The following is a 60,948-nucleotide window of genomic DNA, read 5'->3' on the forward strand; positions in this document are numbered from 1 at the left end:
TAATACATAAACACAAACGTAAGCTGCGAGTTCGATTCCTGTTCTTGTGTCCTATATGTTTAAAAATGTAAAATATATGTGCTTAAATCTGGAGAGGAAAACACAGTCACTAAGGTCAGAAAATGAAGGAAACTGTTCAGTTAAAACTTTGTCTGACACTTTGAAAGTGTTTTCGCATTTTATTCTTATTGAAGCTTAAACCTTTTCCCCCGTAGCAAAAAAAAAAAAAAAAGTTATTGCTACAAGTGGTTATTTTTTCCCACTTATTATTCATATTGATACGATGGCTTTTATATTTCAATTCTCTCTGTGCATTCTGCATATTGGAGAATGCACAGAAGAAGAATAAATTTGTTTTATATTGTAATTCCTGTTGTTAAGTGTCGTTTTTATTTCGTTTCACTAACAACTAACTTTCTTCTCCTCTTTTTATATGCAGGCTGGCTCTCATCGCCTCCTAGTGCGCAGTCTGGGCACTGAGTCTGATTTTTCTTGGAGGAAAATTTTCAAACCACAGGAAATCCTATTCGATAGCTTCAAAAGGAACACCTTTTCCTCTGCAGCAGCCTTCGCCTTCTCTCTATTTAAGCTTTCAGTACAGAAGGAAGAAGAAATAATGCACAACCAGAGGACTATGTGACAGCTTATGAGTGGATCTAATTTCAAAGATACATAAGAAAAGAAGAAAAGAAAAAGGAAAAGAAGCAACTACTGCTGGGAAATAACAAAAATGTCCACAGAGTCTTTCCATGCTGCCTATGCTGCTGTAGCCCCGTCTGAGAACCCCATGGCCCCCTCAACAGGAAAGCTGCTGAGGATGTTTCGTGAGTACCAGAGCAACGCAGTCATCATAGAGCACTACAACTACACAGGGAAACTGAACGGGACCAAGTACAGGGATGGACTGAAACCAGAGGCCATAGCTTTTCTGCTGGTCTGCCTGCTTATAGTTGCTGAAAATGCTGTGGTGCTGCTGGCCATCTGGAAGAACAAGAAATTCCATCTGCCCATGTACTATTTACTGGGCAACTTAACTCTCTCTGACCTGCTGGCAGGTTTCACTTACATGGTAAACCTCATAACATCAGGTGCCAACACATTAAACATGACCCCAGTGCTGTGGTTCCTGAGGGAGGGGGGTGTGTTCATCATGCTGGCCGCCTCTGTCATCAGTCTGCTGGCAATTGCCATAGAGCGCCATGTCACCATGGTCAGGATGAAGCCGTACCAGGGGGACAAACAGGGGCGGATGTTTGCTCTGATTGGAGCCAGCTGGGTGCTGTCTGTGTTCCTGGGGGTTCTGCCTGTCCTGGGCTGGAACTGTATGGGTCAGCTGGACCAGTGCTCCACGGTCCTACCGCTCTACTCTAAGAGTTACATCCTCTTCTGCATCACCGTCTTCAGTGCCATCCTCATGTCCATTGTGGTGCTGTATGTCCGCATCTTCCGTATCGTCAAGGCCAACACTCAGCGCCTTGCTTCAGTCCCACATCGCAAAGGCCTTTACCGCAAGTCCCAGAAGTACATGGCTCTGCTGAAGACGGTCACCATAGTCCTGGGAGTCTTCATCGCATGTTGGCTGCCCCTCTTCATCTTCCTCCTGCTGGACTTCTGCTGTCCAGCCAAAAGCTGTGAGGTCCTGTTTAAGGCAGACTATTTCCTGGGCATCGCAATGTTCAACTCCCTCCTTAACCCTATCATCTACACCCTGACCAGTAAGGACATGAGGAAGGCCATCCTCAAGTTGCTCTGCCGACCCTGCCTCTTAACAAATGACGGACAAGTGAAGAAGATCGGGATACCCTTCCTGGAGTGCAGCACCAGCAAGACTGACGCAGCCTCTCACAGACTGGAGGGACTGGAGACGACAGTGTCCTCCGGTAACTTTACACCATCTACTATCAAAGCCATTTACCCCAGGATGTGTAAGACATGACCCAGAGGCTCTTTTTGACTTTACCCTGAGATTAAGCATTCAGACTAAGAACCGGACCACTGACACAGCCGGGCGGCTTCTCTCTGAACTGAGCTGCATATGTGCTGTAGCGAAGCGGGCCTGAGAAGAGCTGAGGTTTTATTTTGAGCTCTGTCACAGTTTCGGTATTATTAATCTTCACGAGCAGCATAAGTTCGATGTATTTGACATATGTCTGAATTGGGAGAAAGGCATTAACTTTTTAAAAAAAAAAATTATCTGTGCATATTTCTATAATAGTGTGATCATGAAAAACATTAATGTCCGTGCCTTAATAGCAGCTAGAAGTTTGTCTGTTAGACAAAAGAGCGCCAGTATTTGTCAGAGGATGTTGCCTCTGGTAAAATGTCATTTCATTCTATGAAATCAAAGACTGTGTGCAGACGTTTTGCATAAATACAGCCAATTATGCTGTACATCTGAAAGACCAGGCCAAAAGCCCAAGCCTGAGATTTATCCTTATCTCCTCTCCCTGTGTAACATATAATGATATGTTGTTACAAACACGGAGCATCCACACCCAAACTCTGCTGCCAAAACCATGTAATTTCTGCCATGTGAGTTTTGGTCAGCAGCAATGCTGGGTAGAGGTCCCCCTCGACCAACATCAGAGGCTCAGTGGCCAGGAGACGCACTGAAGACGTCATATGGAGAGTTGTGCCGGGTGGTTTGCAGCTTTGGAGGTCCCTTCAACATATGTAGCAACACATGATGAATGACTATAAGCAATAAAAGCTGACAGTGGAGGTTTGTTGACGCCTTCTTGGTTTCACAAACTAGAATATTTGCATCTCCATGGGAGAGCTTGTGAACAAAACTGAGTCTTCAGAGCTATCTTGTTGGGATAAACTTCACCTTACAATGAAATGATGCTAATCTATTTTTCTCGTCAAGGAGTACAGATATGATCTCATCCCATGAGAAAGAAATTGTCAAAAGCCAGGCAGCAGTGTGTGTGTGGGCTTTAAAGATCTGGGGAATTTCATTGTAGTAATAGTGACATTAACACTTTACTAAATGTAATACTGTAAATGTAAATGTAAAGAGAAAAATATATATTTACTGATTTTTTTTTAAGTATACCTTGTAAATATCTATAGCCTTTTCTGAGCTGCATTTTGTATTGTAAAAATCTTGTTTAAGTTATGATGTCAGTTTTATATGTGCACTGAATAAACGTGTGAATGATGTTTACATATACGTTTGTATATTCTTTAGTCATGAAAGTGAGTCACCTGATGCAGTTTTCTCTCTCAGAAGTTTCACACGATTAATGTCTGAAAGCCTCACGTCTCTCACTGATCGGCGAGCCTCCCGTTTCTCATGGCTGAACAATGTAAGCACAGAACTCACCGTAGTGATTAGACACACAAAGCACAGTTTGATAAATTGCAATCAATCAATCCATCTAAATATGTAAAATTTGTCACATACTTTTCCCATACTGAGACAAAAAAAATCAATGAATTTTTACCACACTGATTTTAACTTGCTAATCTTTTTTTTCCAATTACATATTAAATTAACTAACATCTTTTTTTTCTTTATGCCAACACGTTCAGGTTTATTAATGTATATGTACTATGTAAATAAATAGTGTAACAAGAACATAGAAACCACTGCAAATCAAATGCAGCCCAACCGCCCAACAATAAACCGCATCCTTGCGTAGCTTAAGATGTTTTTTGAGACTGCGTCACAGAGGCCTTGATGCAACACAACTTCAGTTGAAGGTATTACATCAAATTAAATCTAACACCAACACATTCTAAACCCTACGTAAAGTAATGAAACAACTTACTAATTCTAATTTAACTGATTAAGTATTAAATGTACAGAAGCTGATTCCGAATTAACCATAAACAGTGAATCTAGTAAAATCCAAGTGACAGTGAAGGAAAACTCCAATAATTCTGATCAGTACTGACACCGAACAGTCCAAAGTGAAACCTCAGTTGCCTTCTCAGACCTGAGGAGCAGCAACAGAAGTGATAAAGACAAAGTGATAAGAGCTCTGAACTAACAAACCACTTGTTAAACCACTTTATATGACACGCTACAAGGAAAAGATGAAGTTGCAGAAACAAACCTGTCTACTTAAGACATTGTTTATCGTAAGGAAACCACATAAGGGTGTGTGGTTCTTACAAGCTATGGTATTTGCGAGTATGAGCTTCCACAGCAGCATATGTCATCTTGCCGACCACGCGCTGTGCAGAGGTGGTACACAATCGTAGCTCCTTTTCAAAGAAGGAGAGAGTTTCAGTTCTCAGCAGAGCAGACATACGGGTGAATAATAAGCCAACAGATATGCCTTGCAATGCAGAAAATGTACGTGGGCGTTGTCAGTGTCTCCTGGATATAAATTTCTATTTCAGCATCTTGGCCTCATTATGATATAATTTATTATGCTAATTCACCATTATCCTGTCTGATTGTCATCATATTACAGAGGTAAATGTAGTTATTTATATTGTACAGCTACACTTACAGATGGCAACAATACTAACGAACTGGTATCGAACTGATTTCTAAATATATCAGCAAAAGACAATAATGTCAGACAATAAAATTTGTTAACAGTGTTAACCTGCAATCAGCAATATTACTTCTCACAACAGTAGAATGTCCCTAACCTCCTCAGCCAATGAGAACCAAGCTTGTCTGGCCTACACCAGTGATTCAGTGACCCTGGGGCAATCAGTCATGAACAATGATAGGAGAAGTAACTGATTAAAAAAAAAAAAAAAAAAAAGTATCCAAGTTGGATCTTCGTGAAATAAAAGTCCCCACGAAAGCATCAGCAAACCTTTCTTTGATCATTTTCCCCACACGAATCACATTCATTCAACTTAGTTTCACTCCGTATTTTTCCCCTGGTTGTCGACACCCCTTCTGCAGTAGCTCCAAACCGTTTGTGAACCACTGTCCTGGGGATACATGCAAAACTCAACTACATTAACTTACCTGAACTAAAAAAATAGCATTTATGATTTGATTAACTAATATATATCAATATATTTATATTAGGATTACAAAATAAACGAGCAAAACAGGATTACAAATTGGTACGATGTCGATCTTAAGTAAATTTACAACAACCGGTATGTTGCCTGTCAATCTGAGTCAGCTGTCACCGCATATGACGACTGCAAGCTGCAAACTAGTTAGCATCCAAGCAGAGAAGTTTAGCTTTAGGTTAGCTAAACATAACAAGCAAATGATTGAAACAGAAAGTTAAAAGTAAAGATGAATGACTGGAATTGTTTAAATAATTATTAAACAGATGAAATAATTATCTAACTGTAAGGTTGAACAGTTAAAGTAGTTAATAAAACTAATGGATAAACTGCTGAAACAGTTGGCTAAAAGCAAACAAACACTTGAAATGGTTGGATAAAAGATAAAGAATATTCTGTGGGAATAGTTGGCTAAATGTAGGAATAAACAGTTGAAATAATTTACCTCAGCTTCTAGCAGTATGAGTGTGAAGGCCTGAGCAACCTAAACTGACAGTTCACTTATATAAAAACTGTGTAGGGATTTCCACATTTATATTAAAAATCACAGTGAGAACACTTTGTATGTGACTGGGGGTGTTGATGGAGAGACACTGGGTTACGTGCTTGTGCTGATAAAAACGGCTGCTAACCACTGGTTTAAACAGTAGTTTGACTAATCCACCTACTAGAGTCTTCGAAGGCTTTCAACAGCATCTCACTGCCTCCCTCCACAAGCAGAGTTTGTTCAGTTGTCATGGAGATGGCTGTCTTGTCAAAGAGACGCAAGTATGAAGCTGTAACAAAAAGATCATTGAAAAAAAATGGATGAAGGAGTCTGTTTCTCTGCTATGTTTCATCTAAGTTTGTGTAGTTCCAAGGAAACCACGTAGTCATTTACAGAACTCACTTCAGCACTAAAAAGCTCTGCAGTGACACCTAGTGACCGACTCCCCACTTAGCCTCTACTGACACCACAAAATGCCCTTATGAATCCATGGTGCAGACATTCATTAAAGAATAACTACTAAACCACTGGTCTCAGAGATTTAATTTCAAAATCAATACAGATGTTTATATAGAACATATGAAAACAACAAACACATTAACAGACTAATATATAACGTACACAACATTACTGACTACACACCACCATCCTTCCTCTACCACTCAGTGCTCACAAAGCCCCACAGCTGGTCGCTTACTTCACTCCGAGATCGCAGAGAGGTGTCAATGTTGATGGGAGTTGCCAGGTCTGCACCATAGTGCACTACAAGAAGAGGAAGCAAACTTACATAGTGAGGCCATATTATCAGACACTTTCACTGACACAACGCACAATACTGTGTACACAAAAATAACCACTAAAAGGGAAACTGTACCTCCTTTCACGACGTTGGGTGGTGTATTGTACTCCCACTTGATCTTGGTTATTAGGTAGTACACCTGAGCCACATACCTGCAGATGGAAGATATAAAAAAAAATCTGAAAATAACATCACATCACTCTAAAGTCTTCAGTGCATCTGCTGGAACCTGAAAGCTTCCTGGGTCAACCTCAGTCTGTGAAAGAGCAAAGTGAGAGTTATTCAAATCTTGTGTTCTACACAGGTTTGTTTTTTTTTTTTGCTCTAATTTCATCAAAGCACGCAGTGATGCCTTCTTGATTTGACGGCCACAGCTGTGAGGTTGCAACTAATTAATTACACTACTCACAATAAGTTAGGGATATTGTTATTTATATGAGTGCTTTTCCTATTTGGTCTGAATTTTAATGAAATAAGTAAAAGTTCCCTTTGATATTACTAATAATGAATGAGAAGAAACAACATTTGCATTAGTTTAATATTTATTACCCCAAAAATTTAGACAATAACAAGGATAGCCCCAAATAACAAAAACTGACAATGTCAGTAGCGGGTGTTTCCACCATTTACTGCAATGACAGCGACGTCTCATGCTCCTCACTAGCCTCATGATGGTGTTCTGAAGCAATGCGTTCCACTCTTCCACAAGTGCTACACGCAGTTCTGCCAGGTCACATGGGGGTGGGGTACGATCATCCAGTCTGTGCTTCAGCTGGTCCCAGACGTGCTCTATGGGGTTCAGGTCAGGGGACATTGCTGGCCATACCATATGAGGCACTCCGACTTCCTGAAGTCGAGCTGGTAGACCACTGCTGCATTGTCCAGGTCACACGGTCTTGTGCCCACAGTAAACGTCCACAGCTGTATCTTGGTCTCAGTGGAGTCACCTGCAACGGTCGTCTGGCATTCAAGCCGAAGCGGTGGAGTCGGTTGCGAATGGTTTGTCTGGAAACCCTAGTACCCCTCACATCTCGTAAATGGGCCTGCAGCTGTGTGGCAGTTGCATAACGATGTCTGAGTGTATAGGTCCTTAGGTACTGGTCATCGTTGCGGTCTGTCACTCGTGGGGCTCCACTCCTGGGTCTGTCATGAACTCTGCCAGTAGTTCTGTGTCTTGATGCAAGTCTGCTGATGACACTTTGAGACACACCAAGTTCACGAGCAACATCTGACTGCCTGCCACCGACCCGAAGGCACGCTATGGCCAGGTGGCGCTGCTCGTTCATTAAGTGACGTCGCGTGTTCATGGCTGTTTGAATGATGAACTTGGAATAACTTACTGACAATACCAGCTTTTTATACCCACAGAATGTTGAAATTGATGTCACATTGAAAATGGTTGTCTTTTAGTATTTTTTGGTAATGGCCCCAATATGTAAGGCACACTGTACACAGTGAGACCATTATGTGGAAAACACAAAATGAGGTGTGTCTATCACCCCAATACAATTGCCTCCCTATCCCAAAAATCTCTGAAGTGAAACAAACACCGTATGTATGACATCCACTGAGTCTCTCACAATATCCCTAACTTATTGTGAGTAGTGTCATTTTTTCTTTAAAGTTGATTCATCTATAGATTATTTTCTTGACTAATTCATCAATCATTTTGTCTATAAAATCTTAGTGTGAGAAGACTGTGAGTGAGAAATACTCATTATAATTTTGCCAGAGCTCAAGACGAAGTCTTCAAATGTCTTGATTTGTCTGACCAACACTCCAAAACGCAAGATATTCGGTTTATAATTATATGAAACAGAAAAAGGAGGCGAATCCTTACTAACCCTCCGTTTAAAAAAGCTTAATCCAGAAAATGTTTAGCACTTTTTCTTAAAAGGAATTCAGCTTCTTTTTTGAGACTTTTCCAACCAAACCTCCTGCAGCAATGCAGATCTGTCAAAACAGAAGTGAAATTAAAAAAAAAACAAAAAAACATTTGGAGACGCCTCAACGATTGAAAAAGGGGCAGTTCAAAACTTCATAGAAGTCAGACTTTCTAAAGTGTGGCAGTTTCATTACTGAATATGTGATACTCACACTGCTGAAGGGATAACCTCTGTGGTGTCTTCATCCACCTCGCTCTGAAGAGTCTCAAGCTCGTGTTCAGTGTTTCTCAGACTCTCTAACTCTCCCTTCAGGAACCTGGAGGAGGGTTAAGGATGCTAACAAAGAAAAGGGTGAAAGCAGCTGGACGGGATTCATAAATGACACTGAAAAGATCTGACTATGTCCACTGCAAACACAAACAAGCAATAAAAGGATACTGTAATTCTGAGTCAGTGATCTGGCTCTTGGCTATGCACTGCCTCAGCTGCTCCTCCAGACTCTCCAGGTCCCTCTCCTTTTGCTTCTTCTCCTCCTCCATGTCCAGCAGCCTCTGGCCCACACTTTCTTCAATCTGAGCCTCTTCTGTGGGCAATGGACAGTGACAGTGAGATGACAAAGGAGTAAAGACATAGGGAGAATTCTGCAGATGAAGATAAGAAGCACTGGATCCAGGTCTGAAACACTGTGAGCTAGAAAGTACAGGAGATGTAAACAAGCTACATTTGGCTGACACCCAATCTTATATATATATATATATATATATATATATATATATATATATATATATATATATATATATATAGTGTAAATGAGACACAGTCTTCCACACAAATACAGGAAAACAGAATAGTGGAGAACACTGAGAGCTAACGAGAAACAAGACACCATTAAATGTCTGATTACTTGCCTTTTAAAATCTGTGTCACAATCTTCTTTGTTTCAATGTGCTGATCAAAAAGGGCCTGATATTCATCTTTCATGAGTTTGAGTTTCTCGGTCTTGCTGCTGTTGATGAAGGCCAGTATCTCCTCTCCCGTCTCCTCCAAGTCTTGAAACTTATGACCCTGAGCCATTGTGGTGGCACTGGCAGCTAACAGAAGAGATTAAACAAACAAGAAAATATTATTATTAGATATTAGTTTGTAGTTTTACCTCGCAAGGGGCAATGAGTGACAACTCATCAAGGTTTGTTGAGCTTCACATTTGTACCAACAGTAAAAAACAATATCTAAATGCTTCTTTCAACAGTTACCTCAACGCTGAATCTCACTAACGCTAACTTATTCAAATAACTCTGCATTACTTTCAGAAACGGGCCCTCTCTCTGAATTTTTAACTTGATAAAAGCAACAGTCGAGTAACACATTAGCTAAAGTGCGTGAAACCTCGTTTTGTTTACCGTGTTTACAACGTTAACTACGTACAGTTTAAACGTTAGTTACGTGGCTAGCTAAAGTTTGATAATAAAAAATGTTACACGTTACATGTTACAATAACATTACCGACTTTCTATCTAACTAGTGAGAACGCAGTTTATAGGAAAAATAAGACACTTATTGGTAAAATTCAAGCATTCAAACACACCCGACAGATCCTTTCCGTGATTCAAACTCAGAGCCTGAGCGCGCCTCTTATTTTCTTCTTCTTTGGTTATTGGCGGATTTCCTCCAGCCTCTTATAGCACACCGCCACCTACTGCACAGGAGAGAGAGAGCCGTTACACTGTGACTATACCACATTCAAAAGAAGAATACCAAGAAATGCAGTGTGTGTTCTTGTCTTCCTAAGTTTCTGGCGTTAATAAAACAAAAAAACAACCATTTTTCTCTCGTTATTCGTCTCCTGTTCATACTGTTTTTAAATATTCATATTCATTCTCTTTGTTTTCCCTTGACATTGTGCTTGTTTGGCACATTTTAATTAACTAAAAGTATAAGATAGGAAAAATGGTCCAAGAAACAGGAGCCTGTATAAAAAAATATAAAGGTGTTTACATGTGTTTTCATTTCATTGTTTGAACATGCATGGACCAACATATTACTATTTATTGTAATTATTTTTTTAATCTTAAAAGGATAATTTCAAAACACAGGCACTTTAGGAATATTAAGCTTTAAAGGCATTAGGCCTTAAATGAAACAAACTCCTTCATTTCTGCATACTACAGAAAAATGTATGAATAAACTGTGGGTTATCACTAAACAATTTATCTAACCTGAATGCTACATTTATCCATTCACAAACCAACTAGCTGCTAGTTGGTTTGTGAATGGTTACTAGCAGCACTAACAGTTGGCCCATTCACTACACTTTCAAATAGTGCCTACATCTTATGTTCATAGTCAAGACAAACAGATATGATTACATTGTTGGAGTGTTGTCTATATACAGCCATGTTAATGTATTTTTGCTTACAAACAAAAGGAAAACTTAAGAATCATGGAGCAGCTCAAACTTTTAAGTGTTTCTGCATAACTATTACCACACCCCCACACAATATAAGCATGTACTTATTTTATAGTATCTTTCCACCTGGTTCACACCTTGTAGCACACAGCTTATCTATGGCTCAAATATTTGTTCAAACAACTGTGGAAGGACACAGGAAGGCCAGCAGATTATAGATGTGGGTTAAATTAGGATTAAAAGATTCTCTTAAACTTTAAGCATCTTTTTACATCACCAACAAACTTTGTCAGATATGTCTAAAAATGCACAGAAATCAAGAGTTTTACTGCATGTTTATTACAGTTTGTGAAATCTAAATGTTCACAATAAGAAACACAGCAAGATAGAATGGGTTCAACTCACTACCTGCCCCATAATTTCTGGGCTTATGGTGAGAAGCTAACTGCACTCAATTGTAAATAGGGTACAAGTAAAAAAATCCATAGTTTTAGGTTGAAATCAAATATAAGGTCATAAAACAACAGATAATGAACCATTCCTAATAATGAATTTATTCATTAGACGATAAAAACCAGCAGACTGTACTAAGACAGTGGCTCAGTGGAAATCATCACTCCTTGTTTTTCTGCTTTTCTTTCTTCTCCTGTGCTTTTCTTTTCTGTCTGCCGATCTGTCTGAAGTACAGTCTCTTGGGGTTCAGACCGTAGGCCTTCAGTCTCTGTCTACTGAACTCACGGCCGCCTATTTTCACCCTGGCGGTTCCTGATATGAGGCGCCCACCTGAACGCTTGTGCTTCTTCTTGGACCATGTTGGCCTCTCAGTCCTGTCTTTTACCTCGTCTGTTTTATCTGCTGCTTCGTCAGCAGTAACCTGGGGTTCCTCTTCCTGTTTCATCTTCTTTTTCTTGGGTATCAGAATCTCTTCCTCCTCTTCTTCCACATTGTCCCCTGCCTCTCTTAGAGCCTGGGTGAGCGTCTCATCTGTAGGGTCCATAACAGAGGTTGCATCACCATCCTCTGCTTCTCTGCCTCGCTTCTCAGTGTTCTTCAGACGATCTCTTCTCTTCTTCCCCACCTTAGTTTTAGCCTCTGCCAACTCTTTATCTTCCCTGTAGATTAAATTCAGATAAACACCGTCACACATACAGTAAAGGTGGATTTATTATCATGGTACGTCTGATTAGTTTGTGCGTTGTGTCGTACTCACTCAGTATATACAGAGCTCAGGATTTCTTTCTTCTTCCTGTCATTCTGAGCCTTGATTTTATAGTTTTTCAAATCACTCATCTCTTCCTTTTCAGACCTGAGAGAATGAAAGAAAAAGTTTCAGGTGCAGTAACCAACCTGAGACAACAGAACAGGCACAGCACTTTAAAGACAGGGTCAGTACCTGAACATGCAGGTCTTCTTCAGAGAACACCATCGGTTCAGCTCCTTGTCATCAGCATTTAAAATCTGAGGAAAGAGCCAAAGTCATTTATTAGTTCAAATCAACAAGTCAATGTATTATGCAACACTGATATTTGGTCCTTTTTTTGTATCATCAGATACATAAGCTTTTTAGAGATCGTGCCTGCTGTTCTGTGTAATCACTGTGTGGTCTGCTCAGAGAGAAGATTAAACTGAGATCATTCTCTGGTCAGAGCTTTCCCCAGAGGGAAGCAATACCAGATCAGTCCTATCAGACTCATCACTGCAGCATTACTGACATCTAATGTTTTTATTTGGTTTTACCCAAATTACAATATTACAACTGACTGTTCACAAAAGCCCTCCCCCATCTAATGACTGTCCAATCATAGCTCAGTAACTACACACAGATGAGGTGTGCATGGGTCTGTAGTAAGAGATTTAATGTACATACAAGAGCAAGGGTGAAAGCAACAGACTAAAGTGTCTTTGTCTGCCCTAACACATGCATCCCCAGCTCACTGGTGTACTACATACAGTAGTAACAAAGTTGTATTTCCAAGACCAAAGTCATTTCATACTGCATCATTCTGTGGGGTTAAAGATTATCTGAAAACACCGCTGTTCAAGACCAGCACATCCACTGTGCAGTGTGGCATTTGCCTGCTGTGAAGGAGCAGATTCTGGATGTTATCACACTACATTGGATTTGGGAGGAAAATATACGATTTGAAAATAGAAACAAGTACTAGCTAAGCAGCCAAATACTAGTTCCATTTGTGCACATAAATATTTATTATTTCCATATCTTCTAAATGGACAATTAACTGTAATGATGCTAAGCTTTGCCCGGGATATGTAGCTTTAGCCTTTTCTTTTTTTAGACGTCAAGTGAATATATTACACCCTTTTACAAGATACTCATTTTAAAACGAGCCATTTTGAACCATTAAAAGTTCAGAGACAGCCTTTTCAGCCAACTAATGCAGCAGTAAATAAGAGATGTGTGGGGGCTTAGTGAGCAGTCAGTTATTTGGAGCTGAAAATGCTGCTGTTCTCACCTCATCAGTGCTCAGGCCAAAGTCGTTGGGCAGGACCTGCCTGTAGCGAAACCTGCACGGGAGGTCGTCTATTATGTCCTCATAGTCCAGTTTATAGTACTCGTCCAAGTACTGTTCGAAGCTCTTCTCCTCTGAAATACAAACAGCCTTCAGTTTGGTAACAACCACAACTGATATTACTGAATGTTAGAAGGGTAGTTACGTTTCAACGGCAGGTTTACTAACACTTACGAGGATCAAACACAGGCTTGTTCTGAGTGATGACCTCTGCAAAGTAAGACTTCTTTCTCTTTTTGCCCATTTGGGGCATTTCCTTTTTCTTCATCTTCCTCTCCTGTTTCTTCTGCTTCTTGGAGGCAGTGTGTTGGTTGGGGTCGTACTCTGCATCCATCTATTTCAACAGGATGAACTCTGGTGAGCGACTTTCTCCTAACCATCAATAAAAGAAGCCCCATGCAGGTAACCAGCTGAGGTGAGGATGAAAAAACCCTGTCAACTCACAACGAAGCCTTCGTCTTCGCAGTGTGGCTCAGAGGCATCATATTCTTCTCCGCCGTAGTCTTCTTCGTCTTCAATGTAGTCGTCCTCTCGTCCCTCTCCTGTCCATGTGTCCCAGTTCCAGTGCTCTGTTACACACACACAAGAAGCCACGAGTTATATCTACAGACAGTATAATATTTACATGCAGTTAATTGAATTAAGTTTCTTTATAAAATTCCCAATCACACTATCCAAGCTACTACTGCATTTTCTCCAAATTACATTAATTTTCTCCTGATTCCTTGCAAATGTGAAGAAAAAGCTTTAAACCTTTAGCTACATGTGTAATATAAGTTATCATTCACTGCTAACTGCAGGGAAAAGTTGCAGTGACAGGTCTGAGGTGAAGAAGAAATGAAAACACAAGTTTACCCTCAAGTTCATCATCATCATCAAACTGAGGCTTTTCTTCTTCTTCCTCTCCGTAGTATTCATCGCCAAAGAATTTCTGCAAACAGAACAGAAATTGTGACCTTCTATGTGCTTCAAAAAGGAAAAATTGAGTGCGCTCTCTTAGTAGAGAAGGGCAGTAGAAGCAGTAACATTTTCAGCTAACACTCATATCGGCTGAAGTCAGGTTTGAACGCTCTCAATTGGGAGACAGCTGCACACTAACGCTCCTGTGGTTATGTCTAACTAGCCAAACACAATACACCTGTGTGAGCTGGGCAGGCGTCACAGCAGGCAGTTGTGTCCAATCAGCTGCCTTCAATTATTAGCACAGTGCCCTGGTGACAGGTGCTGCCAGGAGCATCTGTGTCAACCCACAGGAAAGTTGGCTGTTCTGAGGGTCAAACCAGAGACATTATTAACATAAAGAGGTGGCGCTAACCAAGCGTCTCTCTCTGATAAACAGATCTGCAGGAGAACCCATACTTTCCCCAAGAAGTCTAATTAGCCAACTAATACACCTGTGACTGGGGAAAAGACCTCATTTTGGCATTAGGCTCGTTTGCATGGAGCTGTGCTTCACTTGGAAAATGGACAAGAGTCAAGAGGGACAGTTTCCAGCAGGCTGCTGTCAAACCCAATCCCAGATTAATGACTCAAGTAATCATTGGTTTAATTATATTCATCTGTATGGCAGGGTAGCCTACTAAATGATATATAGGCTATAAAGACTTTCTGTGAATATCATGACTGTTTATACAAATCCAATAAAGGATGTGGCAGAACTGCTAATGTTAGCTTAAACTCTGATAGCATCCAGGACCAGCTGTACACCCACCTGCATGAGCTGGTCATGTTGTTGTGGATCAAAGTCTCCGTCCAGGTCTACATGACTGAAGGCGAGCTGCTCGTTGCCAGTCAGCTCCTGGAGCTTCTTCAGCTTCTCCATGATCTCGCTGCGCTTCAAGTTCTTTAGCTGCTTCAGTTGCTCCCGCTTCTGTTCTTTCTCCTGCAATCATTGTGGGACAGGGGTTTATACTGGCTAACAGCTGAAAGCAGATTATAATTTAATACTAAGAATCAGAGAGAGAGCAAAGGTTTATATTTAGGGATCAAGATCTGGGTTAGAGTATAAGTATTTTTTACGTGATACCTTTTCTTTCCGTTCCTTCACTTCCTCCCTTTTGCGTTTTCTGCGGTCATCTTTGGAGCGCACAGAGGTGGCGATGGTGCGAGGGTAGGTCTTGATCTGCTGAGCGTCCGGCTCTTCGAAGCGGAAGTTGTAGCTTCTCTCAAAGTCCTCCTGTCGCTGCAAGAAGGTTTCCCCTTCCTCCTCAGAATCCTCCACATCCTCCTGGACCACCTCGTCGTAGGTTGGGATCCTGAACGAATGAGGAGAATTTATAGAACATATACACCTTCATTTCACATCCCAGGAAAACAAACCTAACATCCAGACAGGCAGCGACGTACCGTTCATCGTCGTCGTCCTCATCATCCAGGTAGCCCTTGTTAAGGACATAATCCCTCAGGAAGCGTTCCCTCTCATCCAACTCTGGGTCGTTCCAGTAGTCTCTCAGATATTTCTGTTTCATCACAAACCATCATTAAAATTAATGTAATTAACGTTCCAATACACTTTCTTTCACTCTCTCCTGTCTGATTACACACACTCACCATGTCCTTCACCTCTTCCGGACCCTCGAGCTCAGTCTGGCCTTTCAGCCATTCCACGTAGTCTGCCTCTTCTTTGTCCTACAAACAGAAAACAGATAACAGTTTATGCTGATCTGTATTGCTTTTGAATGTATCTACGCCAAGAGGAGGAGCAGATGCCAGGTACCAGCCTCCGACCTTCTCCTCCTGTGTTTTGATCCTCCTGGTCAGCAGCTGGGACCCTCCGCCCTCCTCACTGCCCTCATCCTCATCATTGCTGTCCTGGATGAACTTCTGGAAGCTGACAAGAGATTTTGGTTTCTGTAAATAGGCTGCGAGTAAAAGTGCCACACACGCCTTCAGATGATTTGAGCTTTACCTTTCTTTCAGCTCCTTCTGCTCTTGAATGTAGCTAGGAGAGGCCGCTCGCTTTAAAGCAAAAATAATAATGATGATTAAAATGTCTGATGTAGGTAAGGATCTCCAAATTCATGAGGGAGCAAAGTTATCGCATGACTTCGTCTACCTCTCTTTTCCTAGCAGCCTCCTCATCCTCGCTGTCGTCATCATCTTCATATTTGCTGTGAAATAAAAAATGAGAGTTTTGTTTTAGAATCACTCTAAAAGTCAACCAAGGAGTTCAAACCCTTCGCTGTTTTACGACACTCACCTGAATCACTCAGCCAAATTCTAATGACAGACTGTAGTTTGTCTGACAGTTACAGTCTGAGGTTAAATTTGCAAACTTTTTTTTGTGTGTATATAAGAATTATTTCATAATGACATCTACCAATGAGCAATAAACAAAAGGCTGCTTATGTCAACACTGACAAGCTTCTCGTGCAGTTTATAGAATAAATTTACATCATTTCAAACAGTACAAATTTTGACTCAGCTGTGTGACAATATGAATATAATAAGAGCATCTCTGATGCATGAATCATTAAATAAATGAACGCATGATTTCCTTGAAAGCAGTTTGTTTTTCCACTGCTACACACTGACTGGTGGGAGAATGAATGAATTAGGGCTGCAACTAACTTAATGGTTTTGTCTATGACATGTCAGAAAACTGTGAAAAATGCCCAGTATCATATCCAAGCGTGTTGCCTTCAATTCCAAGTTTCATCTGAACCCAAATATACCTCATATTTAGTGTCACTTATGAGAAAGAAACGCAACAAATCCTAACATTTATGAAAGCAAAAGCATAAAATGACTGAAATTACCAGCTGATCATCAAAACAGCTGCTAATAATTTTCTGTGGATCAACTAATCCATTAATTACCAAATCATTTAAGCTCTAGAATGAAAGAGTGAGATTTTAAAGAGAGGAGATTATAAAGAAATCAAAGTGTGGTTGTGAATGACTCAAATCATCACTGCTGAAGAAGAACTATATTTTCCCTGTGGCTATAAAGTTACATGGCACTCTGTTTTGATAGAGTATGTGTTTCCTTTTGGCATCCTAGTCAGTCAAATACACTGAATATACAAACAGTATCTTTTACTAAGCTCACTGTGTTTCTGCCCGAACATTTCTTGGGATTTTCTAACAAGGACACCTCTGGAGATCCTCTGAATATCAGCACAGATCGGAATGATTATTTCCAAAGTTAGCACCTTAGCCTTGAAGACAGGACCCAAAAAATGCTCCTTTTAGAATTTTAGGTCAGTTAGGTCAGATAAATCTGGCCCAGAGGTCTGATTGTGTTGTGCAGTCAAACACTATAAAACACAGAGCTCACTCACCCTTCTCTCTCCAGTATGACTTTACGTTCATAGTCCTTGAGATACATGGGCTTTACTGTTTTCTTCGAGGTTGAAGGCTTCTCGTCACTAGTGGATGCACCTGAAAGCAAGACATTTAGATTATTTGATAACAAGACAAAAAAGATGTCCAACAGACTGTGAAGGCAACACCAGTGACTGTACTTCTCCATCACCTTCTGAATAAAACGTTGCATCTTTCTCATAGATCTTCGGGTCTTTCTTCTTCAGCAGTGACAATGTTCTGTAAAAATCCCTTTCAACTTCTGGGTCGAGCTCCTGGTGGGAGGGGATAATAAAGGTCAGACAACCTCATTGAGACAGTATTATCTAATGACAGAGGACAGACAGAGGAGAAGCAGCGATGCTAACCACTTCACTGTCTTCAGAGCTGGACTCAGACGTCTCAGAGTCACTGTCATCAGCTCGGTCTCCGTATCGGTCCTTCACTGCACAACAACACAGGACACAGAAAAAAATTACAACAACTTGATGCTAGCTACACTTCCCCACGCTGACTTGTTAGCATGACAGTCAGCTAACAGCGACAGACTTACGCCTCTGTAATTCCTCTTTCTGTCGGTATTTCTCATATTTCTGCGCGAACTGGGGGTTGATTTTCAGTTCCGCTTTGCCTGACATGTTTTAACAGATGGAGAAAACTTAGTGCGCTAAAAGGAAAACTCCACGCTAGCGAAGAGAAATCATTCCAGCTGCTACACACGCATGTGAAACGCTGAACCACGTGGTTTCCGGTGAGCAGATCAGCTGTGGAGGTGACGCGCTTTGTCCTGCAGGGGGCGCGAGAACCAGAGGTTTCTCTGATGAAAAGTTGAGCGGATTTTCAGTTTCACTAATGTTGCTCACCCCTTCGTACTTGAAGATATTATTATTATTTATATATATTTAAATTGTGACAGGCATTAAAAAAAAATTACAAACTTACAAAAAGGCATTTTTCTGCTCTCAGTAACAGTAAATACAGAAATCCTTCAAACATAATGGATAAAAAAACCTTTGACAGCACATGAATTGCCTTCTTTTTCTCTTTTTTTTTATCTGCATTGCTTTTTTATTCATTTGCATAAATACTTTTAAGTTTTTAAAAATGTGCATTTATGTTCATTGAATTGTTTTATTTCTGATATTTTATTCTATAAATACTTTTATACTATAGTGTTGAACATGTCTTACATTGTATACTTGTTTTGTACCTGGCATGGTGGGAGAACTAAAAGAAAAAAAAACACACAGCTAATTTCAGACAAAATTTTTCACTGTCAATAATATTGCTTGTGACCTTCCCCATATGTATGAGTTTTTACAGTACATAGGGGTTTCCTTTGCAAACAGGATGTGTACATACAGTTACTTCTAAAAATCAGTCAGTCTGCCTAATACTGACAGATGGACCTGTGTGTTAATCAGTGAACCTCCTACAGTAAGTGTGTAAATAACACATCCCACTAAAGGTAAATAACATTACTGAACAGTGGAGTGAGTCTGTTTGCTGAATCACTAATCTGGCAGATCAGGGGTGAGGATGTTTACTGGACATGAGAAGAAGGGGAAGAGGCTGTGTGACGCATGAAACAAAATTGTATGTGACATGATGTCCTATCAGAGCAGTTTGGGTTGTACATGCAATATCTGTTGCAAGATTTTCCAGAATAAATCTGACTTTGACAGATGTGACTCATGACAGCATCAACAGAGGCCAAAAGTACCGAGAATGTTCCCCAGAGGAAAATAATATAACTTAAACATAATCATCACAGCAGATAAACATGAAGCGTTGACTTGATTTGTTGACATCAGTGAGGTAAAACAGAATACTGATCACCCACTGGTGGCTTTGGTGTGTGGCACACAATGAACCAACAGTAAGGTGCAAAGCCTGACTGTCCCATATCCCTTGTAATGTCCCTGTATTTCCTTTTGAGGGAAATCTAAAAGGCTGCTTTGTCAGTGTAAGAGTACTTTCCATAATAACTGGAAACACGGAGTAAATCTGGAGACAGCCACAAAGTCAGTAACTACAGACTATTAAGCACACTTGCAGTTGCAGATTAAGGTGTCTTGACCAACAGTTTGGCTTCACTGCAAATTATTCTGAAACAGCTATCATCCATTTTACAGAGCAAATAATAACAAAGGTCAGTGGTGCAAAGGTCAGTGGTGGTCCAGTGACTGGGCACCCAGCAGGTTGGCTTTGTTTATGCAGGATCGGGTGAGCACCAGCATCGTATCGTCACCCACTGCGAGATCACGTGTTTTTGACATCTGATAAAATGTACTGGAACCTGATCAGAAAGTTCCTCAGAAGGTCTACACGTTATGTATGAACAATGAATTTATCCGATTAAACAGAACAGGATTTTTTCATTTGTTCTGTTTATTTTACACCAAAGTCTAAAAGCAATCATGTAGAAATGTCAAATTCACTAAAATGAAAAACTGTTCATGAATTAAATTGAGCAATCAGAACAACCTGACCCTAGTACAGTAGAGGTTCAGGCCTTTGGTCAAACAGAAAAACGTGTAGCAAGTAGAAAACACTCCATGACCTCAACTGTATTTTTTCCATTCATCTGTAGAAGTAACTGGAAAGATCCAGCCAGTCACACATGATCTTTGTGGTTAAATTAATGATTAATCATGTCAAGAGATTCAGATGAAACTTTTCTTTGAAAAACAGACATTTTCTACTGCATGTGCAAATGAAAACAAATCACAGGACTGGGAGTCTCAACGAGCGTTAAAAATCAAGAAAGATTCACATCGTTTAAATTTGAATAAATGTGTATTATTATCTACAGTGTTTACATTTTCCCTGGAGAGTGGTCTGAAACTCAGCATGAACTGCTTCTTTTCTTATCTGCATGTTTTGCACATGTGTCACTGCATCTTTTCCCTGACTTGTGTTATCAGCTCAACACCTCTGTTCTTCCTCAGCCTTGAGCTTTGCACGTGTGATGCCTACTGGTGGGTTTGACTTCAGGGTCACAGTCCTGTTTGTTTTCCTTCTCTCCTCTGGCAGCAGTTGTTGTGGAGTCCTCTTATAGCTACCACAGAACATGGATTTGGATTATTAAAAAAATAAAATAAATAAAACAAAGTTTTTCAAAAGACTTAGAAACAGAAATGCTCCTGAATGTCTATGAAGCTGAGTCATGGGTATCTCTCTTTCTCTGCTTCTGCTCAGTTACTATATCAGGTTAATATACTATATATACTACACTGTTGGCTTGTAAAAAGCATTGCAACTGGCAATTTACTATGTTTCTCAAGTTGACAATGCTCCTTCAAAATTACACGATTATGATGAAATTATATGATCAAAAATCTGAACAAAAAAGTGAATATTACTAAATTATGTGTGGTATTCAGGAACGTTTTCAGACTGTATTCAGACTTTCCAGCTCCAGTTATTATATCTTTTAATGTTATGTGCAAATAAATGAAAATAAAGGGGAGCCTTTCACCCGCAGACAGTAATATTATTTTTCCTACATGTGATCTCACTATGTTGAAGAGTTTCTCAGAAACTGCAGTTTTGCCTTTCCCTGTGACGTCTGGACTTTCTTGGAAAAAGGTCTTGCATTCCATAGAAGAACAACAAAACCCCAGCCAGCCCCCCAGAAAAAAAAGGGGAGAAAAAAGAGGAGAAAAAAGCCTCACTTCACGTTTTCAGCCATGTCTGCATACCAAAGTTGTTTAAAAAAAAAAAAATTTCATCTGCCACGTACCTCGGCCAGCATTTCAACACCATAACAACACAGACAACGTAAGATGTAGCCCTTAAAGTAGACTTTTTGCACAAGGTAGGGACAAAGGAAAGGAAAAAAGCAAAGGAAAAGGAAACATCCAAATGATTTTGGAAGGACATTTCTGAAAAATTATGATGTAGCAACTGTAAGATGTAGCAACTAAAGTAATGAAAGCAACTGGACAGTTGTTGCTAATAATGAATAGTCTGTCAAATAACAGATCTGGCCTTTTTGTTTTTTGTTTGCTTTGTTTTCTATTCATTTTGTATCTAGTAACTATTGGCTGCTTCACTTAAATGAGAGGACAAGAACGTGAGGAGCAATCCCAACACAAGAGCATTAGTTAGTTCAATGCTTAATAAACTGTCAAGTTTATTAAGCATTTATTAAGAATCTGGTATCACTGCCAACAAGTTATGCATCAAAGTAAATTCAGGCACTAATCTTCAGAAACTGAACCCAGAGAGAAGTGGTTATATAATAAATAGAAGCATTTATTTATGTACAGCAAACGTTTAACGTTTACAACAAAGGTTAAAACACTGACATTACCAAAAAAAGTAAAGAACAAATATTTACATTTATGAACATTATATTTACACACTTAATCTGCACATTAGTCTGTGAATTTGAATTCATGTACAGCTTTACTAGCACTTACGAATTATTTTCTCCAAGAAAAAGCCTCACGACGGTCATCAACCCACATGGTGTAACCTCGCCTGCATGTAACGTTGCCACATCCCTCAAACACTTCATTGTAAACAGGCTGACGCACTGATTTTGTACAGATCAACTGTGTTCAATAGCACCAACATGAACATGTGAACACATGATGTAATTAAAAAGGCACACATTTACCAGCAATACAAATAAATTAGCTTTGAGAACTGTGTTTTAAAAACCATGATAGGGCACATGACTTTGTTTTGTCAGGAATGCTAGAATAAGGCAAGCTGAAGTTCAGGTCCTGAGGGAGGATGTAAATATATACACGTGCCATGGTACAGAGTGTTAGGCAAGGCCTCACTGGTCACACGTGGCTGCACCAAAGCTTTTTCTGAATTTCAGGAATGCACCGGACCCCCCTAAGAGGAGCATATGGAAGGAAAATTTAAAGATGGCTCTCCAATGTGTAGACAGCCGATCACAAATCAGGAGAATGGAGCAGTGAAACTGTGAAACTACACACAGCTGCCGAAAGACACTGTGGCCAACTGGCCAGCTCGAAAGACATAAGGTGAGACGTGAAATCTGAAGGCTATCAGAAGGTACAGTATTCAAGGCACGGTGTGCAGTGTGTTTTCTCTGAGGTTACCTACAGTAGTGACTTTAGGTCCCTTTGTATTCTAGCACTACTACTGAGGCAGTGTATGTAACTCTGAAATCATTACGAGGCTTACTGAGGTCACACTGGCTCAATCTGCACATGCAGAATTCTTATTAGTATTACATTCACCTACTGAACGATCAACTTTAAATCAGCTCTAGTTTTAGTGTTTGTATTGGGATAAAACTGGTTCAGATCTTCTTGTTTCCAGGTAACAAAAATAGGAAAAGTTTGACATTATGGGAAAAATGTGTACTTACAATTACACATATTATTTACTTATTTGCTTTCTCGCTGAGAGTTGAATGGGAAGATTGGTTCCGCTCTCACGTCTGTGCATTAACAACAGAATTAGCCATTTGCTTAGCTTAGCGTAAAGACTGGAAACAGGGACACAGTTAGCCTAGCTCTGTCCCAAAGGTTAAAAGAATCTGCCTACCAGCAGCTCAAAAGCTCACTGATTAACACTTGTTTTTCATTTGCTTAATACGCACAAAAATATTTACATTTCTGATTGTGGACAGATTAAACAAATAAGATATAACATGTTAGTGAGCTTCACAGTTTTAGAGGTGCTGGTTGGAGAGTTTGTGACCACAGACAGAGCCATGATGTCTATTACCCTAAAATATAAATAGTTCAAGTTATGATAATGTCCCATTAACAGTTTGTCATTTACCACAGGAAGACAAAAACAATAAACAGTGATATTTACAACACACATTTGTGAACTCTATGTAACATGGGTTAGAGGGAATTTCCAATTATAGGTTGCGTCAAATGAGTTCAGTGATACTGATTCACGCAGCAAGACATGATGTGGCTTTAACAATGACACCGGTCTCCCATTATATCATCAGGATTACAGTTAGAAAAAAAAAAGAAAAACTTTATAGACTGAGGAATCCATCGTCTGATGAATTTGTTTGATTTGGTGGATGGATAAAAAAGATGAACAACCTGAAATAATGTTTCACCCTGGTTTTTCCACTGCAGAGCACTTCGTCTGTGTTCATCTGTGAGGATAGAGTGATTCAAACTTGTCTGCTACTGGCTTTGACTTCCATATCTTTGTGCTGAGTGAGGTAAGAATATAAAAGGACGTTCAAGGTAGCTTATCACCAAGGCTCTTCTTTCCACTACGCTGACGTTTTTCAGTTTTCTGTGAAGGCTGGATTGTCTGCCTCTTCGTCCAAACACACAACTTGTCTCTGATAGGACAGCAAATTAAAAAAGATGTCAGACATAATATGTACTGTAGCCTGTATGTGTTGACAACAACAAAATGTATTCTTTTCAAAAGAAAGAGAAAATAAAGAGCTTATTTTTTTATCTCTAAAACAGATTACTGAAGGAGGGGTTGGGTTGGATTCGATTAGCACAGACCATCACTATTAAGCCTGTAAAATATGAACAGGTTAGTTGAAGCGACACCTCTTAGACTCACTTTTGGGTAGGAGTAACCATCAGGGCTGTGGCTCCTCCAAATATGCACCTGGTCCTCAGTGGTTTTCTGGTAGACAGGGTTGTTAAAGTGAATTGTGTTGGTGTTCTTCAGCCTGTAGTTCCTCCATAGCAGCATACCACCAACAGCCACGAGACAAGCGATGGCTACGTGAGGGAAAGATCCAGAGAGAGATGAGAAGTGACGGGTGGCCGTTATTATTTTGAATAATATAATAATAAAATGTATTTTCTGTGTAGACACTGCCTCTGCAGCAGCTGCCAAAGCCACTCACCCAGAGGTAAGACAATGTACAAAGCTATTGGGGTTGTGGAGGCGGTCTTGGGTATGACTGCAGCAAATTCCTGTTGGATATCTGAAGAAAAAGAAAACACAGTTCATGATACATGAAACTAGTTTCACATCAGGCCCGTGCAGCATGAAAATCAATTTGCAGAGATAGAAGTTACTGTCCTCCGCTCTTCTTACACAGTTACACTTTGGAAATGTTTTTTAATTGCTTCTTTAGTGTTGACTCTTTGAAAGCTCAAGCTCTTTGAAACATGGTAAACATGTAAAGTGTTCACACCATTTGCCTCAATAATCTGAAATACACAAAAAAAAACAACATGATGGTACTTGCCTGGAGAGGTGACTGGAACCTCTGTGGTGGTCTGGGAAATTTTAGGCTTCACTGGCTGAGGTGTGGTGGTCCTGACAGGAGGCTTGGTGGTGTGTGGAAATGGCTTAGCCATAGAGCTGGTGATTACGATGGGAACTGTGGTGGTGGTATGGACCTGGGGTTTGGATGTAGTCCTGGGTATCGTCCTGGGTGTGGTCCTGGGTATCGTCCTGGGTGTGGTCCTGGGTGTGGTCCTAGGTAGCACTGGTGGCAGACGAGGGGGGTTGGTAGGTGGAACCTGAGGCTGCACAGGAGGTGCAGTTGCTGTCCCAGCTGGTGGAGTACAAGAACAGAGGGTGAGGAGGGACAGTGAGCGAAAGGACTCCCTGAGCTAATAAATATTATACAACATTTTCTCTTTATTAATTTACACACCTGGTACACATGTCCTCATATCTCTGGCTAGTATCATGTTATCTGGACAGACACAGGTATATTTGGGGGGATGTCTGCCCACTTGAGGAGCTGCCAGGCACAAGAATTCACAGCCGCCGTTGGACACCTGGCACCAATCCCTCCCTGTAACAAAAAAAGGAGATAAAGTTTTTGTTGAGTTCAACTGTTTTACATATTTGGAAGTCATTATCAATACAATTTTGTTAAAGCAATACTTTTGACATTTTGGGAAATGTGTTTTCTTGCAAAGAGTTAGGCATGAAGATTGATACCTGTCTCATGTCTTGTACACCAAGTTTAAGCTAATAAGTTAAGCTATCCAACAAGCAGTGGCTAATATCCTCTTTTTAAAAAAGCCAAAGATCAATCTGATATGCACATTAATAGCCCTAGTTAACATGGTTCTGATTCCTCAGTGACACAGCCAAATAAATCTAAAAATCTTTATCAATTTTTAAGGACAGTCTAATACTGGTGTAAGACCTCTCTTACCAGCAGGCTGTTTGAGGTTATGGTAGAGAATAATGTCTTCTGGTGATGACAGGTGCTCTGCCACTGGTGCGATGTCATCACCCGTCAGCCTGTTTGCACTGAGGATGGCGTTGTTACTGACGTCTGTCCAGAACACTCTCTCCTAGAAGCACAAAAAAAAAACCCAACAAAGTTTGGACACTGGAGGGACTGGCGACAGAGTAGTAGTGGTGAGGAATACTACTGTTGGCACGTGCAGTGAGGAGTTTCTGACACATTTGACAGGGGCGTGGCTTTATGTATAACAGAGTTTATCAGATGGTGAATATCTACCTCAAACACAGTGAGTCCCAGTGGGTGAGCCAGCTTGTTTTCATCAATGATGAGGGTGCGTCGACCACCACCCTGCACGTCGATACTGGAGAGTGTGTGCAGTTTAGAGTCCACCCAGTAGAGCCGCTGGTTTAACAGGTCTGTGGAGGAAGCAGATGTAGGGGGTCAACAGGTCAGACCAGAGTGACCACTGGCATTCACTTGAATAGATACAAAACAATAACCTGAAACCAGAGAAACATGAATGCTGGAGTTTACCAAGTGTAATGCCATTGGGCCACACAATGTTGTCAGTGACCAGAGCGGTGCGGTCTCCTCCGTTAAGACCCCCCTTCTCAATCTTAGCAGGATTTCCCCAGTCTGTCCAGTAAACGAAACTGGAAGGTGTAAAAAATATTGTAAATCAAAATAATCAGAAACACTGATTCCTTTGGGTTGTTCACTAATAAAAAAAACAGTGTCGAGGAAAGATTTAGACATTACTGCACTTAGTGCTATCGGACTTACTTGCTGTGGGGGTCAACCACAATAGCACGGGGTTTTGATAAGTCTTCGCTGAAGAGAGTTTTACGACGGCTACCATCAGCAGTTACCACGGAGATGGTGCTGCGAATGCTGTCAGTCCAATACAGGTTACCATGGATCCAATCAAAGGCGATGCCTTCAGGAGCATCAATGTCGCTGCCAATCACTATGCTGTGCTGAGTGGAGTCTTCAGCCGAGTCCATCTGAGCTCTAGATGTGAAAGAGGAAACAAGTGTCAAACTGGGGTAAAGGAAACACGTTTTTCATTTCAACTTTTTAAAAAAAATTCTGATTGTCATTCTTACTCACCTGTAGATTTTTTTCTGGGACATGTCCGACCAGTAGATCTCTTTGGAGGCCATGTTCATGTCCAGAGCCACAACGTTTTTTAGACGGGGGATTACTCTGGTGTACTCACTTTTATCCAAAGTCATCTTTCTGACCTCATGACGGTTGGTAAAGAAAAGGTATGCTATTGTACCTACAAAATAAGAGTAGATGGTTTAGTAGCACAATAGCTGTTACAGTATCATTTTGGCTTATTTGACAAGGCTGTTCAACATCTAACTCTTACATAATTATAAAACAAACAGTCTAAAAAGAACACAGAGAGATCATATTTACCAATGGCCTTGCAGGCTTTGGTTGCCGGGTCAACTTGGTAACCCTCCTCACACTCGCATTTGTAACTGCCTATCTGGTTGATGCAGATCTGGCTGCAGGTGTCTGGGTTGGCACACTCATCGATATCTGATTCAATGGGGAGAAAAAAAATCAAAGACAACTTAGAAACACATGACAGAGTAACGAAACAGAAGCAATGTTGAGTCACTGTGTCCATAAGATTTACGAGATCTGTCTTTATCTGACAGGACATTCAGTGACATGGAAGGGTTTGCGTCAGAGTAAACAGATCAATTGGCATCATTTGTTAATGTGACTGAAGTTCACGTTGGCATGAAAAAGCACATGGATATTTGACTATTTCTGATTGTAACTGCGTTAGAGGCTCTTACCTTCACAGCGTTTCTTGTCAACAAGGCTATATCCAGCAGGACACAGGCACTCATAGCCAATTTTCAGGTCTTTGCAGATATGAGAGCAGCCACCGTTGTTGTACAGGCACTCATTGGAACCTGCAATGGGAAGGGGAAATGTTTTTTTTTTTTTTTGAGGATATAGATAGCATTGTTGTGATACACCCTCATTAAATAATTAGCTAGACAGTTAAGAATGAAGTGCCTCAGTACTCACCACATTCCCTCAGAGGCTCATCTGACCAATCCCTGCAATCACGATGCCTGTCACACACCTTCTCCATGCTAATACACTCCCCGCTGCGGCACTTAAACCTGGTCGGGCCATCACAGTGGGTTACTGTGTACAAGACATGGAAATAAAAGGTAAAGGTAAAATAGGCAGACTAGAGATTCAGTGATTTGTTTGGTTGCCAGTAACCAGGGAATGGTAGGGTAGGGTAGGGTAGCTGATTCGTACCGTTGACACAGCCCATTTCATCACTCATGTCCCTGCAGTCATACTGATGGTTGCACTGACGGCTACCGTGGATGCAAGTACCATCACCGCATTCAAACTCATCAGGGCGACAGGTGGGACGAGCTGATTGGACGCAACAGGCAGAAATTTGTAATGAGTACAAGACATGGTGATTTGAAACTAATGACAGTATGTAATCAAAAGGATGTTGTAATTCATCCATACCACAGTCAGCTTCATCCGATCGATCGAGGCAGTCAGCTCCTCCATCGCACTTCCAGCTGCCATGGATGCACTCTCCACTGCCACAGCGGAACTCCAGGGAGGAGCACTGATGAGTGGCAACAGAGGGAGGTGTCCTTGTGCCACAGTTCTGGGGCCACTCGTCCGAACCGTCTGGGCAGTCGGAGTCACCGTCGCATGCCCACAGGCGTGGTACACAAACACTGTTGTTGCACTGGAAGGCTGTGGCGCTGCAGGTGACGGGCGGGCAGGAGGCCTCATCGCTGCCGTCGTCACAGTCCGCCTCGTCGTCACACACGAAGGAAGCAGACACGCACTGGCCGTTCCCGCAGCGGAACTCAGTGTCTGTGCACTGCTTGGGTGCTAAAAGAGCAGATGTGATGAGGTGATCAGGGTGATGAACGACCATGAAAACATTAGAGCAGGAAGGAGGGATGAAAATGAGCAAAAGAAGCTGTGAATTCCAAGAGCAAATCGCATACAATTGAGGAAATGAAATGGAAAGTCAGATGTGTTCTGAGAGTCGGATTTAATTCAGACTAACCACAGGTCTCTTCATCAGCTCCATTCTCACAGTCAGCTTTTCCATCACAGCGCCAGGTGTTGGGTATACACTGGTTAAGACGGTCCTGGCAGCTGAATTCTGTCGGCCTACACGTTTTAGCCGCTGGAAGTGAAAAAAAAAAACAGAAAACAGACACTGAGACTAAATAATCATGAGAATGAGGGATTGTGGGGTTGGTATGTATGCAAAGCAATAACAAGTCCATTCTCATGTTAAACGGCACATGATACTCACAGCAGGTACCGGGAAGTTCATCTGTGCCATCTCCACAGTCCTCTGTGCCATCACACACCCATCTGGCTGTGATGCATCTCCCGTTCCCGCACTGGAACTGATTCGTTCCACATGTTGTCAATGCATCTATGACAGATAGATAAACACACACAGTTCAGGGCCATTGTTTTAGTTACCATCTATCATGGGCCAACTCAGGAAGACTCCCCCATTAACAGACGTGGCTGCCAATAAAAAGAAGTGAAGTTATATTGAATAGTCATTAGGTTAACAAGAACAAAGCTAACACACCAATGTGCAGCAGGTGTAATGTTTTCCATGCTCACCATCATGGTTTAGCGTGTCAGCACGCTAAATGGTGAACAGATAGACGGATAGCATAGCTGAAACATTTAAGTGATCAGCACACATACAGGTACAACATTATCTTGCATCTGAAACTCACAGGTAATCTACAGAAAGTTAGTCTTACTCTACTTGTTCATCAGTGATGTTCGTCGGTGGGGAGATTTACGACATCCCAGTTGGGTTTCATTACAGTACGGGAGGGACGATGGTGATAGATATACTGCCAGAGGAGCAGGGGGCTGCGAGGTATATACTCTGGCACGAACACATGAACAAATACACATGTGCATGTTTCTACTTGTTTAAATAGGGCAGATAAATGGTTAAACAAGAAGTCAAACAGATATATTCACTGTACCCATGTAAGCAGTCCAACCTGGATTTATCATTATCAGCAGAGAGCTGCTGAAATGACAAGTTCATAATTGCTAAAGAAACCTAGTTTTCCAGCATTTATAGTCCCTGCCAGCAAAAATACTGAAGACATAGATTCCCCCTCCCAACCCCCATCTTTAATGGACCCACTGACACCACTGAACTGGAAGAACCAATTAGACTGTACATCAGAGAGACAGCACTTTATGAAAAGGTACTCGAGGCCATTCCTCCCTCTGGCCCCGAGGGCTCAAAACCTCGGATGGCCACCTGTTTCTGACAGGGGCCAGAGGGAGAGTTTAACAGTAACGCCACCAGAAGCTTGGGGCATTTAGCATCTTATTAGCTGGCTACAGTGTGAGAAAAAAGGGTGTTTTACCTCAAATTTCAAATTAAATATGTATGTTTAAGTATTAATTTTTAATAAACGAAGATGTATCCCTACACGTGTTACAGCAGAGTAAATCATAATGGCTTCTGGGTAAAGTCAAACATCTGGTGCAATTGGACATGGTTGATGCTTTCGCAGTAGTTAAACAAGGAGAGGCTTTATTTCTTTGAACTTCGGCAGGTTGAGGAAATGGTTTCAGCCCCTGTTGTAGTATTTCATATCACTCCATAATTATAAACAGTAACTTCGGTGAACATTAAGCCAGTAAAAATTTTTATGACTTCATGTGAAAGGCTGCACATTATAGGCCTTGCCATAAAGATAACGATCAGTTTCATGTTGATAAAAGTGGTCTTATCAAAAGGATATCCTTGTGAGTAATACAAAAGAAAAAACATACAGGATACATTCAAATACTCAGATAGTTTAATTTTATGGCAGATTTCAAACTTTCCCTTTTCCTGAATATGTCAGAGGCACAGAGGTTACTACATGGTGGAATTTTTCACTTTACAGATCAGCTCCTGTTCCCTGAAACCGATGACACGTTAACCAAATCCAAGTTCACGCAATTTATTTACTTAATGGGCTTAAAGTTCAGACCTTGAAAGACAAACTGCACTGAATGGCAGCATTATTGATTGGGTTCTAATCAGCGCTGGGAAAATATCAAACGCACTCAGGGTTTTGTTAGCTAGCCATTCCCTGAAGTCCAGTGTGTTTAATTGGCCACAAGGTGACAGGAAATCTTTCATATGTTCATATGTAAAATAAAATCCTTATTAAAGTTTGTCTTCTTGGTCAGAAAGTTAAAAAAAGGGTTTCTGTCCCCACATTTTCTTTTCTGTCTTCACTGACCCCATAGGATAAAGACAAACAACTTGAAAAGTTACACTATTATCATTAAACACTCTGAAATGATGGATTTGTCCTCTGGGAGACATAATTTTAAAAAATGGTTGAAAGACAACTATTTCACAACATGGGGGACAGAGGTGACACGTCTCTGTGACATGTGTGGAAATGTGGATAGGTGAGGACCAGTTCCAACACGTTTCTTCACCACACACCATTTCCCAGAACCGACACACTGGGAACAAGTCTGACTTCACATGTGTCTGAGTGTACAACCAAACCTCAAGGAATGCTGCCTCAAGACAATGATGGTGTTTGTATTGGAAGATGAGTTGGAGGGTGTCCATTCTTTTCCAGAATACAGGACGTTTCAGGTAAGAGGGGAGCAAGACGGGACGAACTCTCCTGCAAACAGGCAGGATATTGCATCATGTGGTATAAAGCCAAATTCATCCAAATGCTCCCATGGGAGGTTCTCTACCGTCATTTAAATGCAAGTGGCCGCCCATTCCCACATTATGAATGGTTTTCAGAAACCCCTGCTTGACATCTTTTACACACACACATACACACACACACACATACACACACACACTGTATTCACTCTGCTCAGACCTCATTGGCTGCTGAACCTGCTGCGAGCTGAGCGCCACTAAATGAAAAGCACAAAACGGGCCAGCTTCATTCAAAAGCCGGTATACGAATAAAAAAAGGATCAAATGTATCACCGAAAGCTGCAGCCATTAAAAAAAGAGAGACGCATGATGACTGATAGACACCTATACAGAAATATTAGTGGTAGAAACGATGTGAAACGATTTTCCCCCTCGAAATTAACACCGGGAAAAGAAAGGCAGAGAGGGAGAGAGGAGATTTGACCTACATTCTGAGAATAACTGCGCCCTCCCCCCATCACCTTGCATCCGGTGCTGTCAGAGGAGTGGGCAATTTAAACCCACACGGCCTGAACACTGAGCCACAACCATAATCACACTGTTATTTAAAAATATATGTATATATTTCCATCAAAAAACATCAATAAAAAAATAAAAAATAAATAAAATAAAAATAGAAGTAATTAAAAACATAATCGATCAAATTAAATTCAACTTACTTGTGTGAACAAGGGAGCAGATGAGGATCAGCAGAGACGCGTAACACGGTCCTCCCATGTTTCTCAGCCTCACTGGAAGATGCATCCACACCGAAGCGTATCAGGTCTCTGATGTGCGTTATAGTAACACTGACAGTAATGTGACTGCTGGTTGACACCGCACCCGAAGTGGCAATAGGCTCTTGCTGTTGCCTCCTCCTTGTGCTCTGCTATATTATTGAGACGCTCTGGCTGGAAGGTCTGAGGAGGGATGCTCTGCACACTGTAATGTTTGACAACAACATCAGACCCATTTCAATGTGGTCCAGGGGTGGGTGGGGCCCCAAATGGGGCCCATGAGGGGGGAAGGCGGGATCTGGAGTGGTGTGATTTCTGAGGCGCAAAGCCTCAACAATTGGGAGGCGGAGCTCTGTGGACATGGATTTTACTATGAGTTTAACCCTTTCAGAGAGACACGAGAGACGCGCGCACGCACGCACGCACGCACAAGCAGCATTTGGATACACTGGTTTAGTTTCATTCCTCGGAGGCAAACTCTGACCTTACCGCAATACATTGCTCACAGGGGCGTAGCCAGGGGTTTTGGTTCTAAGGGGCCCTACAATGGAGCATCAGGGTCCCTCTTAGAGAGTGAGTGATCTTAGATTTTGAGAATACAGTTGAAATATTTACGGAAAAAAAGCTGTAAAAAGTCATAATATTCAGTTTTCACTTGCCAAATGAGGGATGACCTCAAGTTACTGTGTAATAAGGAACCTTATTATAGTTATAGATTTTAGGATGTAACCTATAGAAGAGCCCAGCAAAGGGGGACACTAATGTGTTAGCAATTTAATAGTATACAATTTTATTTTAAAAAAATTCTATATTCATTTTTTCCCCTGCACCACATTTAAAAAAAATATAACATCTGTTCTCTCAAGATATTGCAACTTCTTTTTCTGGAAGCTGAACCACTTTTATTCCTCAAAATATTCTTCTAAAAACACAAATTTTCTATAAACAATACACCCTTTTTTAAAATATTACACCCTTTTTTTTAGAGACCGGTAAGTTTTTCTTCTTTTTCCTTCTAAAATTACATCTTTATTTACAAGATGTCTTTTTTTTTATCCTTTTTTTATTATTATTATTGCCAACATATCCCACAAAAAGATTAGAACTATTACTCACTAGTTCACGAAATCAAAGTCAAATAAAGATGAAATTAAGTATTGAACCAATGTTCTTTGAGTGAAGAGCTACAGACTGGGGAAGCTGGGTAGTATCGGTCTTTTCATGGAAGTGCTGACAATAATAAACATATAGAATACCCACAGACTTATCCTTTAACAGTAGAAATTTGTCCTCTTTGACTGTAACCTCAACCTGATACTCTAATACAGACAGTTTAGCTCATGTTGAATGTATGAATGTCTTTTAAAACCAACTGTTCCCTCAAGTAAACAAGATGTCCCCAGTCAACTGGTTTGAAGTCCAAAATTTGTCCCCAGATGTGACCTGTGACAGTCTATAAGACTGGCAGCTGCCCTGCTCTGGCAGACGTTCAATGTTTAAATAATACCAAATAACCTGGTCAGCACAAAGCAGTCCTGTTCATATGGTTCACATGGTGCTTCACATCTTGACAACACAAGTGTTTTCATTGGGACAGGAGATAATAGACTTTGACACCTTCCACAAAGATATGTGTGATGTTAATTTCATTCATTTTACTCCACTAAAACATTGGTAAATGGTGTATAGCTCAGGTCACTTGACTGGTGAGTAAAACTTCCTATTAAAATCCAAACATAGGCTGTAAAGCCGTTAGCACAGCTTTCATCTTCATGTCACCACTTCCTGAACCGACATTTGCCACCTCTCATAAAAATAACAAACAAAAAAGTGTGTTATTTCAGGTTCAAAGTCTCAACTCTTGTGAGCCCATAAGATAGTTTACAATGAGATTTATATCGGGCCTGGAGATAAGCTCATGTAGAGATAAAACGTTAAAAAAAACAACAACCTTGAACCAAGCAGAGAGTGTATCATCAGGAGCACAACTCTGAGACTCGGACTCAGAGATTCAGTGATTGGAAACAGTTGATTAATGCAGATGGTTAAGGCACTTTAACATTGACACACATAAAAAAAACAATAAGCTAAAGCATATTAGGGGAAATATCATGTTGGTCATAGTGATAAGTAAATACATTGACCTAGTTACTATCACAGGAAGGGCTATGTATCATTCCCCACCCCCACCCCCACCCCCACCCTGGTATAGCCTCTATTGACCAAGTCCATTTTATCATGTGTGACCTTCAGTGTTACTCTGATAAATGTGCACAAATAGAGATTTCAAAGTAACACATGAAACACATGATGTCTAGTCTTTAGCTGAGCTGAGCGGACCACGTGAGGGATTCTCACAGTGAAAACAAAGCACTAGGCCAGAGTCAGCGTCTCTAAGGTCCCGACAGGAATTGGAGTCAGTTTGCTTCTTTCTACACGTCAAGAACTGAAGATCTGTTTCACAGGAACTACAAATGGAACTGAAGGACCAAGGCCAAGGCTGCCAGTAAAGTCTCTGCTTAAAGAGGGAACAACAAGAACTAAAGACAAAATGTATGAGGCATACATGTTCACTACATGTGTGAATGAGACAAACATGTAGTGAACAGATTCTTTACTTAAATAGAAGTGCCAACACAACACTGTAGAAAAAGGGCTTTATTCAGAATCCTATGTGGGTAAACATACAGAAGCATTATCAACAAAATGTACTTTGAAATTAAAAGTTCTTAAAAAGTTCTTGTGATCATGTATTACACGACCTGACTGTTAATACTGAGGCCTCATTTTCTCTCAGTTCCATTTATCAGCACAGTCAAAAGAAAAACTAACCACAACACACACAGCCCACCGATCACAACAAATCACAACGCCGACGCGGCAGCTCAAACGGGCCAAACTGTTCTTCACATATAAAGTATCACCTATTCAACACTAAGGTCGTGTACTGTACGCCCACACATTTCCTGTCCAGTGCTGGCCTTGTTCAGAGGGTGAACCCACCCACCTCTAACCCCACTGTACATGCATTTAATAAGAACTGACAAGGAATTTTCAGGCCTCTTACTGAAACTGGGTCCTGTGAGCGAGCGACTGTGAGACATGAAAAAGTTTTCTTTTCTGTCGGAGTTGGCCTCTGACTTCCCAATGAGATGTTGTCTGATTACTGGGTGCCCCCGTGCCACCCCCCATCCCCACCCCTTCACCCAGTTATGAATTGCTGATTGAACAGCTAGGTCACACTGCAGAGAGGTAGAAATTCCTGATGTGTCCCCTTGGCAGAGAAAGCATTAACAGAAATGGGTGAGGTGAAGCTTGTCTCGCTGTCTTTCATTCACCAGAGAGCAGAACACACCCCTCTACTATACCTGACTGGGTTGGTCTTTCTCATTATGCACAGTCTCAGCCTCTGTAAACACATTCTGGTTCTTCCAGTATGCTTGCTCCCACAGCCCTTTTCACAGTCACCACTTCTCCTGACAAAACAAACAGTGTTTGGGCTGCAACGGATTTACTGTCACTGTGTCTTCCAGTGAAGGTCAAATCAGGTTCTCCCGGATGCGGTTAAGCGTGTTTTTGACTTCGGTTCACCAGACACAGGACGGCCAGGCAGGGGAAACTCGTTCTTTAGGGTGAGCGTGGGTGAAAGATTTCTGGAGTCAGATATTTCAGACATAAGTTTGCATGAGTTCAGCGATCCATCATTCGCTGAAAATGCCACCTGCCAGCACAGGGACACACGTCTGGACTGTCTGGCCGTCATTGTGGCTTTGTGGGTAGGGAGCGCAGCTCAGTAAATAACCCATTTCTTGAGGGAAGTTACATTTGCAGTCATCGCCTCGCCTCTGGAAAAGAAGACTGACACTGTGTTGAAAGGGGATCAAACAATTCAAGACTGTGGCGGGAAAATGACAGAAGAACGTCCTGTTAGTTTCAATCACAAAGTGAAGGACAGGTTCAGTTTATGTCAGATTCAGCTAAGATATAGGTGAGAAGCACAGATACACCTAAATAGAAAATGTTTATGGGGGAAACTGCCAGTGAATCCTGAAATAATGACAACCACAACTGTACAAACACACGCTCACACAGCAAAATGTGTCTGCAGGGAGAATCATGCTGGGGGAACTGTTCCTCTAAAACCCAGCCCAGGCATGAGAAATCACCCACACAGCAGATTCTCGCAGGTATAACCTCTCGTGTTTGTTTAGGTGCTGGGGCATGTGCCCCTCTTGGCGCTAACAAAAAAATCAGGTGAGGGAAAGCAGGTTGTGGAGAGATCAGGGCCAACAGGAAAGATCAGAAGCCCAGAGAACACAGTACCTGCACAAAGTTTTCATCCAGCTTGGAAAATGCTGTTTCACGTGGTTTAACAACACAGAATTGTTTTGGTGTCTCGAGTGGCAGGTTTCTTGCAGATGCATCAGCATTTTCCTCCTGTATTTCTCTGTATTTTGTTGCCTTCATTCTACTCTCACAAAACAATGTCCAGTGTTGGTCTCATCACCTGCCTCCAGCTGACTTCAGTCCCCTGCCTGCCTTTTTGCAAACTGTAGCTGAGATGTGAAGTACATGGATTTATCTTTGTCACTCTTCCATAAAGCTGAACCTGTAGACATCTGCAATGTTTCTTCACTCTCAGCCTCTTTAGAGTTCTCCTCCCGGAGTCGCCTCTCCCTCACATGCTCAAATTTTTGACGACGACCTCCTCCAGGCAGATTTACAGCTGTGCCAAACTCTTTCTTTCCCTTAATGGCTCGTTTAACTGGACTCCAAGGGATGCACAGTGACTTGGAAATATATACAACCTCTGAAATGTGTTTATCAATCAGCTTTTCACTGAACTGACTGGGGTGTTCCTTGGTTTTTATAAACTTTCCCACAATAGTGAGCCATTGGAAGTTGGACCTTTGAGGTGCCAGTGTATTTATACTACAGTCGACTGAAGCCCCTGAACTACACACACATAGAACTGAAAACCACAAACCCGCACCAGTGATGTGTCAACATTAAATGGTCTTTTTCTGCTGATCAGTGTCAAAAACACCACAGTAAATCACCACTGATTCAGTGTTGCATGACAAGTGAGAATCAAATCACAGATAGTGAGAACATTTGGTCAAAAGAAGAAGACACCAGAGGCATACAAGAGTAAAAAAAACACCTAAAAAAAACATTACGATTGTGAAAGAAGTCAGACAGGACGGCAGTGAGAGACATGAACCACCTGCTCACAGTACGCCATCTAGTGTACAAATGAGTGCAGTTAATGGCCATGTCTGGTTTGCATTTCAGACACAGAAATTGAAGACAGCGGATTAATTACGAGATGCCTTTATTGTACTTTTTGGAATCCAGTGACACCGACACGAGAACATGGTCCTATCCTTCCCTCCCCCTTTTACATACACAACCTGAGAGGGAGGGGCTGCAGGGTGGGATGTACCGTGATCCCGATTGTAGTCTTAAATTAAACACAGAGATAATAGCGAAGACACATCCAGGTGCATTTCCACAGACACGCACGACATGCATTCAAAAAGTGACTTCGGGGAACGCAGCGACTCCTGGTTCACATGTACGCTTTGTCTCAAAGTAAAAGACGTCAAAATGAATACCATTTAAAAAAAACAGTTAGCTGTCTTAATGGCCCACGATCAATCTATAAGTCAGGCTCTGTCAATTTTCCACTTACAGGAGAAAACAAAAAGGCGACACACTACTACTCATACTGGGGAAAAATGGTTTAAATATGGAAGTGAATGGTTCATATCTTTTATATTTTAGTTTTTTTTTTATTATCGGTTTTTAATTAATGGTATACTTTAATGAGAATACAATTGTCTCACTAAAAATCAGCTCATCTAGGTAAAACTAGGCCTCTTCCACTGACTGTCTCCTTGCTGTATCTAAGTAAAATATATAAAGTCCAGTAAGGGGCTCAGTGGGCCGTTGGTCCGATCAGGAGTGGTTCACTTCAGTCCTCCTCGCTGCCGCTGGCCGAACGCTCCTGAATCAAACAACACAACGGAAAAGCTGATTTGCTTTTGTTATTCAACACAAGGACGCAAAGACCGCCAGAGGGAGGGAGTGTTCATGAACAGTGCAACATTTAAACATTATTTTCGAGCATTTTGACATGTCCAACAATCCAAAACCCAGAGACATTCAGTCTACATCCCATAAACAAACATATGAACAAAGAAAGCTAAAAATCTTCAAAATCCTGCTCATCCCTCTCCACAAATTGTCACTGAAAGTGTCTTTGTGCATTAAAAGAGTTCTGTTCAGCTTTTAAAAACTCTATTTGCAGCATTTAACTGGAAAGTAAAGGAAATATCTCTGTCACTGGGATTTTATTCTGGTGGGTGAACAGCTTCTCTCACCTCTTCCTGTTCCTCCTCGCTGTCGTCGTCGCTCACCACAGGTTTAGCCCGGGCACCACGGCCCCTCCGTCGTTGTCCTTTTCCTCCTCGATCCCCCTTTTCTTTTCGGCTCAGCTTAATCTTCACTTTCACTGAACGAGCTGGCGGAAAATGAAGATCGTAAACATCACGGTGCCTAACCCCTGCTCATTTCTGTAAAAGCTTCACTTCAAGCTTCAGCATAAATACTGTGTCTCTGATGCTCACATTCAGACTCGGAGCCTTCGTCTGCCTCCTCCTCCTCTTCCTCGCTCTCCTCTCCTTCACTCTCGTCCTCCTTCTCAATCTTCTGTCTCACACTGGTGAAGACAGACTGCAGCACAATGGAGTCCTCGTAGATCTGAAACATTTGCAAAAAGTAAAAAGAGAGATTATAGAAGCTTTGCCTGAAACAGAGGCTCCCTAATACTGACTTCTTGTAAATTATGGTGAATTTAAGATTAAATTGTATTGTATTGTAATAGATAACAACATTTGTGAGTGTGCTCCCGGCTGAACTCACCAAAGACCCCTCCAGGTTGAACGTCTGGGCGTTCTGACACAGCAGCATCACATCCTTCTCCAGGTCGTTCAGGCTGCGGTATTTATGGCTCCGGATCCTCTCCTGATGAACAGAAAGCAGCAGTGAAACATCCAGTAGATAATAAGATTAAAAAAAAAAAAACAAAACATACAAACAAACAAACAAAAAAAAAAACAACTGGAAAGTCCTTCTTCTTCATCATACCTTGATCTTTCTGAAGTCCACAGGTTTGCGGATCAGCTCATAGTACTCGGGCAGCTCCTTGCGAGAGGGCAGCTGGATAAAGACTTCACTCAGTTGTCGCCCATTACTATGAAGACAGGGAGGCTGTGGTCTTAGTATACATCATTGCGAGTCACTGCTAAAGCTCGAAGTACCACAATAGATTCAAGATGAAGTTGCTAATGGTTTAAAGATGCAGTAACGTTCTCACCCATCCTTATATTTGATGACAGCATCCACGATCTTCTTCATCTTCTTTGTGAGGGACAGGGGGTTTGGAGAGAGTTTCTCAGCGGGTGGGCGACCACGTTTCTTTGCCTTCTTCACCTCCTCGTCCTTGTCCCGCCCTCGACCACTGCTGGAGCTGGGTGTGGCCGGCCCGCCATCGTGGTCACGGTCTCTCTTGCGTTTCCTGGTTGTCTTTTTGTGACGCACCTCCTCTTCGATGTCCTCTAGATTACCCTCTTCGATGGCCTGTGGTGAGGAAAAAACAGGTCAGAAAACGCTCGACAGATAACGAAGACTAAAACAATGTGGCCTCCTCAGTTGTAAAGTCATATGCTGAACAGCTAAATATGATAACACCCCACCTTGAGCCACTGTTTCTCAGTGAGCGAGTCGCTGTAGTCCACCTCCTTCCGTTGGCGGGATCCTCGGCCAAACATCTTCTCCTCCTCTTCTTCACAAGTTAGCCTCTCGACCTCAGCATCATCTTTCAGAATCCAACCAGGCAGATCGTCTTCCTCCATCAGACGAGGTTTCCTCTTGGGGTTGCGGGCTTCCTCGCGGCGTCTGTCTAGATCCATGCGCTGGAATTAAAAAGCACACAGCAGCGGGTCAGTGGATTCAGACTGTGAAATTACAAAGTGTCCAACAACTGTAATGGAACTGGGACTCACCATGAACTGTTCAAACTCCTCTTCACTTCTGGCAATCATCTGATTGACAGTCTCATCATCAGGAACCTCGTCTTCCTCCTACAGATGAATGAGACAGGGGGAGTGAGAAAAGGCTAACGGCAGGTTTATGTGGTACCTCAGAGCCAAGTCTCTGAACTAATGACTCATTTACAACAAGGGGAACAATGTATACACAATGTATATATTAATCTTTACTGTACTGTACTATACTGTAGGCATTGTAAATGTCCCTTGCAAGTCTCTACTACAGCTTTGCATATTCAACTGTTTGAGTTATCACTAGAGATACATTTGAACGTTAATACAAAGTTAAAAAAAAAAAAAAGCAAGACAGCAAGACATATTTGCACAAAAAAGTCAACAGCAGAAAGGGGAAAAAAAGGGACCATTTTTATATTGTAAGAGATAAAGTATCATATTAACCATCAAAGGTTTGTGCAGAAGCAGAAATACATAAAGGAGAAAAGGAGAAGTCTGGTTTGATGAAAGCTCACAAATCCTGAGAAAACAGGGAAGTAAGGAAAAGAGACAGAGAAGGAGAAAAAAAAAGGAGAGAATGAAGAGGTGGGGCAGCGCACAGGCGGATGTGGGTGGGTGGGCGATGTGGGAACAGGTTCAGATCACACCCACCCACGCCCCCCTAGTGCGGCAGCCTCCTCGAGCCCCGACCTCGTCCTGCTCCTCGTGCTCCAGAATGGCCTGTAAGAAGGCCCGACGTTCATAGCCTGAGGACTTCTGGTCGAACATGCCGGCCTGGATGACCTTCTGGTCCACGTTCAGTTTGTACTTGGCCGCTGCCAGGATCTTTTCCTCCACGCTGTTGACGGTGCAGAGGCGGAGCACGCGCACCTCGTTCTGCTGACCGATACGGTGGGCTCTGTCCTGGGCCTGCAAGTCCTGTAGGAAGACAAACATATGATGAGATTAGATGGAGTGATTGTGTGTGATGGCTGTGAAAACTGTTGTGGATTTCTTATTTTTACACAAGATATTTTTACATCAGTACCTGATGTGGGTTCCAGTCACTGTCAAAGATGATGACTGTGTCAGCAGACTGCAGGTTGAGGCCCAGGCCTCCTGCCCTGGTACTGAGCAGGAACACAAAGTACTCAGAGGCTGGGTCATTGAATGTCTTCAGCAGCATGCCGCGGTCCTCTGCCTTAGTGGTTCCTATGGGAGGGGAAAAGATTTAAAAACTGATTCTCAGTTGTTCCATATGATCAATTAACAGTAAAACCAACATATAAAATACGTTTGTGCAGTAAAATGTAGGAGAATGGCGATAACAAATCGATAACAGCCCAAATGTTTGCCTTGGTCAGAGGTGTCTTACCATCCAGACGCAGGTACTTGAAGTTGCGGTACGCAAAGTAGTCCTCCATGATAGTCATGAGTGAGGTCATTTGACAGAAGAGCAGCACTTTGTGGTTGGTGGCCCTCAGCTTGGGCAGGATACGATCCAGCAGCTCAAACTTCCCAGAGGAGCGGTACAGGTCAGGGCTGGACAGGCAGAGGATGAAGAACGAGACAGTTTACAACATGAGATCCACACTTACACAAGACAAACACGAGCTGTACAAACACACACAATTTCAAACTCTTCGTACCCAGACACTATTCCACCAGAATAGCCGAGATGCTCAGAGAAGGACTCCTGTAAAACAAAAAAGGAAAGCAAAAATTAAAGATCATTCCTGTAGTTGTGAATTCTGCCTTCGTACACTTTTTTCTTATTTATTTTTATTATCTAGTAACAGCCTGGTCAAGCTCAAGAGTCTCTTTGGTACCTCAATGTGCTGGAACATGTAAGGGTGGTTGCAAATCTTCCTCAGTTGCATGATAGTGTTCATCAAGGTCTTCGTGCCTCCTTTACCCTGAAAGATTTAGAAGGAAAAAAATGCACCTATTAGTTTCCAGTTATTTTTAAACTTTGAAATAACATTCACTGTACTAAACTTCCCTTATCTACAATGCAAGGTCTCACCAATTACATTTAAAGACATTATCTGTTCCGTCTTACCTTCTTGTCTTTTTCTGACCCATCTGTGAGAAGGACTCCCTTGGCCTGCATGTGTCTGTACAAAACCCTCTGTAGGGCTGACATGTCGCACTTTATCACATACTCCACCTAGAAACCAACAATAAGGGAAAGACTTAGGATCGAGAAGCATAGAATTGAGAGCAATGAAGAAACTAGTTAGCAAGAATCAAGGGCTGTAAATAAATCATTTAGGGATGAATCATAACAATTATGATCTCAATAAAAGTGAATAACAGGCAGGTGAAATAAATCTGAAAGCAGCCTGACCTTCTCGGGCAGCTGGGCCTCGACCTCTTTCTTGAGTCGGCGCAGCAAGAAAGGTCGAAGAACCTTGTGTAAACGTCGAATGATCAGGATGGTCTCTTCTTCATTCAGGTCAACCTTAAATAAAAAAGAAAAAAAAAATGAAAAGAAGGATGAGTGGGGTAAATTTAGAATCCAAATATATTTTACAGCAACTCCTGTTATGTGGAGGTTTATTTGAAAATGTTATCTGCTATGTTTATCACCTTCTCTCCAGTCATGGCAAAGGGGGCGTTGAACCACTGTTCGAAGGTGCTGCAGCTCTTGAAAATGGTGGGCAGGAGGAAGTTGAGCAGGGCCCAGAGCTCAGGGAGCTTGTTCTGCAGAGGAGTACCTGTGAGCAGCAGACGCCGCGGGGCTAAGTAATGCGTGTTCAAGACCTGGGTCAGCTTACAGTGGTGATTCTTCATACGATGGCCTTCGTCAACAATCATGTACTTCCAGCGAAGCTTTGGGAGGAAATATAGAGCATTTAGGAATTTGAAAGAAAAACCTCATGACTGAGAGACACATTCATGAATTAACACAATTTGCACAGAACATCAAAGCTACATCTGAGGATGCTTCCTTACCTTTGCTAGCACTTGTTTGTCTTTGATAATGTACTCATATGTGGTGAGCAGCACGTTGAACTTGCCACTGCGCAAGATGGGAACGAATGAACGTCGAGCAGCTGGAGACCCCTGAAAGTGAACGGAATCGCATTCCATTTAGTTTCAATAGTGTATAAATAAAAAAAATCATTTACAACTGACCTTAAAGGTTTTTTTTATCATGACAAAAAGTAACTGGCAGAATATCCCAGTAGGTGCCACTGACCTTGTAGGAGACCTTCACGACAGATGGCGCCCACTTATCAAACTCATAGACCCAGTTTGATAGAGTTCTAAAAACAAAAAAAAAAACCACAACAAGTTCAGAAAACTTTCAACTCTACTCAACATATGAACTTAAAAACACAGTCCATACAGCGCTCTATAAAGGTGTATACTGCTTTTAAGTTTGTGACCACAGGGAACTGAGTCAGGACTCACGAGAGAGGTACGATGATGAGAAAGGGCCCGTTGAGGCGCTTGTACTCCATGAGGTAAGTGATGAGGGCGATGGTTTGGATCGTTTTTCCTAGACCCATCTCATCAGCCAGGATGCCGTTCAAGTTGTTGTTGTAAAGTGACACCAGCCACTCCAGACCTTTGATCTGAGAAGAAAAGGCTCACAGTAAGCCTCAGTTTACTAAAAAAAAAAAATTATTAAACCATCTACGCACTCCTCTTTTCAGCGGGGGTTTGGGTGTGTACCTGGTATTGCTTGAGCTGCCCATTGACCAGCAGTGTGGACTGTTTGTCCACTTTTTCAGTCACAGCGTGAGCCACAGCGTAGTAGGACTGCAGGCCTCGGTTGAAGGACGCGTTACCGTACTCATCGTCTACATCCTGCTTGGCGTGTCTGGTGGGTGAAGAACATAAAATAAAAACAACTTAGATACAGAGAGAGAGAACATGAGATAAAAAAGTAATTCCTTAACTATATCTTTGCACAGTTTATTCATGATCTGACGTTGGCACAGGGACTGTTAACACCGAAATCTTAATTGGTCCATCTTACTCAATGATGTGCCGGACATCCACTTCAGATACATCTTCACTGTCAGGGTCGGGAATCTTCTTCTTTTCTTCTGCTGGAGCTGAAGAGTGCTGAGGCTGCTCCTCTTCTTCCTCCTGAAAAAAAAGGGGGAGGGGGGGGGGGGTTAGAAAACTGTTGATCAGAAAATAATTTTGCTTTGGTGTGGAGTTCACTGTGTTATGTACCTCCTCCTCCTCCTCTTCTTCGGAACCGCTGTCTTCGCTGTCTGAACGTGGGGCGACTTCGTATCTGCAATGTTTTTGACAAAGTTAGATACATTTACAGGAATGTTATGGGTCTGTCTTTTCTGTTCTGCTGAAGGACAATCATTTGCTACAGCAGCTATGAGCTGCAACTTTAGACCTTTATTCCCAAACGTCAACTTCCAGAATTATTATCAGAATCCAAATAACTGAATCTCCTCCCATTTCATGTATGTAACGGCATAAAAGCAAGGGATTTTACATTTGATGAAAGTATCACTTTCTACATCCAACAATGTGATTATCTCACTTGCTAAAGTTATAAAGGTAGACATGACACTTACCCTGGGTTCATTTCAAGCCAGGCCTCCAGCTGACCAGCTTTAGGTGCATCAACCCCAGTCAGGATCTTTCCGCTGTCCACATGGATGACCTTCACTGGCAGGTCACTCATTTGACTGGTCTCATCTAAAGGCTGCGAGACAACAGGAAAGAGAAGAAGAAAAACATTATTTAAATATAGATGATCTGTAAAAATTTTCTTTCTTTTCTTTTAAACTCACTTCTCCATCAGGACCGAGAGCAGGAGCACCACCCTCTGCAGTCTCAGGCTTCTGAAAACATAAAAACATTTAAAGTATGTGTCAAAAAAATGCAACTGAAACTTACAAAGAGGAACATTATGAATGCTTTAAACGTTTACCTTCTTTTTCTTCTTCTTTTTCTTCTCTTTGAGGGCTTGTGCGGCTTTGTGGGCACGCACCAGCTCAGTGAGGTTGGCCACGTATTCGTCTGTCTGCTGCAGCAGGTAGGCCAGACGCTTGTCTTTCTTCTGGTCGATAAGTTTACGGTAGCCTTCTTCATCTTCAGCCTGGAGAGAGATTCACAGGGAGGTCAGATGCTTTTCTGCCATATATTTCAGTAACTGTCCACCAAACAGAAAATACAGGCTAATACTGAATTTAGGTGTCTCCTTAATAGATCAGAGTCTCACCATCAGCCTCCGCATTCTCTCCTTTTCGATGCGCTCATTCTCCTTCTTCTGCTCACGCTCAGTGTTGGCATGATAGGTGGCAACAGCTTTGGTGGCCTTCTGGATCTTCGCTGTGATGGAGCGGTGGTACTCCTTGAAGTCCTTCGCATGCTGCAGGATGCTGTTGAGGTATTCCTATGAAGAGAACAATACACAAATGTGATTATTAAATCCAGTAAGTAAAGAGCGTAAATTAAGCTCTTTTTAAAAGGTCATTTTCTCCTCTTTAAACTGTTGCCCTCTCTCTTAAGAAATATAATCACTGTCACTGTTAATGATACGAAACAGCCAACTGAATCCCTTTGCCTTGCTATAAACCCTTTAGTTCACCCTCATCGCTCTTTTCCGACTCTGTACCTGGTGTTTCTGACGACGTTTCCGCTCCTGTTCGATCTTCTGTTGTTTCTCAAGCTTCTCAGTGATGCGGGCCTCACGTAGCGACTGACGTTTACTGCGCTTGTAGGCCTTAGCATTCAGGGCAGTTTCCAAAGCGGTGTCACGCCGCATGCAAACCACCACCTCCTGACGCAGCTGTAGGTAAGAAAAAAAGACAACATATTATTATTATATGTTAGGGAAATAAATGGCATGCCAGTACAACAGTAACATTGGAGACATGTTTAATAAGCACAAGTCGAGTAAGTGTAAGAATTGTATTTTTTATGTTTCTACCTGTCTCTGGAAGTTAAGCAGCCTCAGGGCCTTGAGCTCGATGGTGGCCTTGGTGCGCAGGTCACCAGCTAGAGAGCCAGGCAGGTTCTCCAGCTCCTGGATACGGTGAGCAATACGGGCCTGTAGCCTGAAAAATATATGTCCAAAAAAACTGGAATAATTACCCAAAATTCAAAGCGTTACTTTTCTCCCCTGCCAGATTATCATCAAAAACTTAGAGGACTAATGGTGATGGTAAAAGAACTATATATCAAACACTTTTTAAGGTGTTTCTCGATCACTGAAAACTGACATGACAGTCCCATAAACTTTTCAGATTTAATTTCACTTAAATTGTTCAGATCTTATCCGGTGTGTCAATAATGAGACCTAATCTTCCCTAGGGAGTAAAACAGAAAGTCAACAGGGTTCAGTCTTTGGTCCACCTCTCTTCAGTTCATGTACTGCATGTAAATGATTAACCAGCATCATGCGGCAGGTTGTCAGACATAGCTGTTGTATATTAAACTGGAAGATCTAGTTCATTAGCTTCCTCCCATCTGTTGCAGTACATGACCATTCCTACCAGCGTGGTTTCCAAACTCATGTCTAACATCAAGTAAACGCTGCACTTTACATTCGGGGGCTTGTTATTAGTGCCACATGTAATAAATGAAATAAAATGTGAAGCTTACTAGACAAGGTGTTTTAAAAGGTTTCTGTTAGACACTGATCTCTATTCAGGGGATTAAGATGTTATTAATGCTTTGGTATGTGGCATCAGTCAAAACTACATCCAATAAAAGAAGCATTCAAACAAAAAAATTATATATGAAATATTAACATAACAGGGTCCATCCAAATAAGGGAACAGAACTTTGCTTTGCAGTGTTTTAAGAAGATACACAAAACAATTCAACACTGTTCCAGTGTGTTCTCCCACACAACCCCCAACTCTATCTCACCTGTATTCTCTCTCCTGGAGGATCTCCACTGGGTCCAGCCCACGGGGTTTTTGAATAGGGGTTATACGGTTCTGCTTCTGGTGTAGCATCATGGGAGGCGGCTGGGCAGGCTGTCCCGGGGACTGTGTCTGAGGGGGCATTACTGGGGAGGCAGCAGGGGGCACAGAGGGAGGAGCAGGGGAGGGTCTGCCAGTGGGCTGAGGTGGAATCAGCTTCTGGGGAGGGTTGGATGGAGCAGCAGCATTCACTATTGGTCCTAGCAGACATGAATGTAGAAGAGATCAGTTTTGCTGCATCTGCACATAAAAAAATACACAGTGCTGACTGAAGTGAACCTCAGGACTAAGTGTACCTTCAGGCCATGATTTAGGGGGTCCATTGGTAGGCTGGCCTTGCATACCTGGGGGAACTCCTGTAGGTCCAGGAGGTGCCATATTGGGGCCCACCATGCCTGAAACAGGAATGTCATGTATTAATATGAAAAACTGTATAATTTGTCCAGTAATTAGTAAATGTTTGGACAAAACAAACAATATCATGATCGGCCACCAGGGGTCTCCATTGAGCTATCTAATATTCTGCTTTCATTGTTTAAAGCTCATGTTGAAATCTGCTAGGATATACTTCTGTGCACAAACAGATTACCAAAACACACTACAACAACAGGCATTCTGAGGGCCTTCCTCAGCTCACCGTGTGGTCTGTTGTAGTTAGCCTGAGCTGGTCCTGGCCCAGCCCCTGGTCCACCTCCAGGTCCAGTAGAAGGTGGCATGTTAGGCATTGGTTGTTGCTGCATCCCTGGCATGGGCCTCTTCCCCTGCACAGCCATCTGCAGGTGCTCTGGTATGGGCTGATTGCGTGCCAGCATCTTGTAAGCCATAATCTGGGCCCTGAGTTGGTGCAACTGGTTCTGGTTGAAAGGAGTTGGTCCAGCTGCACCACCAGGTCCACCTCCTGCACCACCTGGTCCACCTGGACCCTGGGGACCGCCACGATTAGGCTGACCCATGCCCTGATTAGGGTCACCACTTCCCTCCATAGGGCCAGCCCCAGGGCCAGAGGGACCTCCAGGCATCATGGGGCCAGAGGGAGGGCCATTGGCTGGGACAGGGCTTGGCGCATGCTCTGAGCCACCCAGTGGCGAGGGGTAACCTGGGGAACACAGAACAGTTGCATGATGGGTATGACAAACAATGATTCATGCATCGTGCTAACTGCACTATGCCGGATTTACCCATAATGATATTTAAGACACTGACCATAATCTAAGGAACATGAGGTTTTATTATGTTTAGTGTAGGGTACAGGTCCAAACACATAACACAAAGTGACACACACCAAAATGCTCTTCAACTCACTTACACATTCCACCATCTCCACATTCTATAAATCAACTTTAACACTGCTGTCATGCCATTTTAGTGCTCCTGAGTGTCTCTCTCTCTTCCTATCCTCTTTTGCTTAGTGACTGTGTGGTTTTGTAGATGCAGCTGCCTTTGTTGTTGTCTGAAAGGGAAAACCCCTCAACCACGCCCCTCCCATCACCCTGCCCACTGCTGTCTGCTCATGGTGCCATTTAGGCAGCAAAACAAGAAGAGGAACCGGCTGGATGGGTTCACACACACACACACACACACACACACTGTACCTGTTGTTCACACTCTATGTCTACGAAACAGAATTACTAGTTCATGCTGTGTGGAGCCTTTCGGGAACAAGAAGGAAATCCTTAATTTCAGTCTTTGTTGTGTGTTGATGTGAACACACCCTCAGTTGTCTGAGAATTCAAACTATCTACCACGAAAATATTTACATGAGAATGTACAGTATTTACACACGTTTTATCTTAAACTTAAAACATGAGCTAAATAAAATGGAATAGTGTGTGATTTGTTACCTTGGGAATGTTGGTCCATGGGGCTTGGAGGGGGTCCCATACCACTGTGCCCCCCTGGTCTCATGCCCATGCCCTTCATCTGGCCGTAGCGAGGGTCATCAGGCATTCCCTTCTCATGCATGGCTTCCATGGACTGTTGTAAAGACACAAAATAATCATGCTTAAAACAAAGCTTGTTTCATTCTTTTTTACATTTGACTCAAACCTATTTTATGTTGTCCTAGTGTGTAAACTGCTTTGTAAAAGATATCAACTCTGACAGTAATATTTAAATTAAGACTGTCAATAACAATTGAAATGTCAACTGTAAATTAGTTAATTGTTAGTGCATAATCACAATAAGTTAAGCTAAACATGCACCATTACATCACCATTTAATTCAGTGTAAACCTACGAGGAAAATAATCAATGCAGGCAGGGTAAACAAAGGAATAAGAATTTTGTACTTTGTGCATCTGATGCATGTTGTCCTGAGGATATCCTGAGGGTCCCTGTGGAGGATGGGGGTGTCCAGATCCAGGAGGTCCTGGACTGGGCCCCATCATGCTGTGGGCTGAGCCTGGTGAGGGGCCCGGGCTCGGGCCCATCATGCCTCCTGGAGATGGCCCTGGGCCTGGGGAGGGTCCAGGCCGAGGTGTCCCTCCCATCGGGGGGTCAGGAGTGGACATCTCTCAGGGGAAACTGGGAATGTGTGGCAGCAGCAAGGACCCCTGTGAAGAGAGATGACAAGGGGAATTTAGGAAATGATCAGAACATGTGTGTGACCAGACGAGTGTACGTGTTTGTATATTTACTTTAGGGTGTTATTTCAAGTAAAATTATTGTGTGTGTTGACTCAGTCAGAAAAGTAGAGAGGACCCTGCAATATTGAAACAATAGAAACCACCTTCTCTTTTTCTCTATTTTAAAAACGTGCAAGCCTTCCAAAACAAAACTGAAACAAAAAGGCATTTTTGCCTAAGCACAAATTCACCAGACAAGATTGGATGTGATCTGCTGAGGTCTGCATATACCAGCCAAAGCTTACTACAATGAGATTTGTTCTGTAATGCTCAAAGCACCTCATTACATTTCAAAAACTCAACCACCATAGTTACACTTTTAACCTGGGCAGCAACTCATGTATTCTGATTAACCTATGCATCATTTATTTGAATACTCAGTAAATAGAATAGAATATACTTTATTAATCCCTTTGGGAGGTCCCTTGGGGAAATTTGGGTACCAGCAGCAGTACAGCACCAAAAAAACAAAAAAAACACCAAAAAAACCTTTTGTATAGAAAATATCATAAGACAGTGTAAATGCTCACTCTAATTAACAAAAATCAAACATGATGTCTTCAAATTGCCTGTTTTGTCTGACAAAACCAAAACACATTTAATTAACAATGACTCAGGAAGGAAACTGGGTTGCTTGGTCTTTCCATCTGATAACTGGCTAAAACTGTTAATTTGTTATCAAAACTGTTGCAAATTAATCAAATCATGTTCACTTATGGTGCAGTCAGCAGTAAAAACTGCTGGTGTAACTTGGTGAGGTTGATGGATCAATGTTGAGTTTTTACCCTAGGAAAGTGATGCTGTTGTTTGTTTTTTAAAATATTATTTGGTTTGTTTGGTGCTTTGAAAAGGGCAAACCACACACATCAAATTCTGCTCAGAAGCATTCAGTGTGAACTACAACCAACACCTCTAAACCACAACTAATCACATTGCAAATGATGGATGTATGAAAGGAAATTGTTTTTGTCTTTGTCTTTGTCTTAGTAGGGTGAGGTTCCCTTTTAAATGTGTCCAAATCTGACCTCTTATTAGTTCAAACTGTGGCAGATGGTTAGGTTCTGGATTGAACAAGGCTTTTCCCAACAATGATAGCACATATCTGACTCGTAAGCGTTAATTCAGACTGTAAAGCGATGTAACGGTTTCTATAGAATGTTAACTCCATGTACACCGGGAATCGACAGGAGGTCATCTAAACTGTCACTTCATGGGTCAAAACTATGGTCAAGAAAAAAAAAAACCCTTGTAGATGGAGCTGTACTGAACAAGATACAGCCAGTGCAGATACAGGGACAGATGAGTGCGAACAACAAAGAGAGAACAGCTGACCAGAGTCAAAACTCTGTGTCAGTCCAACTGTTACAGTGTTTATATTTACAAACAAATAACAGTTGGGTTAGCTATTATTAGCATTCTTAGCTTTGCTAGCGTTAGCCAGGCCTAGCCGGGTTTTATAGTTTTCGCTACATTTAATGTCACTTAAAAGCCAACATTTCAATCTCTTGTTTCTCAATAAAAAAAAAGTTTCCTGGCATTCGCTGGACAAAATGGCCCAGCCGTTAAATTACTCTAAATGCGAGATAAAGCTACAAAGAACACCAGCCTACTAGGTTAAAAAGAAAAAGCCCACAACAACATAAGCTGGCTGCTGACGGTGGCTAGCATGCTAGCGAGCTAGTCGAGCTAGCCTAGCCGGCCATGCTCTCCCAGGCCAATTAGGCAGAAAAATGTGCTGTTTAAAGACATGTTTGTCCAGATGCGGCGGCATTTGAACGGTTAGAGCATCCCTCATCGCTGGAGCTGATTGATCCAACGCGCCTCCCGTACCCTTGGCTCAGTGCTCCGCTCTAAGTACATTTCCAAAAACAATTTTCATTCATTGCACACTGTCGCGCCACAGCAGCGGCTCTGTAATGTCGGTCTCATCTTTTTCTCAAACCCCCAAAAAACACTCTGTAAAAGCACATTTATCCTCTAACAGCAGCGTAAAACACAGACAAAACTCCCCTCATCCAGAAACAAAATTATACTTTACTTACACAAGTGGTGAAAGGTGATGTTTGATTCCACACCGGTCGCAACGTATCTTGGTTTTCCTCCTAGCCAGAAACAAAGACCGACCTACCCAGTTGGTTTTTTTCCTTCACCCCCCTCTCTCGGTAGATTGTATCGCAGGGACCGGCATGTACGACTCTGCAGCGCCCCCATCCACCGTCTCGCTCACTTCCCGCATGCCCAGTGCGCGCTCTGTATTACAGAGAGGAATGAAAGACAGAGAAGCGTCGTGGGGGATGGGAGAGCGAGTTAAAACACACAGTATTGTGGAGGACACTGCGAGGGTTATTACCATTTAACTGCGCCTATATTTAAATATGCAAATAAATACATACTGTAATAGATCCAGGAAGGTGAACTTAGAGACGGTATTAGTCGAGCAATGGAGGGAGACTAGCACACATTTGCCAGTGTGTAGTATTTGTATGCTTGTATATATACTTGAAAAGCATACATTATTCAGTACCAGTACTGTACGTAATGATTTTTTTTAAATTATAGATTAATCGACGGATCATTTGATATAAAAATGGCAGAAATTTAATGAAAAATTCACATCAAATTCCCCAAACCCAAGATGATTCCTTCAAAATGCTTGTTTTAACCAAATAACAATTCCATATTCAGTTATAGTTTGCTATCATATAAGAAAAAGAGAAAGAGAAAAAAGGAAATTTACATCTGGAACAGGAAATGTTTGGGCATTTTTGCTTTAAAAATGACATTGTAGATGATCTGATTATGCTAATCAGGGTCAAAATCAGTTTTTTGACTAACTGATTAATTGAATAATTGTGAAAGAGCTGTTCAGTATTTAAGCGTACTACTTTTAACTGTACATTTACACACAGCGTACATACAAGCAGCATACACAGAAAAGCATCATTGGAAATATCGCACAGCCTGTTTTTGAATCTCCATGTAGTTTTGCATGACAAACAGTTATTTACTGCTCCATGTTGGAAGCCCTGTAACATGTGACTGATCAGCTTAAGGAAGGTGAGGTCATTTCTGTGTCAGTGCCTTTAAGCCACAGAGTCCCCATGCTGAAGACAGCCCTTCACAGTATGCTGACAGAAAACAAACCACCAAAAGGCAAAGTCTGAGAAATGTCCTTCCGTTGGTTGGCCGCCCAGCTTTGGAGACATCGTGTGGCAGGTCTCATGGTGACCCTGGGGGTGACCTTTCTGCTCATACTTCTTGGTACTCATTTGTTACAGCATTCACGGTAAGTAACAGGATGTAATTTCTCTTTGTATGCCTCAGCCCTTAGTTATTCTGCTGTGTATATGTCTGCAGTCCCCAGAATCTTCTATAAGCTCACCTTTTTATCTTTCATTCATTCAATGATAGTATATGAATATAAAAACGAGCAGAGTCCACAAATTCCAAACATCGTTTTACTTGACAAAATATTGCTAAATACCTGTATTTCCTTGTCACAGCCCTAATGACTGGCCCAAAGGTTGGAGTAAGATACCAGTGAAGGGTAAAGAGGGACTCCCTTCCAATGCCAAGCAAAGACCTAACAATCCTTTCCTAAACTACAGAGGAAGAAGTAAATCTCAGTCCTCCAGTACACAAGCTCAAAAGGATGCCAGTCTTTATGATATAGAGAAGACAAGGACACATAGACCTCCTGTTGTTTTCCTCAAAACACACAAGACAGGGAGCAGCACCATCCAGAATCTACTGTTCCGCATGGGAGAGAAGCACAGAGCCACATTCGCTTTCCCTTATTACACCTATCAGTTCAGTTATCCAGATAAGTATGCCACTGTGACTGTTCTTTGCTAAACAGGCTCTGAATCTCTATGTTGGTTCTGCTTTTCACCAGTTTGATGTGGGTGTGATTGTCAAACCACACACGCTATCAAACCATTAAACTGTGTGTCTTCCCTTTTCCTGGTTTCAGATTCAGGGCAGAATTTGTGGATGAGCTACCTGATGGTTCCTCTCAGTTTGACATACTTTGTAGCCACATGCGTCTAGACGTGGGACAGCTGAAACAGACGATGCCACCAAACACCACCTACATCACCATCCTCCGTGACCCTTTACAGACGTTTGAGTCTGTTTTTTCTTATTACAAATCCATTGTTCCTGCCTTCATTTTAGCCAAAAAGGCAGCAGAGACAACAGAGCACAAATCTGCACTGTCGGTTTTCCTGGAGTCACCAGAGGCATTCTGGGACCCTAAAGAGCCTGAGAACAGCCTGGCTAAGAACCCCATGAGCTTTGATTTAGGCCTCGACAGCCAGCAGTTGAACTCTTCAAGGCCGGCTGACCTCACTCTGCTGGAGGAGACCTTCCAGCTGGTTATGATTGCAGAGCACTTTGACGAGTCCCTGGTCCTCCTAGGGGCCCTGCTGAAGCTGGAGCTTGAGGAGCTAGCCTATGTCCGCCTCAACACTCGCTCCACAGAGGATGTCACTTTTATGGACGACATAACCAAAGCCAAGGTACGGGCCTGGAATAGCCTGGACGTGTTGCTTTATGACTTTTTCCTCCAGGTATTCTGGAAGAAGGCAGAACAGTATGGACTGGAGAGGCTGAGCAGAGAGGTGGCTCTGCTGAGGGCCTCCACGGACCGAATCAGACAGAAATGTGTGGCCAGAAATGGGGTACCCCCTGAGGAACTGGAGGACTTCATAAGACCCTGGCAGACAGATTCAGTCACCATCTTGGGTTATCAGGTACAGGGGAACCTGACCAAGGAGGAGCAGGGATTTTGTATGCGTCTCGTGATGCCTGAACTTCAGTATCACGCACATCTGTATTTCCAGCAGTATGGTCGAGATGTGAGGGCTGCACCTACAGAGTAATATGTGTAAGGGACTGTACAGGAAGGTGTACAGAATTACAAATGAGTTCCTTTGTCATTCATACACTGTTTATTCAGATAAAAGACAGTAAAAATTATCCAGCTCATACAAATATTCTCAGTACATTCACAACATTTGACTAATGCTCCAGTTAAGTCATCTACTTTCAGTGCAACTCACATGTGAGTCACATGTTGACAGGAGTCCAGTTTTCTAATCTATTCATCTCATAGTAACACTTACCTAAAGTTTGTCTCTGGGTCACACATTACATTTTTATTCATTTGAATAGGTTGAGTAAAAAGAAATTCATGGATATTATGGATAAACACCAATAGGCTGAGATGACAAACCATGAGAAACCATCCTTCATCTCTTAAATTCCTTCAACTGAATAATCTTCATTCATTCATTCAGGTTCTCCTCTTAAAACAATAAATAAAAAATACAAATGAGCACAACACAGCAATAAAAATTGTCATCAATGATACCTTACCACTTCTTTTCATAAAACCTTCCAGGAGTCCCTTGAGGTTATTGCTTGTGGACATTGAGGACATTGTTCTTATGCTCAGTAGTTGTGTAACAGTGTAAATGTTACATTTATATGCGATCACTGATCACTGAACGCCCCTCAGGGCAGATTTTAAGTTCTTCTGTTCATAATAGAACAAACTCGTCCATGCTGTTGCTAGTGTCAACTCTTCTCCGTTCGTTCCTCTGGATATAGGTGAGGTTGTTTGTGGGTGTAAAGCTTCGCTCCTCTTCCTGACTACGTCCCTCAGCAAATATAAACATGGGGTACGTCTCTGCAGATTTGGAGAGAGCCTGTGGGAAGAAAAAAAAAAAAAGAGGCAGAATCCAGATCCAGTTGTACAAATTCATTCAAGTTAGGTCATTTTCCAAACACTTTCCTGCAACAAGACAAATTCACTCCACCTGAGATGATCTTATTAAACTATCCAAAAGCTACACAGCAGCATTCGAACAAGCCAAAGGTTTGATGAAATGAGACCCAAATACCCCAGTCACATACCTCACTAACAACTGTGCACAATGATTCAAAGTCCTTTTGGCCTTTAGCATAGAATCCTATGGTGCAGCTGGGGTCCATGCGAGACACAGACATCTTCCTGGGATATTTACAGTGAAACGACTGCAAGTGGTGTAGAGAGGAAGCAAAAGAACAGAATACTCATCAGAAAAAGGTCTCAATGGGCGTAATGAAAGTGATGCCTGTGGATGTCGTCATTAACATTCATACTGTTAGCAAGTCTACATCAGTAATTTACAACCAGGGGTACACAGAAAGATTGAGGAGTAACTCAACTAATTTGAAAAAAATGGAAATCATAATTGGATTTTTTGAAAAAAAAAAAAAATCTATATATTGAGTATATTTTACAACAACATCCAGTTGAAAATCTGTTCAAATGAACACATTTGGAACATGAGGGATAAGTCTGAAAAAAAGGTTGGGGCCCACTGGTTTTACCTGGCTGAACACAGCTGTCACAGGAGGAAACGAGAGCAAAAAGAAGAGAAATGGTACTTCCTTATACCTCCAAAGGAAAGTTGTCCTTTGTTATATCCACTGTGGGCTGACAGTAGTGAGGGTCCAAGTACAGCAGATGATCATCTTTCACACAGCAGGGCCAGGGAAAGAGAGGAAAAAAGTGAAAAGCTGACATCAAACAGCTGAGCTCGATAGTTCTGATGTACACTGTACTGCACATACCTTGAAAGCCGACGAAGAACAAAGAATGCTTTGGTTTGCCCCCAATGATTCCGATGCAGCATTGTAACGTGAAGAGTTCCTATGAAAAAAAAACACAACAAAGAACCAAAGAATGGTTTGTTGTTCTTTGTTCATGAACACAGTCATGTTTGCTTGTTCTGTGCTTTAGACCAGGGATTTCTTTGTTTTCATAACACAGAGAAACCCACAACTGTGTAACCACACTGTAGGTAAAACACTCTAATGATGAGTAAATAATAGTGTTAAATGTTTCCCCATCAACTCTTTCAGTTTACCCAGAATGCACATAGACATGAATGCATAAAAATGTTTGTTTGGATACTTTGACGCAGGCAACGTAGGAAGGATTGAGATCTTGTCCTCCGAGTCGCACAGGAACCAGGATGATGACGGACTTCCAGGGCTGAGGGACAGGCCGCTCACACAGTCTCTTCACGTCCTCTAAGTAGACTGAGCACATACGGAAAGAAAGAGACAAAGACACACGACACACATGGGTCACTGAATCCTCTCTCACCTCCATTTAAGGCTATTTAAGTTCAAAAGAACAAAAACAGAGCGGATTAACATCCATCTCCTCCTTCTTGAAAGAAAACATATTTCCCTCAGTGGCTTTTCCTGTGTAATCCAGGATAAGAACACAAGTTTAAAGACGGTGAGTGGGTCATGACAATTTTCATTTTGTGGTTTGAGGCTATGTGTGTGCACCCACTACCCCTGAATCACAAACTGCTCTCTAAAGAAGAAAATGAAGTGATTTAAATCGCCCACTCTCCTTAGAAGTACAGAGGAATGTCTAAAGAAGTATAAAACATTGATTTCACATTTCTGTGTTTGCACAGCTGGTGGTTGATAATGTCGGTTTCTGAGCACAGCTGCATTTGCTATGCCTTCAGATCAGAGAGCAAATACAGTGACGTACTCACTGGTGCAATCCTGTGCAACGTACACGACTAGATTGGGAAGGTCTGGAGACGCTGCCACAGCTTTTCTGAAACAAAATGATGTTCACCGTTACATCTTGATAAAGGCTGTTTGCGATAATTGTACTGGTATGTTATCGGTTATGTCATCAGGTCTCACTGGAGGATATGCGCCGCAATGGAAGGACCATACCAGTCCCCAGCTTTCTTCCCTGAGCTTTTGCCCAATTCCACCAGCTGGTGTATCCCAAAAGGGGCTGTGGGGTGGTCTGCGAACCATGATACCACCCTTCTGTGTGTGGCCTCCATGGGTCTGTCCAGGATGGAACCCAAGCTCAGTTTTCGACACCTCTTATTCGGCCCCTCCTGGAAACTCTGTCCATTGTCTGCAGGGCGACTCTCTAGGTCCATGTCATCTTTGACCACATGGTGGCTCACAGACCAAGTCCAACCTCAAAGTGAAAAAACCATAACATAACATCAGCATTGTAGAATGTAACTAAAATAAAACACCTGATATTTTCTTGACATGGGTCATGGCAATGATCGTTGCTTCAGTGAACGAGAAACATCGGTTTTCCCATTCGGAACTGAAAGAAAGCTATCATACATATACATCTGACATTTCAGTGTGCTGGTGTGTGTCACCTGGTGGCATCAGGTGTTGAAGGAGGCCTTGTGCCAGCAGCATCTGCCCCGTACGTAAAACACAACCCCAGCCGCCGTCAGTGGTCAGAGAGCAGCCGGCCAGCGGAGGGAACCCCCGTCTGTACGTCAACCACAGGAGGGACACAAAGGTACGCCGGAAAAGTTCTCTCTCCCCTGACACAGTTAAACAGCTCGAATGAGGATTTTCTTCCTTGCTTTTAGAATCACATGACTGCGCTAATTATAGAAGGTGCGAGGGCCAAATGCTCAAGATCTCACCTTGATCCTTGAGCTCATAGTGTTTTCCAAGCATGATCACAGGAGAGCTCTTGCTGAATTTGGATTTCTGCTTAAAGGACCAGCCTGATATATTAAAGAGAAAGTTTTCACATGACAAGACATCATAAACAGATCTGCTCTTATTACACACTAACAATATAAAATAGCCCAAAAGATAATACTGACCATATTTGACACTGTTCCATGCTGAGACCAGCTTGGATCTGAGTTTGCCTCTGTCCTCTGCCTCTTGGACATCCGTGCTCACTTCGACACCCTGAGGCCCGGCAGATTCAGAGGAGAGGAAGAGCCAGTCGTCCATTAGTTTGTCTGTAGGGGACTGGCACTCACAGCCAGGCGAGGAGTTGCTGAGATTCATAACAACTGGAGAGGACCGAGACTGAGCAGGGAGAATGGCTCCTTATCTCCATGGCAGCCTACACAGACACAGCGGCAACATAAAACACTGATACAATAAAACAACACAGACTCAGATTCTCTTTGTATGCATGCGGCACAAACAGCCACAGATGATGTAAATTATATTATTTTGTCTTGAAACAAACCAGAGCTGCCCCTGGAACTGATGGGTTAATGTTAAGCACAGCAAAGTCAATAATTGGCCATGACAGTTAGTAAGGAGTTAAACCTTGTGACTGCACCCTGTGACTTAAGGAATTTCAGATATGTCAGTGTAGCTGCCGCAGGAGAGGTGCTTGTATCCTATTCTCACCCACACATTTGGTCCTGCTCCCTCTAAAACATCCCACTGACAGCCACACAGGATGACAGCATGACAGCAGTCACACACTCAATGGCACAGTGTGAATAGTTACAAGGGCACATGCATCAGTAATGTAATCAAAGATCCTTATCTGAAGTAAAAGTTCCAAACAACCATGTGAAAATAATCCATTACACGTAACACATTCAAAAATCGACCTAAATAAAAGTACAGCAAAATGTACTTTAAGAATCAAAAGTAAAAGAAGTTATTCTAGAGAAAAATGGCCCCTTGTGAGTAAAATGTTATAATGTATTACATAAGTTACTGCAGTAACTGGTGGAGGTGGATTCAGGTTTAATTACATTACACACAGTTCAGCAGTTTAGTGGCTCCCAATAGAGGGGGTCAGCCTCTCTTAAGGGTCACACAAGAAAAATCTGAACGGTCACGAGGCCTTTAAGATGCAAAAACAAATTTCCCCTGCATAAATTTGACTTTTTTTTGTTAAGTATTGGATGATTTTACCTCTTTGAATCTCAAATTGCTGGAATCAAATTGGAATCATCTGCGAGGACAAATGTTCTTTTTTTTCCCTCTGTTGATTGAAAAGTGAAAAGAGGCCACTGACCAACTTATATAATCTAATAACAGTAGACAAATCCAGAACAATCATACTGTACATGTGGTAAAATATTAAATGTATGCAGCTCTTTTGTGCTCAAACACGCCACGCGACCACAGACATCGTATGAAAGTGTGAACCTCGCGTTTTCAGACCACAGATATGAGATATTTGCGAATTAAATCTAACTTAAGGGTCTAAAACCGCTTTGAGCTAAGTTTTCGTCCAAATTGCCCATTTCCAGCCACTAAGTAACTTCAGAGATCGCCCCCACGCAGCCAAACAGACGGACTTTATGAGATTATCAGGGTGCGACATCCTTCATTTACCTTCATTCAGACATCGTCTTTATTCAGAGCGAGCCACTGAGTGAGTTTCACAGCAGATGTCCGTCTGTTTTCCTGTAGCTGGCATCAAACAGCCTGAGCTCGGTCTTTTTGAAGAAGAAGCAGGGCAATGAGTTTGCTCTCACTTCCTGTTTGTACTGCGCACTGATCATCTCGGCACTGCTCTGATTGGTTAACAGGGGACCAATGAGCATGAGCCGCCCCCCCCCCCCCCCCCCCCCGTTCTCTGTATGGATGATTGATTTATTTTATTCCCATGATGCTGTTTGTTGTTTTAATCTTGTCAAAATCTGTGTTAATGAACCCCCGTGAGCACCATGGCCGGATTAACCTCACAGGGCAAAATAAAATAATATATATTAAAACATATCTGATTGGTCAGCTGCTCGGTTTACACCTCAGCTCCAAATAAGACAGAGTAGTTTTAACTTTCTGATTTCTTATAAGATAAATGAGATCTTTTCTTGGATTATTCCTCATGAATAAATGTTAGTTAAAGTTCTCTGTTTAATATTTTTACATCATATCCACTGTGATGCTACTCTGATGCATTATTTCTGTCTCAACCCCTGGCTTTGTTTGTTGTTGCTGTTATTTGTTCCATTAAAAAAATGTTGTTTTGACCTTTAAAGTCAGAAAAAAACAGTGGGTTTCGCTGCATTTTATTACATTTCTTCACTGTAGGCTTTTTTTTGCATCAGTTTTTCACAACGGCGGCTAGTAAACATGTAGCAATGTAATGAACAACAACAACAGTCAGAGAAAGTTGTTGTTGTAAAAAAAAAAAAGTCAAACACTTGGACAAAGATGGACATGACAGCAATATTACAACTTCAAACTTATGGAATGACCGAGTCAAAACTGCACAAAATGGGGCTGTTATACAGATCTGGTAGATTTCTCAGTCTACATGTAAAATTCATAAAGAAGCAATTTCAGTAGTAAAGCAGGAATTCACTAACTGATGACATGTAAAACCTGAATAAATAAAAAAAAGTTTCATAAATAGAGGAAATAGAAAAATAATAAAATAAATATATAAGAAAAAGTAAATCAAATATCTGACACAAAATAAAGTGCAATTTTCTCACATCACACACAAAAAAACACTGGTGTTTAATGTCCAAACATTGGGTT

At 41.9% G+C, this 60,948-nt stretch overlaps 7 protein-coding genes and 1 non-coding gene across 12 annotated transcripts in view; 2 read left to right on the forward strand and 6 right to left on the reverse strand.

Moving 5' to 3' along the window:
- Nucleotides 1-3,165, forward strand: part of s1pr5a (sphingosine-1-phosphate receptor 5a) — a 3,730-nt gene extending 565 nt beyond the window's left edge. Inside the window, exon 2 of the mRNA XM_041062343.1 lies at nucleotides 440-3,165. Coding sequence (XP_040918277.1) covers nucleotides 731-1,936 — 1,206 coding nt within the window. The 5' untranslated portion in view covers nucleotides 440-730 and the 3' untranslated portion in view covers nucleotides 1,937-3,165. The remainder of the gene's footprint in view (nucleotides 1-439) is intronic.
- A 2,843-nt stretch (nucleotides 3,166-6,008) lies between these two features.
- Nucleotides 6,009-9,860, reverse strand: spc24 (SPC24 component of NDC80 kinetochore complex). 2 transcript variants are annotated; one of them, XM_041062361.1, is made up of 6 exons: nucleotides 9,753-9,860; nucleotides 9,076-9,258; nucleotides 8,606-8,750; nucleotides 8,379-8,483; nucleotides 6,357-6,433; nucleotides 6,009-6,244 (listed from the first exon to the last, which is right to left on the reverse strand). In XM_041062361.1, the coding sequence occupies exons 2-6, from the start codon at nucleotides 9,239-9,241 to the stop codon at nucleotides 6,138-6,140; spliced, it is 600 nt and encodes a 199-aa protein (XP_040918295.1). In that variant the 5' UTR covers nucleotides 9,242-9,258; nucleotides 9,753-9,860; the 3' UTR covers nucleotides 6,009-6,137. The 2 variants fall into 2 exon arrangements, with proteins under 2 accessions (XP_040918295.1, XP_040918294.1); XM_041062360.1 differs by lacking the exon at nucleotides 9,753-9,860 and having other exon boundaries at nucleotides 9,076-9,263.
- Nucleotides 9,861-10,892: 1,032 nt separating this feature from the next.
- On the reverse strand, nucleotides 10,893-18,135 carry kri1 (KRI1 homolog). The gene is made up of 18 exons (XM_041062319.1): nucleotides 17,963-18,135; nucleotides 17,778-17,854; nucleotides 17,582-17,684; nucleotides 17,388-17,487; nucleotides 16,161-16,215; nucleotides 16,014-16,063; nucleotides 15,833-15,935; nucleotides 15,656-15,733; nucleotides 15,452-15,564; nucleotides 15,132-15,360; nucleotides 14,817-14,987; nucleotides 13,961-14,036; nucleotides 13,550-13,674; nucleotides 13,280-13,439; nucleotides 13,049-13,179; nucleotides 11,968-12,032; nucleotides 11,785-11,880; nucleotides 10,893-11,686 (listed from the first exon to the last, which is right to left on the reverse strand). The coding sequence occupies exons 1-18, from the start codon at nucleotides 18,045-18,047 to the stop codon at nucleotides 11,188-11,190; spliced, it is 2,316 nt and encodes a 771-aa protein (XP_040918253.1). The 5' UTR covers nucleotides 18,048-18,135; the 3' UTR covers nucleotides 10,893-11,187.
- Nucleotides 12,179-12,276, reverse strand: LOC121199155. The gene has a single exon (XR_005896411.1). It is a non-coding gene; the product is annotated as a Z30 small nucleolar RNA (small nucleolar RNA).
- Nucleotides 18,136-23,295: 5,160 nt separating the features above from the next.
- On the reverse strand, nucleotides 23,296-32,282 carry ldlra (low density lipoprotein receptor a). The gene is made up of 18 exons (XM_041062314.1): nucleotides 31,979-32,282; nucleotides 28,896-29,021; nucleotides 28,641-28,763; nucleotides 28,079-28,459; nucleotides 27,854-27,976; nucleotides 27,611-27,733; nucleotides 27,373-27,492; nucleotides 26,981-27,106; nucleotides 26,666-26,837; nucleotides 26,339-26,566; nucleotides 26,090-26,208; nucleotides 25,832-25,971; nucleotides 25,520-25,661; nucleotides 25,007-25,150; nucleotides 24,593-24,904; nucleotides 24,245-24,325; nucleotides 23,953-24,116; nucleotides 23,296-23,716 (listed from the first exon to the last, which is right to left on the reverse strand). The coding sequence occupies exons 1-18, from the start codon at nucleotides 32,061-32,063 to the stop codon at nucleotides 23,660-23,662; spliced, it is 2,766 nt and encodes a 921-aa protein (XP_040918248.1). The 5' UTR covers nucleotides 32,064-32,282; the 3' UTR covers nucleotides 23,296-23,659.
- A 5,487-nt stretch (nucleotides 32,283-37,769) lies between these two features.
- On the reverse strand, nucleotides 37,770-51,788 carry smarca4a (SWI/SNF related, matrix associated, actin dependent regulator of chromatin, subfamily a, member 4a). 3 transcript variants are annotated; one of them, XM_041062311.1, is made up of 34 exons: nucleotides 51,666-51,788; nucleotides 49,288-49,551; nucleotides 48,842-48,974; nucleotides 47,638-48,096; nucleotides 47,297-47,395; nucleotides 46,945-47,200; nucleotides 46,001-46,127; nucleotides 45,686-45,859; nucleotides 45,290-45,463; nucleotides 44,999-45,166; nucleotides 44,859-44,909; nucleotides 44,640-44,770; nucleotides 44,278-44,341; nucleotides 44,075-44,184; nucleotides 43,768-43,915; nucleotides 43,504-43,667; nucleotides 43,289-43,355; nucleotides 43,042-43,152; nucleotides 42,676-42,918; nucleotides 42,434-42,547; nucleotides 42,146-42,253; nucleotides 41,913-41,999; nucleotides 41,733-41,779; nucleotides 41,459-41,625; nucleotides 41,132-41,295; nucleotides 40,795-41,022; nucleotides 40,105-40,182; nucleotides 39,796-40,014; nucleotides 39,417-39,679; nucleotides 39,188-39,293; nucleotides 38,963-39,064; nucleotides 38,668-38,800; nucleotides 38,422-38,561; nucleotides 37,770-38,045 (listed from the first exon to the last, which is right to left on the reverse strand). In XM_041062311.1, the coding sequence occupies exons 2-34, from the start codon at nucleotides 49,507-49,509 to the stop codon at nucleotides 38,013-38,015; spliced, it is 4,890 nt and encodes a 1,629-aa protein (XP_040918245.1). In that variant the 5' UTR covers nucleotides 49,510-49,551; nucleotides 51,666-51,788; the 3' UTR covers nucleotides 37,770-38,012. The 3 variants fall into 3 exon arrangements, with proteins under 3 accessions (XP_040918245.1, XP_040918244.1, XP_040918243.1); XM_041062310.1 differs by having other exon boundaries at nucleotides 44,075-44,187; XM_041062309.1 differs by having other exon boundaries at nucleotides 44,075-44,341.
- Nucleotides 51,789-52,790: 1,002 nt separating this feature from the next.
- On the forward strand, nucleotides 52,791-54,506 carry LOC121198327 (galactose-3-O-sulfotransferase 2). Its single transcript, XM_041062368.1, has 3 exons — nucleotides 52,791-52,909; nucleotides 53,127-53,450; nucleotides 53,597-54,506. The coding sequence occupies exons 1-3, from the start codon at nucleotides 52,791-52,793 to the stop codon at nucleotides 54,504-54,506; spliced, it is 1,353 nt and encodes a 450-aa protein (XP_040918302.1).
- A 56-nt stretch (nucleotides 54,507-54,562) lies between these two features.
- LOC121198309 (cysteine protease ATG4D) lies at nucleotides 54,563-59,933 on the reverse strand. Of its 2 annotated transcripts, none has more exons than XM_041062340.1 (11): nucleotides 59,794-59,933; nucleotides 58,302-58,552; nucleotides 58,116-58,199; nucleotides 57,837-58,010; nucleotides 57,349-57,640; nucleotides 57,192-57,256; nucleotides 56,588-56,715; nucleotides 56,245-56,323; nucleotides 56,069-56,145; nucleotides 55,543-55,662; nucleotides 54,563-55,334 (listed from the first exon to the last, which is right to left on the reverse strand). In XM_041062340.1, the coding sequence occupies exons 2-11, from the start codon at nucleotides 58,492-58,494 to the stop codon at nucleotides 55,167-55,169; spliced, it is 1,380 nt and encodes a 459-aa protein (XP_040918274.1). In that variant the 5' UTR covers nucleotides 58,495-58,552; nucleotides 59,794-59,933; the 3' UTR covers nucleotides 54,563-55,166. The 2 variants fall into 2 exon arrangements, with proteins under 2 accessions (XP_040918274.1, XP_040918275.1); XM_041062341.1 differs by lacking the exon at nucleotides 59,794-59,933 and adding an exon at nucleotides 59,368-59,448.
- Between the last annotated feature and the right edge of the window lie 1,015 nt (nucleotides 59,934-60,948).

Source organism: Toxotes jaculatrix, chromosome 18 (genome assembly GCF_017976425.1).
Source record: "Toxotes jaculatrix isolate fToxJac2 chromosome 18, fToxJac2.pri, whole genome shotgun sequence".
NCBI classification, from domain to species: domain Eukaryota; kingdom Metazoa; phylum Chordata; class Actinopteri; family Toxotidae; genus Toxotes; species Toxotes jaculatrix.

Bases quoted from the DNA above. Each gene is read 5' to 3' on its own strand.
- smarca4a (XM_041062309.1), bottom strand. From the start codon at position 49,509: ATGTCCACTCCTGACCCCCCGATGGGAGGGACACCTCGGCCTGGACCC. The intron at 39,294-39,416 runs GTGAGAACGTTA...CTGTCTTCATAG, and splicing joins GTCATCAAATATAAGGATGG to TAATGGGCGACAACTGAGTG. The intron at 38,801-38,962 runs GTGAGTTCAGCC...CAAATGTTTCAG, and splicing joins TCAACCTGGAGGGGTCTTTG to ATCTACGAGGACTCCATTGT.
- kri1 (XM_041062319.1), bottom strand. From the start codon at position 18,047: ATGTCAGGCAAAGCGGAACTGAAAATCAACCCCCAGTTCGCGCAGAAA. The intron at 17,855-17,962 runs GTAAGTCTGTCG...GTTGTTGTGCAG, and splicing joins GAAAGAGGAATTACAGAGGC to TGAAGGACCGATACGGAGAC. The intron at 14,988-15,131 runs GTATCACGTAAA...CAATGATTGCAG, and splicing joins TGAAGGAACGGAAAGAAAAG to GAGAAAGAACAGAAGCGGGA.
- LOC121198327 (XM_041062368.1), top strand. From the start codon at position 52,791: ATGTCCTTCCGTTGGTTGGCCGCCCAGCTTTGGAGACATCGTGTGGCA. The intron at 52,910-53,126 runs GTAAGTAACAGG...TCCTTGTCACAG, and splicing joins CATTTGTTACAGCATTCACG to CCCTAATGACTGGCCCAAAG. The intron at 53,451-53,596 runs GTATGCCACTGT...TCCTGGTTTCAG, and splicing joins CAGTTCAGTTATCCAGATAA to ATTCAGGGCAGAATTTGTGG.
- ldlra (XM_041062314.1), bottom strand. From the start codon at position 32,063: ATGCATCTTCCAGTGAGGCTGAGAAACATGGGAGGACCGTGTTACGCG. The intron at 25,151-25,519 runs GTAAGAGAGGTC...TTTTTGTTACAG, and splicing joins TAACCTCAAACAGCCTGCTG to GGAGGGATTGGTGCCAGGTG. The intron at 24,326-24,592 runs GCAAGTACCATC...CTTTTTCTTCAG, and splicing joins GGTTCCAGTCACCTCTCCAG to ATATCCAACAGGAATTTGCT.
- spc24 (XM_041062361.1), bottom strand. From the start codon at position 9,241: ATGGCTCAGGGTCATAAGTTTCAAGACTTGGAGGAGACGGGAGAGGAG. The intron at 8,751-9,075 runs GCAAGTAATCAG...CATTGCCCACAG, and splicing joins TGTGACACAGATTTTAAAAG to AAGAGGCTCAGATTGAAGAA. The intron at 6,245-6,356 runs GTACAGTTTCCC...CTCTTCTTGTAG, and splicing joins ACCCAACGTCGTGAAAGGAG to TGCACTATGGTGCAGACCTG.
- LOC121198309 (XM_041062340.1), bottom strand. From the start codon at position 58,494: ATGAATCTCAGCAACTCCTCGCCTGGCTGTGAGTGCCAGTCCCCTACA. The intron at 57,641-57,836 runs GTGACACACACC...TTTCACTTTGAG, and splicing joins TCAACACCTGATGCCACCAG to GTTGGACTTGGTCTGTGAGC. The intron at 57,257-57,348 runs GTGAGACCTGAT...ATTTTGTTTCAG, and splicing joins ATTGCGGCGCATATCCTCCA to AAAAGCTGTGGCAGCGTCTC.